General features: G+C 48.2%; 1 protein-coding gene across 7 annotated transcripts; it reads left to right on the forward strand.

Moving 5' to 3' along the window:
• Positions 1-5,916: 5,916 nt before the first annotated feature.
• AKAP1 (A-kinase anchoring protein 1) lies at positions 5,917-42,860 on the forward strand. Of its 7 annotated transcripts, none has more exons than XM_033183602.1 (13): positions 6,029-6,218; positions 7,180-7,266; positions 7,302-7,344; positions 26,932-28,684; positions 31,532-31,665; positions 33,298-33,424; positions 34,000-34,127; positions 35,973-36,150; positions 37,621-37,771; positions 38,369-38,436; positions 39,891-39,964; positions 40,492-40,554; positions 41,750-42,860. In XM_033183602.1, the coding sequence occupies exons 4-13, from the start codon at positions 26,956-26,958 to the stop codon at positions 41,822-41,824; spliced, it is 2,727 nt and encodes a 908-aa protein (XP_033039493.1). In that variant the 5' UTR covers positions 6,029-6,218; positions 7,180-7,266; positions 7,302-7,344; positions 26,932-26,955; the 3' UTR covers positions 41,825-42,860. The 7 variants fall into 7 exon arrangements, 6 of the variants coding, with proteins under 6 accessions (XP_033039495.1, XP_033039490.1, XP_033039493.1 ...); XM_033183601.1 differs by lacking the exon at positions 6,029-6,218 and adding an exon at positions 6,543-6,882; XM_033183603.1 differs by lacking the exon at positions 6,029-6,218 and adding an exon at positions 6,540-6,687 and having other exon boundaries at positions 7,180-7,344.
• Positions 42,861-70,426: the final 27,566 nt, after the last annotated feature.

Consider the following 70,426-nt stretch of genomic DNA (forward strand, 5'->3'; position numbering starts at 1 on the left):
AAGCCACCGTGCCAGACCAAAACATCATTCGCCTAGGCTGGAGTGTGATGGCACCATCACAGCTCACTGCAGCCTCAACCTTTCAGGCTCAAGTGATCCTCCCACCTCAGCCTCCCAATAGTTAGGATCACAGGCACACGCCACCATGCTGCGCTAATTTTTTGTATTTTTAGTACAGACAGAGTTTCACTGTGTTAGCCAGGATGGTCTCGATCTCCTGACCCTGTGATCCACCCACCTTGGCCTACCAAAGTGCTGGGATTACATGCATGAGCCACCGCGCCCAGCCTGGTTATCTTCTTATAAAGATGCCAGTCACATTGGAGTAGGGGTCTAACCTATCCCAGGATGACTTCAGCTTAATTAACGACATTTGCAACAGCCCTGTTCCCACATAAGGTCACATTCGGAGGTACTGGGGGTTAGGGTTTCAACATTCTTTTTGAAGGGACATAATTCCACCCATAACAGACCTGTTTCTGTATAAACTGCTCCCTTGGTCTCTTGATTTGCCTCCAGTGGCAGTATAGTGAGTTGGTTAATCCATGGGTTCCAAGTCAGATTGCTTGGGTGAAAATCTTGCCATTGCTGTCGTGTGACTAAGGTCTGTGAAACAGAAATACAGTGATACAGATTGCTGTGATACAGAAATAAATACAGATAACAAGAGTATCTAGTATTTGAGGTTGATGGAGTATTAGGATAAAGGACTCTGCATGGTGCTGGGCATTAAGTGCTCATTAAGCCTTAGTTACTTAAGTGCCATTAGTATTGTTATTCCCCAGCTCTTTCCATTGACTTTTCTAGGAGTGGGTTATTTATTCTTCCCTGCAGACACACATGGTCCTGGGGCATAACCAAATGCGTCTCCATTTGAAGAGAACTGGGAGTGGGGTGGAGTGTGGGAGGGCTCCTTCAGTGTATACATATAGAGGCAGTTCATCTTTATTAGCACTAAAAAAGTTCTTTATGTAGATGCTTTCAATAGAAAAGTAGGGCATTTCTCAAACATGTGCCCCTGAAATTGGAGGGACTGCCAAGAGAAGAAAACCAACGGACTAATTTTTTCTTTTTTTTCCAGACAGATCTTGATATGTTGCCCAGGCTGGAGTGCAGTGGTGTGATTGTAGCTCACTGCAACCTTGAACTCCTGGGCTCAAGCCATCCCTCCCCCTCAGTCTCTGGAGTAGTTAGGACTACAGGAATGCACCACCACATCCAGCTAGTTTTTTTTTTTTTTTTTGAGACAGGGTCTCACTCTGTTGCCCAGGCTGCTATGCAGTGGCACAATCACTGTTCACTGCAGCCTCAACCTCCTGGAGTCAAGCAGATCCTCCTGCCTCAGCCTCCTGAGTAGCTGGGACTACAGGCGAGTGCCACTATGCCCAGTTAATGTTTTTTATTTTTTGTAGAGACAGGGTCTTATTATGTTGCCTAAGCTGGTATTGAACTCCTAGGCTCAAGCACTCCTCCTGCCTCAGCCTCCCAAAGTGTTGGGATTATAGGTGTGAACCACTGCACCTGGCCATATATTGAGCTAATTTCTAAAATTTTCTCGTAGAGATACGGTCTTGCTACGTTGCCCATGCTGCTCTTGAACTCCTAGCCTCAAGCGATCTTCCTGCCTTGCCTCTCAAAGCTCTGGGATTATAGGTGTGAGCCACTGTGCCCAGCTCAAAACTAGCTAACTGTTTCTTGTTTTTGTTTTTTCTTTTTTTGAGACAGAGTCTCACTTTGTTGCCTGGGCTATAGCGCAGTGGTGTGATGATAGCTCATTACAGCCTCAACCTCCTGGACTCAAGCAATCCTCCCGCCTCAGCTCTGCAAGTAGCGAGGACTAAAGGCAATTACCAGCCTTTTTAGCTAAATTTTAAAATGTTTGTAGAGATGGGGTTTTGCCATTTTGTCCAGGCTGGTCTTGAACTCCTGGGCTCAAGTGATCCTTCTGCCATGGCCTCTCAAAGTGCTGGGATTACATGCATGAGAATTAGCTACCTTTTTAAAAGAGACTCACTCACAAGGTGACATTTACCTTGATGGATTTTCCCATGGTCCTGTGTTAAGCTTTAAAACAGGTTCAGAAACTTCACCATGTTCAAGTCCCAGAACTGAAAGCTGACTCATACTAAAAATATTCACATGATGTACAAGATACGAAAAATGAGACAGGGTAGGTTATATAATTTATAACGATAAAAATGTATTGGTGGACCAGTGCCTTTCATCGGTCTGATCACGGCTTCTCTCCTTAGTGAGAATGACCAGAAGGCTGCTGGGTGGGTACAGAGTCAGAGTGAGAGGATTGGGTCATGTAATTTAAATGAATAATAGCACTGGGTTCAGATCTGACCAGTTTGACTTCTCAGAGAGCCCAGCTTCTTGATTAATGAGACTGGATACCTTCTTCCTTTCACAGACACTTACTACTTCTTCTATTTTTATTTTTTGGTCTCCTTTGAATCCTTCTATTTTTTACCTTTTTATTCTGGCTGACTTATTCCTTTTTGGATGAAATGTTTTGCTCTATTCACCAGATTCTTATTTTTTGTTGTTGTTGTTAAGGTCAGGATTAGAGTCTGACAGAAATGATTCATAACTAATCTGAACAGAAAAAGGCCATATTTATAAGACCATGCAAATTATTTCAGGGTGTTGTGGACATCCTTGATGTCCCAGGTTAAATTCCTATGCATCCTAGGTTAAAATTCCTGCCTTAAGCAGACCTTGCCCATTTTTGAGCTGACAGGGCTGAAGCCTAACAATGTTATCTTATTTTCCTCATGGCCAAGTTCTTAGGATCACCTTCCATCCTCACCTCTCTTCTCATTCCTCTACCTACAAATCTTCTATTAGGCCCACCTCAGTGACCTTGGAACTGCTCAGACCTTGTGGATACTTTCTCAACCACATGTACTGGGTTGAGGTCTAATGGTGATTGTAGTCAATCCTATTTTCTCATCTTTCCCCCTTTGACTTGTACCTTGCACTTTCTCTAGTATTCCAGTTAACACGCTCATTCCTTCCCTCATTCCTTTTTTCTGGTAGGCTGTGCCCATGTCCCCTCGCATTGGGTACGACTGACATATTTCTCTCATTCATCCCGGTCTTTGTCCTTCCTTCTCATAACCATATTCATAGCCCCATCTCCCTCTTTTACTCCTTCCATCTCCCTGTTTTGCTTTCCTACAAATGCTTCCAGGGCTTACATCCCTGGACATAATTTTCTCAGTTTCTTTCTGTTCCTACCTGCACTACTGCTAAGCATTTTCTTTTCTTTTTTCCCCCCAAGATGGAATCTTGCTCTGTCGCCCAGGCTGGAGTGCAGTGGTGCAATCTCAGCTCACTGCAACCTCTGATCCCAGGGTTCAAGTGATTCTCCTGCCTCAGCCACCCGAGTAGCTGGGATTACAGGTGTGCACCACGCCCGGCTAATTTTTGTATTTTTAGTAGAGACTGGGTTTCAACATGTTGCCCAAGCTAGTCTTGAACTCCTGACCTCGTGATCCATCGGCCTCAGGCTCCCAAAGTGCTGGGATTACAGGTGTGAGCCACCGTGCCCGGCCTAACATTGTCTTTGTTTAAAATATCTTTTTAACCGTGATTTTCAAACCATATTTGTATTTCCCATTCAGACCACTCCTCTGAGCTCCAGACTTGCATATCCAACCTAATTACCACTTGCACCTCAATGTCACAAAAACAATGGGTCAAAAATGAAACCAACGCTTCTCTGCCCCCAGTTTTCTCCTTCTCAGGAAATTGTACCCCAGTTCACATTGTAACTCAAGCCAGAAGAATCATCATTTGTTGTTCCTTTTTCTTTACCACCAACAACATGAGTAAGTCTGCGGCTCTTTCAAAATATATCTTAAGTCCAAAGCAGTGTCTTCATCCCCAGAGCACAATCCTTAGCTCAAACTAGCATCATTTCTTACCTGAACCACGTCCAGCATCCTCTTTAACTACTCTCCCTGATTCGACACTGGTCTCCCTCTAATCTGTTCTTCCCACAGCAGCTACAGCTTGCTTTTAAAAACAGAAATTATATTATGTCACTCTCTACTTAACAGCTTCCTATTCATTCACGAAACACATTTTTACTGAACATCCTCTATTTACCAGGCCCTCAAAAATTTCTGCCCTCATGAAATAGTGAAGTCTAGACAGGGGTAAGGGTTATGAAGGAAATAAGGGGTGAGGGATGGGAAATTTATGTGTGTTTGCATGTGTGTGTGTGTGTGTGTGTGTGTGTGTGTGTGTGGTTACAATTTAAAATAGAGAGTCCAGGCCGGGCGCGGTGGCTCAAGTCTGTAATCCCAGCATTTTGGGAGGTCAAGGCGGACGGATCACCTAAGGTTAGGAGTATGAGACCAGCCTGACAAGCATGGTGAAACTCTGTCTCTATTAAAAATACAAAAAAATTTAGCTGAGCATGGTGGCATATGCCTGTAGTGGGACTACTCTGGCGGCTGAGGGAGGAGAATCGCTTGAACCCGGGAGGTGGAGGTTGCGGTAAGCTGAGATGGTGCCACTGCACTCCAGCCTGGGTGACAGAGACTCCTTCTCAAAAAATAAAAAATAAAATAAAATAAAACAGAGAGTCCAGGGGAGACTTCACTGAGTCTGAGTAGCTTACCTTTGAGCAAAGGACTTGAAAGAGGTGAGAGAGTGAGCTTTGCAGAATATTCCATGTGGAGCGAGGCCCTGAGGTAGAGTCATGCCTGGCTTTGGGACTGAGCAGAGTAGAATAAAATCCAAGCTTCACTATTTAGTGTGGCAAATACTAAGTATTTACTGAGGCAGCCCAGGCCCCTATTCCCCCAAAAAACAAAGACAAGAAACGATCCTCTTTATCTCCTTTCCTCACACTCCCTCCCTCAATACATACCATCCACACTGGTCTTCCAGTTTACCAGAAGTTGCTTCCTACTTTTCCTGTGTTGTGCATCTGCTAGGAATACTCCTCCAACCCTTATGCCCCTATACAATTTGCAAGGCTGGTTCCTTCTCATCCAATAGGTCTCAGTTTAAATTTCACTTTAGGCCTTTTCTGACCACAGGACCTAAAACAGGGCTCTTTTACTTTCTTTCCTGTGTCAGTTTCCTATTTGTTTCTTTCCTGACATCTACCACACCATGCAATTGGGATTCATATATATATGAATTTGACTTAAATCTCATTATAGTAAATGGCATCCGTCATTTAAATTTGCATTTGATCACTAGTGAAGATTAAGCATTTTCCCAAGTAATTGTTAGTTCTTAGCATTATCTATTTTCCTATATTTTGGCCAAAGAAATGCTCAGTTAAAGTCACTTTGTTTTAAGGATGAGAGCAGGACTGACCAGTCAAAACCCTACCCTCTCCATTTATTTTGGGGAATTTATTTTCCCAAGTTCCTGGCAGAGATAGCGACTCACTGTGACTATCTCTGCAAGAATCATTCCACAACCCAAACCAAATCAGAGAAAAGTGTTTCATTTCGATGACATCAAGTTGTGAAAACGGGCAAGAAAGTTGCATTTGAGGGGTACCAGGTTTCACCATTACGCAGTTAATTGAGCAATTATTAATGGCCAACCCAATTATACGCTACAAGGAAATGACGGTCACAGGGAAGCTCAAAGCCCTGAAGGGAGTGAAGCCCTGCTCCTCACCCGCCCCTCTGCCTTTTCCAGGGCGCTCTCCGTCCCGAGGCAGCAGATGGCCTGGTTGACCCTTCGAGCCAAGGCGGGAGAACCGGTGCTGGGCTGGTGGGGTAGGGCATCAAGGGTCCTCCGAGTTCTGTACCGTCCCGCCCGGCCCCTCCGCCGGGCACCGACGAGATGACGGCTCCTCTCGCGAGAGCTCGAGCAAGACCCGGCTCGGGGCGGCGGCTGGATGTTAGCCCAGCGCTTTAGACCGCGCCCCCTCTGGCACAGCTGGCAGAGGCGCGGCGGAGGCACTGCCGCGAGCTGCCGGTGGCGCGCACGCGCAGGTGAGCGGGGCGGGCTCGGGAGCGCGGGGGCACGAGGGCGAGGGGCGGGACCTGCGTCGCGCTGCGGGCACGTCGCCGCGAGTCTTCAGTATTTAATGTCTCTGTGTTCCACCGGCCTGGGCAAGCACGTGGGGGAGCTGCGGAAGAGCGGCGTTGCGGGCCGGGCCGCGGGGCACAGCCGGGGGCCGGCGGCGGCGTGCGGACTCCGCACCCCGCACCCCGACGGTCGCCGAGGAGCTGGTAGGTCGGGGGCCGCTGCGCCGGGGACCCCCTTGCCGGAGCCCCGAAGGCGTCGGGGTCAGGGCAATGGGGAGCCTGAGGTGCAGGTGCAGGATGCGACGCGCGCTCCAGGTACCCCGGGGGCGGGACGCTCCGGACGCAGAGGTGTCCTGGGGGCTCTTGGCCGCCGCGCGCTGTCAGACAGGCCCATCTTTCCCTCCCTCGCCTGCGCTCCTTCTCCTCCTCCCCCGCCGGTTGTCTGCCGGCGGGCTCCTGACAGATCGCGTGTGCGCGGCTCTGGGCGGCGCTCTGCGGCCGCGCCGTCCTCCCCACGCGCGTCACTGTCCTCGGGGGCGGGGGGCGAGGGCGCGGCGCCTGGGTCGCCTCTCTGCGCCTCAACTTTACCGGAGCGCGCACACCCGCCTGCCAGGCTGACCCGAGCGGGTCCCACCCAAGGTCGCCCAGCCCCGCGGGCGTTTACTTTTCAAAGGTCGTGTGTACACAGTCTGAGCCGGAGCTACCCCTTCACTTATGGAGCCTCACCCAACTTCTCACCCTCGGCTCGCCCCTGAGAGTTCCGTGCGGCGAGCCAGGGGAACCGGGAAGATGGGCCGGGACATCCGCCGGTTGTGATCCAACCGTGTTTCGGGCTGAGAGACTGTTCGAACCGAGTTGGGGTCTGGAGGTCGGAGGCTCAGGGGCGTCCCGGGGGGATTTGCATTCGTAGCCCCCGCAGGCGTGTCCGGAGGGACGGAGGCCGTCCAGCCTGGGGTGTCTGCCGACCTTACGCCCGGGGACGCCGAGGGTCACGTGTCCGGAGCCGCCTGCGGCCCAGCGCCCCGGGTCCGCGATCAGGAGGGACCGTGCCGGTTTCGGGGTTACGATGTGCTAGGAGAGGCAGTGGCTGGAAGCCTCGAACGCGGGCTTTCTGGCGTTCAACTCTTTTGTGCCCTAGCTGAAGGTCTTCCTGTTTCCCTTCCAGGGAGGGATAGGAGAAAAAAGGTGCTGATCGTGGTGGGCCGTGCTGTGGCGACTCGGAACGGCATGGGAGCCCTGGGCGTTTCGGGATCTTCCTCTCCTGGGGGATGTCCTGGGTGACGGCGCCTTCCTGCCGCGGTTAACACAAACCCGGTGGACTTCGCTCCAGGTGCTTGTCGAGGCCTCTCAAGCTGGCTAGGGTGTATGCGCAGGGCAATTAGTGAGGTTAACCTGGGTATCTTTCCCGTACTGTAGTGCGTGTTACTTAGTGTTTAAATTTGTCTCCAGTGAAATCTAGGCTGCTGGACCTGGTGCAACAGTATCTGTTAGTTACTGATGAAGGAACACCGTTCACAAAAAGCTATTAATTCTGGCAACTAGTAACCTTACATGCTCATGTAACTGCTAAGTCCTTCCCAAATTAGTACCTTTTTTTTTTTTTTTAACCTCTTTATTTAGAAAGCAAAGCTTGGACTCTTAGCACCACCCATCCACTTTGCTCTTAAAGGTACAGAACATCTTTGAAATGAAGAGGGCTGCCTGACTTGATCATTTATATGATTCCTCTGTTCTTGGCATTCAAGTGGTTCACCTGCTGATTATTTAAGACCTTGAGCACTGGAAGCAAGTGAAGTTTTGTTTTGGGAGCCTTTTGACTTGTGTTGAACCTTTCTTCTTTAACCTCTAACTAGTTTTGTAGGTTCTGCATAATCATTCCTGGGTGTATTCTCTTTGAAATATGGCCTTAGGTTAGAGGAGGTCCTCTGGATCCTACAGGTATGCAACTCACTAAAGCTCGAGTCTATTACTGAATTAAATAGGCTCTGTCTTCATGCATGTTGTTAGATGATGCCTCAGAACTTGCAGGTAACAGATCATAGCCAGTGAGTGAGACAGGTCTAATGGATTTGCGTCTAGGTGGGGTTCCTTGTAGGAATATCTCCCATCTCCCAGCTGTTTCTAGGAAATGCATTCTCACTTGGCCACTGCAGGGTGACAGTGGAGGTGTCTGTTGTAAGTGGCCTGCTCAGGTGCTGAAGTCGATATGTCTCCAGTGTAAGGTTGCTGAACATCAATATTTAAAAGCAATTTATCTTGCTACCTGGTAACCCAAATTATTCTTGAGTTTTGGACATAGGCTGGGTTGCAGCCATATTTTAGGGGAAGGCTGGTGTTAGCCTCTACAGTATTCCCTTTTCCTGTCCTAAAGACAAATGGAGATCATATTTGTGATACTGGGGACTGCGATAGGTGCTTAAGCGTTGCTCTTCCCCTCTCCTCCCTAAACAAGCCCTGAGACTGACTTTGTTTCTCTTGAATTACTTGAGTGACTTGAATTCTATTAAAAGCACCCCTGTCCTTAGCCTCTGACCCAGAAGCTTGTTTGGGAGGAAAAACAAATTGGTTTCCCTAAGCTTTGCTGGCTAGCCTCCTGGTCCCAGCCTGCAACATGACTTGATTGTGTGTGCATTTCAGGGCTTTGAAGATCAGGCAGCTTGTAGCCAATGTACCCAGAGAACTGACCGTAGAGTTCCCCTAGGTCACCCTTTCCTAAATCTTACCTGTGAGTCTAGAATGATTGGGCCTCTCTGTAGCTTGGTCTGTTTTCCTGTTGTGGGGAAATCAGTTGTTTCAGGTATGAGTTGCTTGTCATTCTCAGGCATTTTCTTCCACTCTGGGGAGGTAGTGGATCCTGTGGGCATCTTGTCCCATTGAAATCATCTCATACTATTTGAGAGTTGCTCATCTTTATGGTGGGGGGTGTATTTTAGTCCTAAGTCTTGCTTCTTAGGGCAAGTTCTGTTTCTTCCATGTTCATTCCTGGTGTAACACCTCAGGCAGTTTTCACTTTTATGATCATTTAACATTAAGTTCCCATCATATGTGGCATCCCACTGAAGGAACCTGCTGACCTGGGTACCTAATTTTAAACTTGGGCTGTGGAAATCATCATCAGTGAGCGTGTTTGGAGTAGGACAGAGTCTGGCTGGAGAAACAGGTAGTGGGGGACCTGGGAACTAAATTTGAGAGGATGTCTCTTTCTTGATAGTTACTGTGCTGGGTGAGTTACAAGCAAATGGCTCCCTAATCCTTTAATCCTCACACCTGATACAGTGAGGGTGAAGCTGGAGGTCATTCTGGATTGTTTCAGTGGCTGTCACACAAATTCAAATTGAGGGGTAGAGGAACTAGGAAGTAGGGGTGTGGACTTAAAACTAGGTCCTCTGGATGGCTTTTGTGAGAAGAACCAAGGAATATTCTTAAATCCCTGGGCTTTTCTCCTAGTCTTTCTGCTGCTTTCTAAGTAGATTGTTAACATTGTGTGTGTTATCATTCAGCGTTCTGAGAACTCGCTTTCCAGCAATAAATAGATTTCAAGGTGTCCTTTGCCTTAACGTTTTCATTTTACTAAATGGTGCAGCCTTGTCCACATTCTGTCGGGGTCTTCGCCATCTGGTTGTTTTTCTTTTTTTCGGCTTGGTTTGATAGTTTGCAGCAGTCAGTGGTAAACATTCTGTTCCCTATTCTGTAATGGTGGCTGGCTGCATTCACTGAGCCATGTGTTACTAAGACCCAGTTGCACTTGGGAGCAAAGAAGGGCCCTGAGGTGAGTCCTGGAAGTAAAAGTATGTATAACTGAGGGCTGATGAGGCTTGTTTCACTGCTGAGCTTAGCTGACAAGAACCTGGGACTTGGTACACCTCTCAGAGCTGAAACCTGGCTGTGATTCTAGGCAGGCTGGTTGGCCTTCCAGGTCTTGGTTTATTCAGTGGCTAAAAGAGGGTTGGTCAGAATTATCAGTATTCGGATTATGGTCCTGGGAGCCTTGGAGTTAGACCAAACGTGCCCAGGGGCGACTGGAGAGATGCGTTTGGGCTGGGAAGCACAGCTCAATGGGTAGTACATGTCAAAGACTTAAGGGGGAAAAAAACACAACTCACTGTTCATCTCAAGTTCTTAGCTCTAAGGTGTACTACTGTTCTAAATATTTTTTATTTTTAAAGATAGCTCTATTTGCCTAAATATGTTCTGGTTGAGGGGAGTTTAGAGCTACCTTGTCTATAGGGTAGCTACTAGCTGTGTGACTAATTACATTTTCAAGTATTAAAAAAAAAAAGTTTCTCAGTGACATTGGCCACATTTCAGGTTCTCAGTGGCCTCATGTAGCTCGTGACTGCCGTCCTGGTCAGTACAGGTCAAGAACATTTTCCATAATTTGAAGAAAGTTTTGTTGGACAGTGCTGGCCAAGAAAGTTTTTTTTTCTCCAACTTTAAGAGCTTAATTGTCTCAACTTGTAAATCTCTAAAGCATAACATGTTTGAGCTTAGTCTTCCAGAGTCCATAAACCCAACAGCTTTGGTGACAGATTATCTACTGGTTGTCTTCATGGCATACTGTAGGTGAGTTCTAGTCCGCCAGTTGGGAGTGGACAATCAGTTATGAAACAGGTGGAGTGAGGTCCTTCAGAAAGGACCTGGGGATAGGAGCCTGAAGCAAAGGGTCAGACTGTATGCCCTTAGAAAGCCCTTTTGGTTTGAGAGCCAGTTTATTATCATAAAGATCCTTGCTGGTTTGTCCTTGGTCTCCAAATGTCAGATGTCAACATATTGTTACTTGGTCCTTCGGCCACCTGATGACTTCCTGCAGATCTCAGTGTTGCCCTTAAACCAGGTTGTGTTTTCATTCTGCTCTTTCCAGTCCACCTAAATGTTAGGGGCCATTCTTCACACAAGGCACTGGCGGAGAGTGGGGCCACAGTGCGGATCTTAACGTGTTCTGTTGTGGCAGGGGTGGGGGGTTCTTTGTTTCTAGATGCCCCCTCTTCTAGTCCTGGGTGTGCTTTGTTTGAACCCTGCTAGATTGACCTTTGGTATATATAATGTGAGATCTCTTTTCTTGGAGCCAGGCAGCATAAAAGACAAGTATTGACGAGCGCCTACTGGCATATTAGTGGCTTTTTTCTAACTATGTCATTTTTATTCTCTCTTAGCCCTATGAGGTTAGTACAGTGATCTAGCTTGTGGGTGAAGAAACAGGATCCAGTAGGGTAAGCTGGTCCCAGGACACGGCGAGGGCTGGACTGGCCTTGGGCCTGGGTTGGGATGTGCTCCCCACCTCCTCCTCTGCCCCCCTGCCCCCCATGCTCATAGGCTGTTGCTTATTTACTGCCCCTTTATCACCACATCCTCATTCAGGAAACTAAACTGGGTTTTAAAAAGATTAAAATCATTTATCCCACATATGGAGTCTGACTATTAAGTGTTTCAGCCTCGTTACAACTCTGTGAGGGAGATATTCTTACTCCATATTACAGGACATCTTTACTTTATGGGAAACTGAAGTACAGGATCCTACTCTTAACTCTCTTGTCTTTCCAAAGCCATATTTTATCATCAGAATTAAGCAACCATCAGGTGCTTTTGAAATGCACAAGTAATGACTATGAATAAAAAAAGCTGTGCCTGAGGGCTCAGAGAAACTGCTCTGAAGACTGAGCTGGTTGTAAAAGACAATCCTGAAGTCACTAATTTCCCAGACACCTGTCAGACCTCACTTGGAGGTCACGAGACCATCCCCTGGCCCTCCAAAAAGCTGTCACCTGACAGTAGCTGGCCTCCTGATTAGAGGAGACAGTAAGATCTGTTCAAGCACAGCCCCAGCCCCCAGCCCTTCTCTGGCCTGGGCCTGGGTGTGTATTTGTGAGGCTGGGTGGACAACAGATCTGAAGGACAGTTCAGTCTTCTGTATACTCCTTCTTGCCCCTCCTTTCTGCCCCTCCCAAGAAAAAGGAGCAGGAGTGAGTCTCACTTTCCTGAACTGCCTTGGAGGGAGACCCACACTCAGCTTTGCCTTTAGCTGTCTCTGGGAGAAAAGGCCATGCTGCAAATAACCTCCCTGCTTTGTCCTTTGGCTTTGGTGTGGCTCACCTGGCCAAGCATGTGCTGGTGCTATTTTTAGCAGGTGGCATCTTTTAGGAGGGCCAAGTGCATGTGGCTGCAGTGTATGGGACAGATCCTGGTGCCAAAGCTGCTGCTGTCTCTGCTGCCACCGCCTCGTCAGGAGAGAGAGGAGAATAAAGCCACCCTAGAAGCTGCCAAGGGGTGTGTGGAGGGGGTGGCTGCTTAAGAGGTCTCCAGGGCTGCCTTTTCTATTCTGGATCTGTGGCAGGGACCCAGCCTGCCTCCTGGTGCAGGCAGGCATGTGACTGAGGCAGCCTGGGGAGCTGGGGAGCTAGGTGTCAGGACTGCTGCCTGGGGAGTGAGGACCCCTTGTTGCCCCAGCAGCGAATTTCTCAGGAAACCACATAACCCCATTACAAACTTTTATTTATGTATGTATTTATTTATTTAGAGATGAGGTCTTGCTTTGTCACCCAGGCTAGAGTACCGTGGCACGATCATAGCTCACTGCTACCTTGAATTCCTGGGTTCAAGGGATCCTCCTGCCTCAGCCTCCCAAGTAGCTGGGACTATAGGTGCACGTCATGATGCCTGGCTGATTAAAATTTTTTTTTTTTTTTTTTTGTAGAGATGGGGTCTCACCACCTTGCCCAGACCGATCTGAAGACTCCTGGGCTCAAGTGATCATTCCATGTTGGTCTCCCAAAGTACTGAGATTACAGGTGTGAGCCACTGTGCCTGGCCCCATAACTTCATTTTTGTGTGAAGTTGCCCAACCTAAGGGCCGGCCACTAAATGGACACTAAAAAGTCTCTAATAGTTTGGATTGGTGGACAGTCTGGTTCCTTGTGTCCTCTGGCTTAAACCAAAATGCAAACATGAAAGGAGGCACAGCCATAGACCCCCAGTGAGAATTCTTTACTGGGATGCCACAGAAGCTGAAGAGGGGTGAACAAGCAGTTTGACCAGCAAGCTTACTGGTTCCCCAGGCCACCCTGCCTTCTCTCCTTTTCAGTTCCTCCTTCCCTCTAACTTGGAGCTGCTAACTCCAGCCCATCTATCTGTTTCTGATTAAGAAAGCTTCAAGCCATATAAGGCCCTCTGTTGCCTATGGTTTATGTTGGCTGGAGAGCAAGGTTGTTTTTTGCAAAGTCCGATTCAAAGAAGTGGCAAGGGCTTGCGTAGGCTGTGTGTGTCCGCCTAGTGGGGCTGGACTGCCTTATTGGAACAGGTTCCTTTGAGGGAGCCTGAGAGTAAGGGGGGCTTACTACTCCTTGCTCTTAGTGGTGGCTCTCTAAGGCTAATATATGGTATGGCCACAGGGCTTCCTGGCAAGTGTATTTGCTGACAACATGAAGGTAAAAGCAAGCCCTTGTTTACTTACACAGTGTACCTGTCACGCTACCCCCCACAGAGGCATCCTGTTTCAGAAAACAAGGCTGGAAGCAGCTTCTGCTTATTTAATTAAGAACTAAAGTCCCTTGGCTCTTCAGGCACATCATTTTCCCCCCTGGAGAAAGTTTGATGGACCATATCCCTTGGGGTTCTTGCGAGTCCGACTGGCCTTCCGCTCAGTAATGTTGGAGAGCCCTTTCTCTGAGAGCCATGCTCTGACCTCATCTTCACCTCCCCTCTTGCTACCTCTTGAGTCAGCCAAGCCTGTTCCTGCCTTAGGACTTGGGCACATGTTCTTCCTGCCTGGAACTTTCTCCCCCCTACTCCTCCTGCCTCCCCGCAGATCTTGGCACATCTCTCAAGTGTTCCAGTTCTGATGCCACCTCTTCCAAGAGGCATTCCTGCCTCATTCTGTCTGCAGCTTCCCCTTCCAAGCGCTCCATCCAGCCTTTCTCGTTTCAACCACAGCACACAGAAAAGGACTGGGTGACCATTCCTCAACTCTCCCAGCTGGTGCCCTGCTACACGCACAGGGATATAGGTAATTCATCACATGCAAGGGCAGCCTTAGGGCTCAGTTCTCTCCATCTGTTGAGAGAGGCTGCAGGTCTTTATATTTAAGTCGCTGAATCTTTGCAGTGTCTTACCTATAATTTGACTCTCTACCCTTCCTTCTGCCTTTGCTTCCTGAGGGCTCTCTTTCCCTTGTGTGCCCAGTGAACTTGGCTCACAGTACGTGTTAAACTCTTTGTTAAATGACTAGCCCAGAGAGGTCCAGCCATCTGATGCTGACTAGCCTTCAGTGCCTTGCTTCCAGAAGGGTCTAACTATCAATAAGCATGCTCTCTTTTTGATATTACTGTTATGTCAGCTGGGCAGTTGGGGGTCTCTGAAGCACAATTGGCATCAATTATTATAATAGGAAAGTAAGGCATTACAAGTTTGTGCATAGATGAGTTGACATTAATGCAAATTTAGGATGGTTAATAAGAAACATAAAGCTGCGTGGTAATACAGCATGCATTGCTACTTGTATGTAGCTTAATAATGTGTTTTCTATCAAAACATTACTTGTAGAAAGATTTGGCTTTTGACTGTGTACAAGGCTTGAAAGGACAGTCCTTTGCCCACCGCCCCCCACCCCCATTGCTTTCAATTCTTCCAGCTGTCCCCACCTTTGTCAGTAGTATTCTTTTCTTTCTTTTTAAGGATTATTATCTGATTTGTTTTTCTGCTGTGGGAGATAGGACCTAGCTTGTTCCTATGCTTTTTTCTTCCCTCATCATCCCAGTGTAGAGATAGCCCAAGTTTTGGTCAAGTTGCTATTCAGAATATACATTATTATAATATGAACCTTGTTTATGGCTGCAAGGTTTTTAGTTTCCCATATTTCTTCTTTTCTTGCACTTCTCCTCTCCTAGTTAATTTCCTTAGTTTCTTTTGCTTAATTTTCTGTCTCTCACCAGTTCCCTAACCCCCCAACCCCCCGCCCCACCAGCCTCCACCGTTGCTGTGGAACTCCTCTCATTGGCGGGAAGTGGCTCTCACTGTGGCTCCACATACCAGGTGCTTGCAACAGTTCCACATTGCTCCTGGGTGCATCCCTTTTCCCTGGCTCTACTTCCCCTTCACCCTTGGAATTCCCTTTCCCCTTCTCTTGTCTCATTTGTGGATCCAGTGCCCCTCCTTTGTTGGTTGATTTCCTTGTCTTGGGGGAGCCCATCGTTCAGTAGCTTGCTGAGAAGGTGTGCATGGTTTGTGGCCCACAAGAAGCCAGCCCATCCATGCAGGGACAGGCACGTTTGAAGGCATGGATTGGGCCTTCAGTTGTGTGGCTGAAATCAGCAGACAACTAGGCCAGGCCCATGGAGCCCTTCCGCCAGGCCAGGCCAGCAGAAGGTCTGGCTTTACTTTTTTAGAGAAGTTGTAAATGTGGGGATCTGGATTTGGGTACCAGGTAGTGGTGAAATGGGTCCCTTTTTTTTTTTTTTTTTTTTGACAGGTCTCATTCTGTCCCCCAGGCTGGTGTGCAGTGATGCCATCGTAGCTCACTGTAGCCTTGATTTCCTGGGCTCAAGTGATCCTCCCACCTCAGCCTACTGAGTAGCTGGGACAAGAGGCGTGTACTACTATGCCCGACTAATTCTTCTAATTTTTTTTTTTTTTTTTTTTTTTGTAGAGATGAGGTCTCACCCTGATGTTGCCCAGGCTAGTCTTGAACTCCTGGGCTCAAGTAATCTTCCCACTTCCCAAAGCATTGTGATTACAGGTGTGAGCCTTCGTGCCTGGCTGAAGATGGGTCTTGAATGAAAGTCTGTATATTGAACGGGGCATCCCAACTCTCCTTGGCTCCCATAATGCTGGCGTTCAGGCTTATATCCTCTCATTCCTACCCCAAGATACTAGAACATTCTAATCTGAGGACACTGGCACTCCGTTTTCTGTTTCTCCTTCACCCCTAACAGGACACTTCCCCGTCCCATGGATAAAACTTGCAGTTGGTCAGTAGCAGAGAGTGGCAGTAACAAGCCCACCGGAGAAAAGGTCATTGCTTGTTTTTTAGACAAGATCTCACTCTGTCACCCAGGCTGGAGTGCAGTGGTGCGATCTCGGCTCACTGCAACCTCTGCCTCCCGGGTTCAAGCGATTCTCCCACGTCAGCCTCTCGAGTAGTTGGGACTACAGGTGTGCGCCACTATGCCTGGGTAATTAAAAAAAATTTTTTTTTTGTAGAGACGAGGTCTCACTATATTGCCCAGGCTGGTCTTGAGCTCCTGGCCTCAAGCAAGCCTCCTAAAGTTTTGGGGATTACAGGCATGAGCTACCATGGTGGCCTGTTTGGGCTTTTTTTTTTTTTCCCTTCCGTCCTCATCTCCACTACTCCCCACCTAGACTGAAAGTGCCTCGAGGGCAGTGCCTTGCCTGATTAATTTGTGTTCCACCGGCTGGGCGCGGTGGCTCAAGCCTGTAATCCCAGCACTTTGGGAGGCCGAGATGGGCGGATCACGAGGTCAGGAGATCGAGACCATCCTGGCTAACATGTTGAAAACCCGTCTCTACTAAAAAAAATACAAAAAACTAGCCGGGCGAGGTGGTGGGCGCCTGTAGTCCCAGCTACTCAGGAGGCTGAGGCAGGAGAATGGCGTAAACCCGGGAGGCGGAGCTTGCAGTGAGCTGAGATCCGGCCACTGCACTCCAACCTGGGCGACAGAGCCAGACTCTGTCTCAAAAAAAAAAAAAAAAAAAAAAAAATTTGTGTCCCACCATACTTTTCCCTGTGAGTGCCAGTAATTATTTGTTGAATAGAAATTACCTTCTATGCTTTTATGTGATTTCTGGGGCAGTCGTAGTTCACAGTCTGCCATTAGGAAGATAGGGTCTTACCTCTGGTTTTTTTGCTGCACACCAACATCTTTTCTGATGTCTTTACTGGCTTTTAAGTAAGGTTGTTGTCAGATTGCCATTTCATACCTTTTGAGCAGTCCTGTGTAACGTCTTCTGTGGTCGTGGGGGGGAACTCCATGTACCCAGGAAGGCATTCCTGGCACCTGCGTTGTGACCATCTTTAGAATCCTGTCGGAATTCGCTTGTAAAGCAAGATGGTTGTCAAGGCCAGAGGTGAGGGGCCAGGTGAGTGTGACGTAGTCTTTAAAGTTTTAAAATCCACACCCCTACCCCCCAGATGAAGTGATTGGGAAGATCTTTGTAGGAGGTGCTGATGATTTTTCCTTCACGAAAAGAGGCACGTGACTTGGACCTGCCATGGATTTGGCCAGCAGAGCAGGAAGGAGGCTGGGCAGTTCACCCTTGTGTACTGAGTTTTCCAGAGCAGGAGTTAGTTTAACTTTTAGTTGGACTGGAGGAGCTCTTAATGTGAGGCCATGTCCAGAGATGGTATTTCTGACTTTTGGCTTGTCTTACCTAGAACTCCTGGTAGTGGATTCAGGGTTTCCATTTTGGCCGTAGAAGGCTTTGCCAAGCAGGTACTCAGACACTACTGGGTTAAGCCTCTGGCCTTCTGGCCTTCCTTCTGTGAATTGGACTGGGAAAGTGTCCTGAGTTCCTAACAGCTGCTCTACATGGAAGGGCAGAAGCACCCCCAAAGTGTGCTGGTCTGGCTGTGCTGGCTCCCCCGGTTGCTCTGTGGGCCGTCACAATGGAGGGTGGGGGACAGTCCTGGACAGAACCTCACAGCCCCACTGTGAGCTCTTTTGGGATCTCTAGGGTACCCATGTGAAGTCATAGCTTACTGTGACTTACACAGGCCCCTGAGGATGAAGGTAACAGTCCTGTGAGCACTGAGGCTGGGCCGGGACCAACACCTGAGCCATGGCTCCAGCACTCTGATTCCTGGCCCAGCCATGCTGCTGAGGGTGCACAGCCCAGGCCTACCATCGCCCCCACCCTTGGTGGCAGAACCGAGCACTACCCAGCAAGGTAGGTGTTGGCCGCTGCAGCGTTTATGCAGCCCTCCTGTTGGTTGGGGTCTTCCGGGAACACGCTCTAGAGCTGCGTTGTCCAGTAGGTAGGGTCAGCTGCAGGTGGAGAGTTCAAGTTAAATTAACCTGAAGTAGAATTCAGTGCCCTAGTCACACTGGTCACATTTCAAGTGCTCAGTAACCTCCCATGACTAAGTGACTGCCAGTATTGGATAGCAGTCACTCTTGAGGGTCACCCAGACCTTTACCTCTTGTGACCTACTCTACTTTACCACATTGCAACTGCCGCAACTATGGCTCCTGTGGCAAACATCAAACTCTTTTTGTCTCGTCCGACCAGCACTTCAGCTCCTAGGATTTGTTCCTGTTTTACTCTGGGACTTGCTCCGTCCCATGCCCAAAGATATTAGAACCTCAATTTGTGTTCTTTCCCCCTCCCCACCCACCCATTGCAGCCTAAGGAAATCCTGGCCGTCTTTGAGAAAGCCTTCCTGGGCTCCCTTTGCCCACTTCTCAGCGCAGCTGCTTATGGCACAGGGGTGTGTGAGTGAGTGAGATTGATTCTTCCATCAGAATCGTGCGCTTCTGGTGATCAGAGTCTGCTGCTTGTAGCAACTTAAACATACTTGAATGTATGAGCGAGGTGAATGACTGTGACCTGACGAGGAAATGGGTAAATGCATCTGATACAAGCCAAGAGGCCCTCTTGGAATCTTGCAGAGAACTCTGAGTTTGTGATTTTCCTCCACCAAACTCCCATGGAAGGGAGTATCCCTCTGCCTGGCCACAGCCTGCTGTCATTCTCTGAATGCAGTGGCTGAAGTGCTGGGCTTTAGGTTCTGATTCTGTGCCCTTGGAAGACACCCTTCAAGGGGAAGAGTCCCTCATCAGGAACTTAATGAGCTGGGCATGCTGGAGGTGGAGTGTCTTGGGCAGGCTCCTTCCTATTGGTAGAACACGTGGGGACGGACAGCCTTTGTCAGTGTGAACACTGGAATAATGAAAGAAATGTTCAAATTCCAGTGTAAATGCTCATTCAGAACGCAAAGTGGATGTGGCTTCACTGACCAGGCCCAAGCCCAAATTGGGCTTGTTGGGCCCTTAGCTCCTAAGCTGTTGTTTTTATGGTGGACTTTCCCATCAGTTACATGTGGCTCTTTTTGCAGTAACTGCAGCCAAATTGGCTTAGTCACTGGGACCAACACTCTGTGTACCATTGCCAGGGATTTGTTTTCTTGTTTAGCAGAAGGCTCTAGCCTGCAGTTACCAGGTTTGTCAGCTGAGTTGAGAGTGAGGCCATTACTTCTCTGAGGGCTGTTCTGAGAAGCTGCAGGTGCCTCCCTGGAGAAAGAAGAGCTCCTTTGGAACCTGGAGGGAGCAGATGAATGCTAAGGCCTCTGGCTGTAGCACGTGCCTGACTTCAGCTCTGTGTGACCACTTGGCAACTAGCCAGCGTGCGTCCATTTCCAGGCAAATGGACCTGCTAAAAATAAGCAGGCAGCTATTTAATTCCAACAGATTCAAAATGACAGAGTGTCCTCCCCACCAACCCTAGGGCAGGGCTCTGCAGCATCCTTCTGGGAGGCTTTTCTCTGACTGCACACAGGTCTGCCCTTAGTCCTGGGTCTTGGGGAGGAGCCAGCCTTTGATTAGCTTGTGAGTATGAAGGCTTTGGGGACTAAGTGATACCACTTAAACGTTGAGAAGTTCAGGTTTACAAAAACACACCTCAGGGCAAAGAGAGCAACTCTGAAGAGTCTGGCCCAGTGCAGGAAGGAAGATGTCAGAAGAGCCTTGTAAGGCTGAAGGGGGATGTGTATGTATGAGAAGGTGGCACTACCTGGACATTCAGGAAAGGCTGATGCATTTTATACCACCTCTTGTAGGCCTGTCTGACCAGGTAAATGGCAAAATGGTATCTTACCAATTCCCAAGAAGTCTGTTTGACTGCGGTGATAATTGCCTCAGGGATGAGGGAGTGAGGGGCCAGCTGATATATATATACTTTTTTTTTTTTTTTTTTTTTTGAGACGGAGTCTCAGTCTGTCACCCAGGCTGGAGTGCAGTGGCGCAATCTTGGCTCACTGCAAGCTCCGTCTCCCGGGTTCACACCATTCTCCTGCCTCAGCTTCCCAAGTAGGTGGGACTACAGGTGCCCGCCACCACGCCCGGCTAATTTTTTTTATATTTTTAGTAAAGACGGGGTTTCACCGTATTACCCAGGATGGTCTCGATCTCCTGATCTCATGATCTGCCCGCCTCGGCATCCCAAAGTGCCAGAATTACAGGTGTGAGCCTCTGCGCCTGGCCTAGCTGATTTCTTGACTAGTGGGAAGTGGGGGCTGATGGAGGGGCATCTGTGAGGTGTCTCCTGGCAATGGGTGCCCTTAGTGAGACCCTGCCAAAGCCTGCTGATCCCAGGGGCTCTTGGCTCTGTTCTTGTTGGAGGAGGGTTCATATCTCTAAGCACAATTCACTGGTAGCAAGGAAAAAAAACACATCTTCCATTCTGCTCTTTGGGGATCTTGTAATCTCTGTTCTCAAGTGCTGGTGGAATGCTTCAAGCCAGGCAGTTCCTGTTCCTGGAAGCAATGGTGTAGATAAGGGCTTTATCTTGAGCCACTCACTGCATAGAAGCAGTGACACCTGGTTCCTGATTGCTCAGCCTTGGGTCTCTGGCTTTAGTCCAGAGTGGGGGGTGAAGGCTGAGGAGCAATGGGCACTGGGAATTTAAGTGGGACATGCTGGATTCTGTGGGTTGGGTGACATGGCTTCAGGGTAGCAGTATTCAGCACCTTCTAGGAGGCCTTCCCTGGCTTGGAAATGTAGAAACCATGTTTCCTGGTCAGTAATTCTTCAGTAGCTCCAGTGACTGTAGGGGTGACTCTAGAGGTGGTGGTCTGAGGGTTTAGAGCCTTAGTCTCTGGGGAACAAGCTGGGCTGGGAGGGCTAGGGGTGGTGTCTCGGTAAGCTACAGAGCAGCAGGCAGGGATGGGCGTTGTGGCCCACAGTGGTGATTCTGTGCATTCTGTCTGAGGACCGAGAACAGCGCAGGTGAAGTGCAGGGAGCCTAGTGACAGAAAGCACTGGGGACTGGGTGTGGGTGGCCCAGGGTACAGGACCAAAGCCAGGGCGGGGGTGCGTGCTTTGAGTCTTGGGTCTCTACCTCACTGTAGTATAGTCCCCTTATGGGATCTTGGGAGGCTGGTTGTGGTGGTGTGGTGTGGGAGCAGCAACTAACTGCTGGACAGGCAGGACCCCTTGGGATCAACTTTTAGTTCTAAAGGGGTGGGGCTTCTCCCAGCCATCTTGAGAGGTGGTTAGTGTTTTGAGCAGACAGCCAATTAGAGTCTGTGGCCTTGGGCCCTTGATATGTAAAATAAGGAAAACTGTCCCCCGGTGGGGTAGTTGTTAGGATTGTTTTTCTTCCTCTCTACCCCATCCCATTTAATCTTCTTCCTAAGATCAGATAATTGCTATGGGAGTCACAGCTATAAATCTGGGTGAAATGGATTGCCTCGTTAATAAGGAATCACAATCTAAATTTACTGACCTGGCCAGGTGCGGTGGCTCATTCCTATAGTCCCAACAGTTTTTGAGGCCGAGGTGGGTAGATCGCTTGAGGTCAGGAGTTCGAGACCAGCCTGGCCAACATGGTGTGAAACTCCATCTCTGCTAAAAAAAACAAACAAACAAAAAACAAACATTAGCCAGGCATGGTGGTGTGTGCCTGTAATCCCAGCTACTTGGGAGGCTGAGGTGGGAGAATCGCTTGAACCCAGAAGGCAGAGGTTGCTGTAAACCAAGATTGTGCCCACTGCACTCCAGCTTGGGCGACAGAGTGAGACTCTGTCTTAAATAAATAAGTAAGTAAACAAACAAACTGACTGGGTGAAAACCTGGATTTAGACTCAATTCCTCTTCCTCCTGGCATGTGTGCTGTGGGGTAGTATTTGATCTCCTGACAGCAGGCCATGGGCACACTCCCCTATAGCCACTTTCCCCATAGCCACTTTCCTGTCTCAAACTGTCCTTACTCTTTTTTTTTTTTTTTTTAATTATTTTTTCCAGCCAGGCCAACATGGAGAAACCCTGTCTCTACTAAAAATACAAAATTAGCTGGGCGTGGTGGCGCATGCCTGTAATCTCAGAAGGCTGAGGCAGGAGAATCGCTTGAACCCGGGAGGCGGAGGTTGCGGTGAGCCGAGATCACGCCATTGCACTCCAGCCTGGGCAACGAGAGCAGAACCTGTCTCAAAAAATAAAATAAAATAAAATTATTTTTACTGGGCAACCCCCAAACCAGAATAGGTTTAGGGGGAATTCCCTGTCTTTACTCTTTTATTTGAAAGACAATTGAACACAAAGCAAATACAAGGCAAATCTCCCATCATTACCACTTTTTTGGGTGTGTGCAGGTTGTTAGAGAATAGTGATTCTCTTTTTTTTCCCCCAGGATAGGGTCTCACTCTGTTGCAAGTGCAGTGGCACGTTCTCAGCTCACTGCAACCTCTGCCTCCTGGGCTCAAGTAATCCTCCTGCCTCTGGAGCAGCTGGAACTATACCACCTGGCTAATTCTTTTTTTTTTTTTTTTTAGACACAGGGTTTCACATGTTGTCCAGGCTGGTCTCAAACTCCTGGCCTCAAGCAATTTGCCGCCCGCTCCATCACCCCCGACCCCAGCCTTCCAAAGTGCTGGGATTATGGGTGTGAGCCACCACACCTGGCCTCAGAACAGTGCTTCTCAAACTTGACTGCACGTTGTAATCACCTTGGTTTAAAAAAAAAAAAAAAAACGGCCGGGCGCGGTGGCTCAAGCCTGTAATCCCAGCACTTTGGGAGGCCGAGACGGGCGGATCACGAGGTCAGGAGATCGAGACCATCCTGGCTAACTCGGTGAAACCCCGTCTCTACTAAAAAATACAAAAAACTAGCCGGGCGAGGTAGCGGGCGCCTGTAGTCCCAGCTACTTGGGAGGCTGAGGCAGGAGAATGGCGTAAACTCGGGAGGCGGAGCTTGCAGTGAGCTGAGGTCCGGCCACTGCACTCCAGCCTGGGCGACAGAGCGAGACTCCGTCTCAAAAAAAAAAAAAAAAAAAAAAAAAACCCTGCTGCTGGGGTCTCACTCTAAGATTCTGATTTAATAGGGCTAGTGCTGCCTTGGCCTTGGGCTTTTAAAAGCTTACCAGGTGATGCTAATGTGAAGCCAAGTTGGAGAACCATCATGAAAGAAATTAAAAATCTCTCCTCCCAAAAGGAGGAAGTAAGACTATCTTTATCTGTGTGTAAGAAATCCCAAGGAAATCTACTAAATGGTTAGAATTAGTGAGTTCAGCAAGTTTGCAGGATACAAGATCAGTGTACAGAAACTTTCCCTCTCCTACAACTGAATGACTTGTTGTGTGTCCTTCCCAGTTTTTCCATGGGATTATGTGAATATAGACATTCCATACACATGGTGGTCTGTACGTTTTTGTTTTATGTATCCAGGTGATTTTTTCCATGTTGGCACATGAGATCAGCTTCTTTCTGTAACATTGGTATGTCCATGGATTCCATAATCTACCTAGCAGTGATTCCCCTGAAATGTTAATCTCAATTTTGTTTCAAATGATGCCTCAGCAGGCATTCTTGTATAGACCTCTGCCTATGCAGAGGCATGTGGGTTAAAAACATTTTGAAAAAAAAAATTTTTTTTAAGGGACTAGTCTTACTATGTTGCCCAGGCTGGTCTCGAACTCTTGGACTTTTGCAATCCTCCTGTCTCTGCCTCTCAAGTAGCTGGGATCACAGGCACTTGGCTTTGTGGATTTTTCTTTGTTGTGGTTTTGTTTTTGTTTTTTTAATTTAAAGATGCCAAGTGTGGGATTTCTGAGTTGTAGGGTGTGGTTATGAGCTTTTAAGAGCTATTATAAGGCTCTCCAGAAAGGTAGTACAGACCTCCCCTTTTCTTGGCTCATATAATGCCTCTTCCCCCCTGTTCTAGAATAATGGGTTCCATATTTAATGTGGAAGAGAATTTAGGTACCCATCCCTTGGCTGTATGCCTTGAGCTATTTTTTTTTTTTTTTTTTTTTTTTTTGAGACGGAGTCTCGCTCTGTCGCCCAGACTGGAGTGCAGTGGCACAATCTCAGCTCACTGCAACCTACGCCTCCCGGATTCAAGCGATTCTCCTGCCTCAGCCTCCTGAGTAGCTGGGATTACAGGCACCCACCACAATGCCTGGCTCATTTTTTATTTTATTTTTATTTTTAGTGAAACACGGTTACAACATGTGAGCCAGGATGGTCTCGATCTCCTGACCTCGTGATCCACCCACCTCAGCTTCCAAAAATGCTAGAAGGCGTGAGCCACTGCACCCAGCCTCCTTGAGCTATTTTAACCTTTAAGATAGTAATACATTTGGCTGGACGCCGTGGCCTGTCATCCCAGCACTTTGGGAGGCCAGCTGGCGGATCACCTGAGGTCTGGAGTTCCAGCCTAGCCAACATGGTGAAACCCCGTCTCTACCAAAAATGCAAAAATTAGCCAGGCGTGATGGTGGGTGCCTGTAGACTGAGCTACTCTGGAGGCTGAGGCAGGAGAATTGCTTGAACCCAGAGGCTGAGGTTGTAATGAGCCGAGATCACACCACTGCACTCCAGCCTGGACGACAGTGAGATAAAAGGAAAACAATCTAGCAAGGTTCTGTGTTTGAACGTGAAGTAAAATGGTAGCACTAAGTTTTCTCTCTGAGGAATTGATGTAAAGTCTTAGCCCTGGCCACTGCCTAACCCTGCATTGTGCTTCAAATGCTATCATTGCTGCTGCTTCAAGTATCAGCAAGAAAGTTTACCTTTACAGATATGGGGACTTTCAAATGGAGGTGACCTTCTCACTACCACTGCTACTTCATCACTGTAGGGGCAGAACACACCTCTTAGCATTCCTTCACAAACTGTAAGGTCCTTCGGAATCCCCTAGGGGTCTTGTTAACATGCAGGTCTGAGGTGAGACTGAGGTACTGCATTTCTAGCAAGGCCCCAGGCGATATTCAGGAATTCCGGTACATGGATCGCACTTTCAGAGGCGGAGTCCTAGAGTAGTGGTTCCCAGCCTTGGCTGGAAATTAGAATCTCTCAGGGAACTTTTAAAAGTACTGATGTTCTGGTTCTGCCAGAAAGCATTAATATAAGTCAATTAAACCAGTATGAGTTGTTAAAACATGTACATTTGTTATGTCTAAAAACAAACCCAAATAAGGTGTAATTCAGCTGGTCAGTTCAAAGATTTTTGGTTTTAAAAAGACATTACTTTGGCAGAGAGATTTAAAGTTCGCTGGCACAGGAAGCATTGAATATAAGTGTTCTAGAATAAGCCCATCATATACCTTTAATGAGTGTTAACCCTGCTTTGCAAAGAACTTTCTATATCTCAGCTAATCCTTATACCAACCATCCATTAAGAGATGTGTCCCCAATTTACAGATGAGGAAAAATTGAGTTTTCTATCCCCTTTCCATGTCTGCTGTTGCCTTCTAGGCCCTTGCGGTTTCTCCTTGCTTAGACCTAACTGACTTAGGTTTCTAGGTTCTTTCTGCTCCATCTCTTCACTTTTCTTTTTTGAGATGGAGTCTTGGTCTCGGCTCACTGCAACCTCTGCCCCCGGGTTCAAGTGATTCTTCTGCCTCAGCCTCCTGAGTAGCTGGGATTACAGGTGCCTGCCACCACGCCCAGCTAATTTTTGTATTTTTAGTAGAGACAGGGTTTCACCGTTTTGCCCAGGCTAGTCTCGAAGTCCTGACCTCAGATGATCTGCCCAGCTCTGCCTCCCAAAGTGCTGGGATTACAGGCATGAGCCACCACGCCCAGCCTCGATGCACTTTTCATCTTGTTCCCAGAATTGCCTTCTAGAAACAATTTGGTGTGTGTGCCTTACAGAGCTATGCTGGTTCTCTGTTGTCTACAGGATAAAGTCCAGACTACACAGTGGGGTGCTAGGACACCCTCACTGACCCCACGAGGGTACAGATGCTCCTCAACTTACAATGGAGTTACATCCTGGTAGACCCATTATAAGCTGAAAATAGCATAAATCAAAAATAAACACATCTAATGCACCTAACCTACTGAACACCATAGTTTAGCCTAGCCTACTTTACACGACCTGAGAACACTCACAGTAGTCTACAGTTGGGCAAAATCACCTAGCAGCATGGTCCACTCTGGATGCCCGATGTTCACCCTTGTGATAGAGTGGATGACTGGGAGCTAGCATCGCCAGAGAGCAGCGCATGACATATCGCTAGTCCAGGAAAAGATCAGAATCCAAAATTGGAAGTATAGTTTCCACTGAATGGGTATTGCTTTCACACCATTGTAAAGTTGAAACTTTCTAAGTTGAGCCTTGGAAGATCAGGGACCGCCTGTACTTGAGTCCTCCAAGTCTGACCTGGACCTTCATGCTGCAGTTTGCTGTGTTGGTCCCTTACCCTGGAGCATCTCCTTAGCCATTTGAAATTTTATTTCTCCTTCGTTCTCAGCATCTCTAATTGCTGAGTAATGAAGTGCCATTTCATTGACTCATTTTGTGGGTAGATGTGAGGAACCCATGTACATGTGGATTCCATGGGGGTTTGAAATGCTCCGATGCCACTTGATAGATAAAAATGTTCTGTGAGTTTAGAGAACTGAGCCACACTGAGTAGAGCCAGCCCCTTTGGGGAACATAGGGAGACTCTGGCATCATGAAGTGATGAAGGGAGGAATTTGGGTTAAAGAATAGAGTGCTCGGTTTGTTTCAAGAGGGTGTGTGAGTTGGGGAGCATGGAGGGAAGATGCCTCTTCCTGGCCTCTGACCCCCAGCGGATCACACCGAGGGTGGACTGGTACAAGCTGAGAGTGTGCTCCTCTTGGAGGGCAGGGAAGGTGGGGGAGATGGCTCCGGCCCTACCCTGTTGACTGTCTTGCATGTGCAGTTGCCAGTATCCTCCTACCTGGCTCTGGAACATTCCTCCTCCCCACTCTCCTGCTCTCCCCAGGTGTAATTACTTCAAGCCTGCAGGATGGCAATCGAGCTCCGTTCACTCTTCCCCTTGGCATTGCCTGGGATGCTGGCACTTCTCGGCTGGTGGTGGTTTTTCTCTCGTAAAAAAGGCCATGTCAGCAGCCATGATGAGCAGGTGGAGGCTGGTGCTGTGCAGCTGAGGGCTGACTCTGCCATCAAAGAACCTCTTCCCATGGAAGACGTCTGTGCCGAAGTAGTGTCCACGCCCCTCAGTGTCACAGAGCCACCAGAAAAGGAACTGTCCACCGTGAGCAAGCTGCCTGCAGAGCCACCGGCATTGCTCCGGGCACACCCACCTCACCGAAGATCAGAGTCCTCGGGCAGTCTTCCTAACACCATAGATGTGAGATTGCGACCAGGAACGCACAGAGACAACAGTGCAAAGCTGGAGCTAGCCCTGACAGGTGGTGAAACCAAATCGATTCCTCTAGAGTGCCCCCTTTCATCTCCAAAGGGTGTACTATTCCCCCACAAATCAGCTGAGGTGTGTAAGCAAGAGTCCCCGTTCAGCAGGGTACCAGGGAGGGGCCAGCCAGGCTACCCTGCAGCCCCGCCGGAGAAGCATGGCTCTGGGGAGAGAGCAAGAGAGACAGGTGGGGCCGAAGGGACCGGCGATGCTGCATTGGGGGAAAAGATGCTTGAAGAAGGTCTATTGTCTCAGGAGCATGTCTTGGAATTGGAGAACAGCAAGGCCCCCAACCTAGCCTCTTTAGAAGGGGAAGAAGAGAAGGGGAAGAGCAGCTCATCCCAGGTGGGGCCGGTACAGGAGGAAGAGTATGTAGCAGAGAAGTTGCCAAGTAGGTTCACTGAGTCGGCTCACACAGAGCTGCCAAAGGACGATGCGGCACCAGCACCCCCAATCATAGATGCCAAAGCCCAGGACAGAGATGTTGAGGGAGAACTGGGCAATGAGGAGAGCTTGGATAGAAATGAGGAGGGCTTGGATAGAAATGAGGAGGGCTTGGATACAAATGGGGAGGGCTTGGATAGAAATGAGGAGGGCTTGGATAGAAATGGGGAGGGCTTGGATAGAAATGAGGAGATTGAGCAGGCTGCCTTCCAGATAATCTCCCAAGTGATCTCGGAAGCAAGCGAACAGGTGCTGGCCACTGCGGTGGGCAAGGTTGCAGGTTGCGTGTATCAGGCCAGTCAGCTCCAAGGGCAGGAGGAAGAGAGCTGTGTCCCAGTTCACCAGCAAACTGTCTTGGGCTCCGACACTGGGGAACCTGCCATAGCAGAGGCAGGTGCTGCCCCGTTGGATGCTGCCCTCCCCTCGCCAGGCCTACCAGCAGAGGGCTCAGCACCACCAAAGACCTACGTGAGCTGCCTGAACAGCCCTCTGTCCAGCCCCATCAAGGACAGTAAACCAAAGATCTCTGCACACCACATCTCCCTGGCCCCCTGCCTGCCACCGACCACCCCTGGTGAAGAGTCACCAGACCGGGCGGGCATCCTGGTGGAAGATGCCACATGTGTCACCTGCATGTCAGACAGCAGCCAAAGTGTCCCTTTCGTGGCTTCCCCAGGACACTGCTCAGATTCTCTCAGCACTTCAGGGCTTGAAGACTCTTGCACAGAGACCAGTTCAAGCCCCAGGGACAAGGCCATCACCCCGCCACTGCCAGAAAGTACTGTGCCCTTCAGCAATGGGGTGCTGAAGGGGGAGTTGTCAGACTTGGGGGCTGAGGATGGATGGACCATGGATGTGGAAGCAGATCATTCAGGAGGTAGGAGGGTCTTGGGTTCATTTAGAGGATGGGGCGCTCCCAGTATTTCTTGGAGAAAGGCCGCCAGTCTGCCTCTCCCTTCTGCTACTTGTGCAGCAGAGTCATGGTGCTCTTCAGCTTTTTGCCCCCACCTGCAGAGAGCTGGACACAGCATAAAGCTGGTGGGTAACTGAGGAGTTAGATTGCCCTGAAACCCCAAGTCTTGGGAGCTGTCACTTGGTTCCTCAACCGGTGACCTTCCCCAATGAGCCCTTCCCAAGGAACCAGCTCCAAGTTGGGCTCACTGATTAACATTAGTGTGCCTTTTTTTCTTTTTTTTAAAAAACTATTATTTTGGTGCAGATGGAGTCTCCCTGTGTTGCCCAGGCTGGTCTCGCACTCCTGGGCTCAAGTGATCCTTCCGCCCTCGGCCTCCCAGAGAGCTGGGATTATAGGTGTGAGCCACCATGCCCAGCCCATTTTTTTTCTCTTTTAAACACTAACCTCTGTGTGTGTGTGTGTGTGTGTGTGTGTGTGTGTGTGTGTTTTAATGGAGAGGCCTCCTTAGCTTTACTTCCCTTGAGTGCCAAGTATGGGTGTGAGTGTTTTGAATGGTTTATTTCCTTTTAATCATGTGCTTGTTCCCATGTCTTCACCTGCTTTCCTTCTCCAGAAGCTCTTACAGGGTAAGTGCCCAAAGAATGGCCACAGCTTTAAATACCTGTGGGAGGCTCGAGCTTCCTGAGTTGTCGCTGTCACCTTTGCAGAGAGCCTCAGCCATTTTCTTTCTGTGCAGTTGCAGCTCCACCCCGGGAAAGCGGGGCACTTTGATAACGAGGTGTCCTGGGTTTTTCGAGTGCTGACCCCAGCGTAGACAGTTCAGACCGCTAACTTACAGGTCAGCAGCTCCTGACCCTGCTTCTGCAGCCACCCTGGGGTGTTTTCATTTATCTCATGGAGAGAGGCCACGAATATCCCAGTGACTCTCTGACTTGTTTGTCTTGGAGCCATTCCCTCCCATTTCAGCCCCAGGAAGGTTGGGAATCTTTATCGGGAATTTTACCACTTTCGGCAGCATCTTGTTTGTACCACACGCTACATTTTGTCACCTCCAAGATGCTGTTGCGACACTACAGTTTTTATGTACCTTGGAAAGAAAAAAGTGCTACCAGTCATGATTATAGAAGGCCAGATACTATATGATGCATCCTAATCTCTGGATGTTTAAATGTTTCTTAAAATACTGCATCTTAAAATGGGTGGTTTTTATTTTATTTATTTTTTAAGAATAAAGGAGTTTCCCTTTGCTTACTGCCCCTCAGCTGAATTAACAAGCCCCGCTGCCTTGTCTGCCTACTCTAGATGGATAGTAGTAGCTGCTCAGACCTGTTGAGTTTAGACTCGAACCTAAGCCATGGTGATGGGCAGGGAGGTTTAGAGATAGCGGGTGGAAATGAGGTAATACTGTCCACGAGCATGCAGTGGGTGCCAAGAACCAGGTTAGTGCCTCGCATGCACCCTCATGTCAGCCCTGCTTTGTGTGTGAGAAAGTTGAAGCTGAGAGGGGTCCAGGGACCACCCCACTGAGGGAGCTGGAAGCTGGCCTTTGAGTGCAGCCTGCTAGAATCCTGGTATGGTTCTGAGCCACTGCTGGGCACCATCGGGATGGCAGATGTTAGCCAGTCCCATTCTGTGGGACAGAGGCTGGGAGCTGTGAGTGAGCAGAGCTCCCCGCCCCCTTCCCCAACCCCTGTCAGCCTGTTATGCTTCCAGCAGGCTAGCCAAGCAGTCTTCCCCCAGAAGGGGTACTTTTCCCTACATGAATCCTGTTCCAAGCACCTAGGTTAAGGGGGGAAGTCACTTTGAAGGTGATTCTTCCTTGGCTGGGAGCAGGATTTCTTGGGCCTTAGTTGTCTGCATCCAGTGTATGGGTTACTTGGCAAAGGATTATGCCCAGGGTTTGGAGAAACCATGTGGAAGGTAACCTAGTTGGTAGACTCTCAGGAGTGATCTATTTCTGGTGATGGAGTCATCCACATTTAAGCCAGGGCCACTTCTCTTGAGCTGATCTGGACCCTCTTTTTTTGTGACGGTCCCTTTGGCACACTCTTGAGCGAGAGTGAAACAGCCCTGGTCGGGAGCAGAGTCCTGTTCCCATTGGGTTTTCTTGGCCATGAGCTCTGGCTCCGTCTTTTGACCAAGGGAGTATTTGAGCCAGAAGAGTGTTCAGAGTTGCACGAATCCTGCAGGCCTAAGCAAAGGGAAAGGAGACTCTCCTTTTTTTGTCCACATATGGCAGAGGAACGAGCAGGTCCCCGCTAGGTATAAGAATGGGGCCCTCAGGCAGGCCAATGAGGACTTTGTCTAGCTCTGCTTGGCTGAAGGCCTGTACCTGTGACCCTGGGACTGGGCCCTGGGGACAGGAGACCGACCTTTGGACTGAGAGGGTAGGATAGTTGGAAGGGTGTCAAGGTGTTTGCAGTCCATCAGTCTGGCTCTCAGGACCATGTGGACCTCAAGCATGTCTCTTCCCCTGCCCTGTGGGCTCCCCTTCCCTGGGCGCAGTCTGTCCCTTCCCAGTTCACCACTTGTGTCTCTGCTCCAGCAGCTGTGGCTGGGTGCGGCTGCCAATTAAGCAAGTGGGACTGTAAGTGGCAGGCTAAAATTAGGTGTATCGACACCCCCAGTCCTCCTTTCATTGGGGTTGTTCTGAGCCTTCTAGACTGTAAGTTGACAGTCACCTGCCAAGCTTGAGGAGCGGGTGTGGGGCAGGGCCTCCCGGGAATGTGAGTTTGGGAAGTTCTGGGTTACTGGCTGCTCTGAGCTGGGGTCTGTGTGTGTGCGCGCCTGCTGCTTCCTCCCCTGCAGGTTCTGACAGGAACAGCATGGATTCCGTGGATAGCTGTTGCAGTCTCAAGAAGACTGAGAGCTTCCAAAATGCCCAGGCAGGCTCCAACCCTAAGAAGGTCGACCTCATCATCTGGGAGATCGAGGTGCCAAAGGTAGGGGTGGAGTCCCCCAGGCTGGTTCCATGGTAACCCGCAAAGCTCCCTGGGGCCAGGGCCATTAGACCTGGGGGAGGGAGCTGGGAGAGGGACAGTAAACCAGAAGGACCCCTGGGTCAGCCAAAGGCTGCGGGGAAAGGACACACTACACTTTGCCAAGGCTCAGAGAGCTTCCTGCAACATGGAATTCCTCCGGCTGCCTCCAGGAGCATCTTATTCTTGTACTTTTCAACTCGCAGGCCTGTGTGTCTCTCCCTTGGGGGTGGTTCTTGCATATTCTGGGGCTGAGATCTATTTGGAAAAAAACACTGAGGCCGTGGGGGCCAGCCAGAATCCCTTCACTGAGCTCTGCTTAAGTGCTCCAACGTAAAGTGTATTTTATAATTGAGCAAAGCATAAATCCATATTTTAGAGAACTTGAAAAGTATAGAAATATATGCAGAAAATAAAAATCAGCTCTAATCCTACCCTTGAGAGTGACTGTGAAAGACTTTTATTTCCTTCTCATCTGGCACCCTGTGGTTTTTAAACAAAACTGAGATTATGTCACTTTAATTAATACTTTAAATATTTAACAATTTAATTTTTGTGTATTATTCTTTGAAAATGTAATTGTAACTGCATTATTCATTGTGTGAATGTCAGTTTACTTCATCAGTCCCCCATTCCTGAGTGCTTAAGTGGTTTCGAGCTTCTTGCTGTTAGAACTTACAACATATTAGCTTGATCTTGATGTTTGTCTCTGGGGCTCGGAAATAATTTGGCAGACCACATTCTCCCAGGGCCCTGGGCTCTGTGCTGGGGTGGAGATTTGACTTGGTCTGAACTCTGGGTCAGAGTGGCTGTTTTGACCCTGGGTCGCCAGCTCTCTTGGTGGTTTCCTCCCTGGAGGGTCCTTACCCATCCTGCCTGCTTTTCCTTCAGTGGTTACGAAGGGCTTGACGAGAAAGGCTGTGCCTGAGGAGGGACCACGTCCCCAGTAGCTCCTCTGGGAGGGGGTCGTTGGGGGTTGTGTGGGAGCCCGTCTTATGTAAGGGTTAAGTTTGGCTCCTTCTGTCCGCCTTGAACTCTGGCGCACTGGGCACTTCTGCGTGCCTCCTGCTCTGCAGGCTCCAACCTGCTGTCACTTGGCAGTGGGAGCCCAGGGTTCTTAGACCTTCATTTTCAAATCGAGCCCCTTTATCTTTGGATCTGAGTAGACCTGAGGGAGAGGGGCACGAGAAATCGTGTGCTGGCAAAACTTCTCAGCATGGGTTTTAGAGGGGAAGATGCTGCTCCCTTTGCGGCTTTCTGGGTCTGGGCCACATTTTTGGGATGAAATGGGAACTGCTTGGTCCTGGAGCCAGACTGCCTGGTTCAACTTCCTGGTTAGCAGCTGTGTGACCTTAAGGTAGTTCCTTAGCCTCTCTGGGCTTGTATCCCCGTCTACAGAATGGTGATAAAGTTATCTGTGTTTCATAGGTACTATGAGTAAGTGTAAGTGCTTAGAATAGTCCTGGAAAATAAATGCTGACATGGTAACAGCTAATATGTTTGAGCGTGATCTTGTGTAAAACAGAAGTAGGTCTTTGGGTGTCCAGGGAATTGGTTTCCGGTTAATCCTCTCAACTCTTTTTCTCTTTCTGGAAGCACTTAGTCGGTCGGCTAATTGGCAAGCAGGGGCGGTATGTGAGTTTTCTGAAGCAAACATCTGGTGCCAAGATCTACATTTCAACCCTGCCTTACACCCAGAGCGTCCAGATCTGCCACATAGAAGGTCAGTAGCATCTGCTGCTTGTGTTGCCTCTTACCTGAAATATTAAATAGAAGTGACTAGCATCTGAGTTTCAATTGCTATCTTTTTGGAATAGGAAACCCTACTTCTCATCCCAGGGAAGGGAGCCTTGGGTGTCTTCCCTCCAGCCTTTCCCCCATTTCAGGTGCCTGCGGGAGACTTAGGTCCCTCCCTACTCTGATCTTTGGCCAGGAGAAGTGTGGGTGCTTGGTTGGGCGGGACCTGGGTCCTGGGTTCACAGTGCCCACCACCCCATAAAGCCTCCTCTCAAAGCAGAAGTGCGCTGTGTACAATTCCCCTTTGGTGTTTTCCCAGCTGCCTCCCTCTTCCTGTTGCATGGAAAGCATGGATCATAATGACAGAGGTATCATTTGAAAGGCTTTGATGCCTTTCTTCCTAAAGCAGAGCTTAAGTGTTTTGGTACTTCAGAGATGCACTTTGGAACTCTTCAGAGATGCAAAGTCCAGTGGAGTAGGGTATGTGGCTGTGTTTTTGTGAGTGTGTGTGTGACTTTCCTCTTATAGTGATTGTGTGTCCTGCCCCCATCCTCTATTTAGGCTCTCAGCATCATGTAGACAAAGCGCTGAATTTGATTGGGAAGAAGTTCAAGGAGCTGAACCTCACCAATATCTACGCTCCCCCATTGCCTTCACTGGCGCTGCCTTCTCTGCCAATGACATCCTGGGTGAGCATGCTACTGGGTGATCCGGACTTCTTGCCTCTTTCCCCGAAACCTGCCCCAAACAAGAAACTCCCCAGACCTCAGGCTAAGAAGGCCAAGTGCACATGAGTGCCTGTGCCCTCTCCCCTCTGGCCTCCACTGTCGGTTCTGCTATGGGATTGTGTTCTGGGGACAGGGGTTAGGTGGTGATAGTCCTGGCAGGAAACCAGAGGCCTCTTGGTCCCCATGTGGGAGGACCACTTTCTTTGGCTCTGCTGCCTGGGCACCTTTTAAGGTTTCTAGGCGTTTGCTTAGAAAGGATGGTGTAGTTCAGCCAGGAGATTGGGTGTGTCCAGGGTCGCCATTCAACACCTGAGACCTGAGTGGGACTAGTATCATGGGTTTGGATGGTGCTTGTTCTTTCTTCTGGTTGAGTCAGGCCTTAGCATTGGCCCTGGTGAAGGATCTCCTTCCCCTTCCCCCTCCCCAGGAGGTGCCTAAATTGCAAAGAAGAATGAATACTTCCCACCAGGCCTGGAAGCCCAGTGACTCTTTGGAGGTTGCCCCAGGAGTTTGGCAGAGGGAAGAGCTGCATCTCCGGGGCTCCTGTGTGCGGCTGACTGCAGGGTCTCTCAGGGCCGTCGCCCATATCCTGCAGTATACCTCTGACCCTAGTAGGGCCTCATCTCACCGGGAGTAGAATTGCAGAGTTCTGTGGACCAAAGACTACATTTTACACAGATGGGCTTGACTGTGCTGCTCCAAGGAAATTGCCCTCCTGGGTGTTTTTTGTTTTTTTTTTCCTGTTTGTTTGTTTGTTTTTTTAAAGGATGATAGGCATTTCAATTTTGTGTCTTCCCCTTTGCAAAGGCCCTTGGACTGGAGAGAAAGGATCGGGATGTCTTTTTCCTGTGGATATTTGAGAGTGGGCTGAATACCACTTTATGCTTTACTCCTGAATCAAGAGTTTTTTTCCCAGGAGGCTCGGTCCTAGGCTCTCTTTTTTTCTTTTTTCTTTTTTTTTTGAGACAGAGTCTTACTGTGTTGCCCAGTCTGGAGTATAGTGGCATGATCTTGGCTCACTGCAACCTCTGCCCACCAGGTTCAACCGATTATCCTGCCCCAACCTCCTGAGTAGCTGGGATTATAGGTGTGCTCCTCCACCATGCCCGGCTAATTTTTGTATTTTTAGTAGAGATGGGATTTCACCACATTTGCCAGGCTGATCTTGAACTCCTGACCTCAGGAGGGTAAGCAGCAGGAGGGAGAGCAAATAGGAAGCAGACTCTGCTAGACCTTGACCACCAACCTGACCTGAGGCCACTGCTTGCTCTTGGGAAGGCAATGTGGATGCTGTCAGATCATAGGCTCCTGGGGTCAGCTGCCAGTCCACAGGAGTTGGCTAAAGGGCCTGAGGGCCTGCCTACTGCTTATTTTCAGGAGTCCTGTTCTCAGTGGCCACCTCATTCCTGTGTTTGCCCTCCCTGGGTCTTACAGATTCATCAATGGAAGTGGGAGGGAGGGCACCACTGGTAGGTGGACCCTGCCAGGCCTGTGTAAGGCCCAGCACTACCTCCGCAGTTGCTTCTTGGTTGCCCAGTATCTGTGGGACCCTCCCTGCCTGGCCCTGAGGTGAGACTGTCCCTAAGGGCTGCTCATAGTATTGCAGGACAACAGCCACAGGGGTGTTGCACATTTTCTATTGTTAAAGTAGTCCTTCAGCCTCTGCCTTCTGGGTGCCATGTTGTCTTGAGTTGCCCTTTTCAAAGATGTGCCAGCCCAGAGACTTGCCCTTGGGCCTCGGGACTTATTCAAAGATGAGATGAGAGGGATTGTTTCAGTGACCGCTGCCCCTTCCCCTCTATACAGCTCATGCTGCCTGATGGCATCACCGTGGAGGTCATTGTGGTCAACCAGGTCAACGCCGGGCACCTATTCGTGCAGCAGCACACACACCCTACCTTCCACGCGCTGCGCAGCCTCGACCAGCAGATGTACCTCTGCTACTCTCAGCCTGGAATCCCCACCTTGCCCACCCCGGTGGAAAGTAAGCAGCGCCCTGAGGGTTCGGGAAGGGGGACCCCTGGGGTGGCCTGTTCTGCCCTGGATCCTGATCAGGAGGAGGCTGTTCTGGGATCCTTCATGGAAGCAGCGTCCTTCAATTCTTGCCATTGTTATGGAGCTGGGGTGGGTTTCCTGGCGAGGCAGAGCTGGGGTTTCCACTGGCTGGCAGAGTGATGGGTGTTGGAGTAGAGTTTTGACACAGGGATTCAGATCCCAGCTCTGCCATGAATTGTTTTTTAATATTTTCTTTTTTTTCCCTCAAAGCCAGTGTCACAGTATCTGCCACCTATTTATTATCTGTTAAAGGGGGTGATACCCACTTGTTCCAGGAATTAGTGTTGAATACTGTATGTGTTACGTATAAAGCACTTGATGCATATACTGGTTACCATAAAAAAATCCCTAAGTCCAACAAGCCTGTGCAGTGTGTTGGGTCATCTGTGTTTAACAGATGAGAAAACTGAGCCTCAAGTGACTTGCCCAAGTGAGCAGGATCTGGGGTCTGAGCCCAGCCTTTGTCATTATTATCTTTGTTGTCCTTATCAGAGAGGATCAAATGTCAGAACATAACCCATTCCTCACCAGGGGCTGGCGGGGTCCCTCAGTGCAGTAGAAAACTTTTGAAGTGATCTGTAGCTTTTTGTGTGTTACTTTTTTCCTTTTGGAATGATAAGGATTTAGTTTTCATCAGCTTCTCTAAAGTTGCCTTAATCCAGCAGTAAAGACTGAACTGGTGTCCGAGGGGTAACTGCCAGGGGTTCTCTCTAAGGGTCAGGACCCAGCACAGTCAGCCTCATGTCACACGTCCTCATCCTGGCCAGCCTGGGGGAGCTGTTGGGGTGCTGCTGGGAACCTTTACCTCATGGTCTCATCTGCCTCTGACCTACAGTGGGTTAGTGACCCCTTGATCCTGGGCGACTGCCCAGGTGCTCTCAGCACCTTCCAGAGGCAAAGGTTAGAAGAAGGGGGTTTAGGCCCAGGAGGCCCCTTCTGGTCAAGCTCTCCGGCTGAGTTGTGGGCTGGAGCACACCCTAGGTACGAGGATGCCAAGATCCGCTGCACTTGATTTCTTCAGGGGCTTTCTCTTAAATATAAGGCTGGCCCTGGCCCCCATTCCCGAGTGCTATGTTTACTTGGTTTATTCCTATTCATTTGTGTCCCTCTTGGGTCCCAGTAAGTTTTGGAGTAACGGATCTAGACAGAATGCTTTTCAGTCTGGATGGCCTTGGGGGCAGCACACTTGCTAGGCTGAACTTCTCACATCCAGGTTCTTCCCTCAGCTGGTCTTGGGCTTAGGGGAAGCTTTGCTTGGGGCCGGTTGCTGTTCCTGCCCCCTGCACTGCGGAGGTGCAGGTCTCTGAGAAATAACGCAGGGAGGTGGGTAGTGGCCAGGTGGCCCTTGGTTCCCTGCCCTGGGCCAGGCATTCCACACACTCCGCTCCCTGCCCTGCAGTAACGGTCATCTGTGCCGCCCCTGGTGCGGATGGGGCGTGGTGGCGAGCCCAAGTGGTTGCCTCCTACGAGGAGACCAACGAAGTGGAGATTCGATACGTGGACTACGGCGGATATAAGAGGGTGAAAGTAGACGTGCTTCGGCAAATCAGGTGAGCGGAGATGCCTCAGACAGGCCTACGCCCTGCTTGTCTGGGATGTATGATCTCTGCATGGCTGGGTCAGTTGTGCAAGGGCTTGGGTGAGGGTTAATTCTTCTCTCCTGCTGCTTACTGTGTTTTAGCGGAGTCTGATAGAAACAAACTCCATTACTCGCTCAGCCAAACTGAGCTAGAAGGCCTGTCTTGTGGAAGAATCCTCAGCATCATCCTTCAAAAGGGAAGCTGGGCCAGGTGTGGTGGCCTGCTGCAAATCCCAGCGCTTTGAGAGGGTCACTTGAGCGCAGGAGTTCAGGACCAGCCTGGGCAGTATAGCAAGACCTCATCTCTACAACAACAACAAAAAAGGAAAAAAGTGAAGCGGGCTCCTTTTTAGGAATTTGCTGTAGGAAGTCCCTCTGAGGTCAGGCTTGCAGCAGGGCCGGCTCTCTGTGTTTGGGTGTGCCGTGAGCCGTGGCCTGCTGCAAAGTACGAACCCGCTGCTTTGCTGCATTCCAGGTTGTGGGCGTCACTGTACAAAGATGAATACTGGCTTGGAGTGGAGTCAGCCTTCATGTCCATGTTAAACTTGTTCCTTTCTTGCCTTCCCAGGTCTGACTTTGTCACCCTGCCATTTCAGGGAGCAGAAGTCCTTCTGGACAGCGTGATGCCCCTGTCAGGTAACAGCTGGGGTCTCTGGCTTGGGGGATTGTTGGGGACAGTTGTCGAGAGTAGGTCTTTCTCTCTCAGAGCCTCCGTTCTCACCGGGAGGACTTATGCTAACATAGGTTGCTGCCACTCAAGAGCTTCTGATTGAATAGATCTGGGCTTAGGCCCAGGAACTTACATTGCTATCAAGTTCCCAGGTGAGACCAGTGCTGCTGATCCTTTGAGATCCACTGCTCTAGACTGTACTCAGACCTCAGGCACTGAAGGGCTTCCAACAAAGGCACTTTCCAGATTATAGTCCAGACCCAAAGTCTTAGCCCTGGTGGTAGAGGGTGTGCTGTACTGCTCAGCCAGGCCATAGCTCCACAGGACACAGTGGGGACACCCTATCTGGTGTCTTAGACTGTGAAAGCATTGTCAGAGGGAAGAGGACTGGCAAAATCTTGGGCAAATTACTTAGCCTCAACTTTCACCCCAGAACATGAGAATGGTACCTGTCTTTGATGCTGGCTGTGAGAATTACATAAACCTAAGGTCTGGTGTGTAGAGGGTGATGAGATGGCAGCTGTTTATGGCTAGGAATTTTGCATTTGTAGGTGATAGTTCATCTCATCCCATTCCCTCCCCAGGTTTGCCCCTTCTGATCTTCTTCTTGCTTGTCTTAAGCAATTAAATGCGTTAGAAATACTACAGTCTAGCTGGAGTCGGCTCAGAGGGAGCACTAGGGCAAGATCTTTGTTTTGCTTCTTTTATTGCTGTTGCCCCTCCTTCCTCTCTGCTTCTGTCCTTCTAAGCGATCTGTCCAGACCCAGCTGAAACTCCTTCTCCTTAGTAAGATTTTCCCAGATCTTCCTTGGTAAACCCCTGTCTCTCCCATCCTTACCACTGCTTGCCTTGGGTGTATTGTTCTATGCTAACTCTTGTAACCCAGCAAAGCTGAATGCTGCTGCAGCACCTTGCCCCCCTGAGTGGCTGCCCTTATTGGGCTGTGTGGCCAACTGCCTGGGTTTGATTCCCACCTTCACCACTTGGGAACTGGTTGACCTTCAGGAATCCACCTTTGCCTCAGTGTTCTCTCCTGTAAAGTGGGGATAGCACTGCATGTTACTAATTTGGTGGAAGAACACATACTATATGCTCTGCATTGCCAGCGCCCGAGTTGGTGGTGGTGATGGTGCTGCTGCTGCTGCTGGTGGTATTGGTGGTGATGTTGGTGGTGAAGGCAAGAGTTTCTGTCCATCTGTTGTCTGTGCTCCAGTGGGCAACATGCTGCAGCGGCCCTGAGTTTATCCACTGGGAGTCGTATGGAGGCCTAGGCTCTCTCCCTGACCCGGGTGGATCTCCCCACTGCAGTCCCACAGCATCTGAAGCATTCTACTTGGAATGCACCTGAAACTTATGTATATGACAAGGCTGCTTTGCCTCAGTGACAGCCTCAATGCTGCTTTTCCTTTTCCTCCTGAAGACGATGACCAGTTTTCACCTGAAGCAGATGCCGCCATGAGCGAGATGACAGGGAATACAGCACTGCTTGCTCAGGTGTGTGGTTCGTGGGGGTAGGGGAGGCAGGCTGGCTGGGTTCTTGGCAACTGACCTTTCAATGCCTTCTTTCCCGTGGCTTGGTCCTAGATTGACCAGTAATATTTAAGGAAAGGTGCATGAAGTAGCTAATACTTGATATTAGTCTGTTCTCACATTGCATAAAGAAATACCCAGGGCTGAATAATCTATAAAGGAAAGAGGTTTAATTGACTCACAGTTCTGCAGGCCTGGGGAGACCTCAGGAAACTTACAATCATGACAGAAAGGGAAGAGGCACGTCTTACATGATGGGCAGGCAAGAGACAGTATGTGAAGGAGGAACTGTCAGATACTTATAAAACCATCTGATCTCGTGAGAACTCACTATCATGAGAACAGCATGGGCACACTGCCTCATGATCCAATCACCTCCCACCAGGTCTTTCCCTCGAAACATGGGGATTATGGAGATTACAATTCAAGATCATATTTGAGTGGGGACACAAAACCTAACCAGATCATACTCCCCCTCCCCACTTCTTCAGGTGACAAGTTACAGTCCAACTGGTCTTCCTCTGATTCAGCTGTGGAGTGTGGTTGGAGATGAAGTAAGTTCTGCCCTTCTTTTCTTTCTGTGTTGCTGACCCGAAGTAATGGATTGATTAAGAGCTGGTCCTGGGGTTTGTTTCCTCTTGAGTTAATCAGAGGATATAACTGTAGACAAGCACCTCCCAGGGGACACTTTGGATATCCTGATTGGGGGTGGTGGTGTCAGTGTCCTCTAGTGAGTAGAGGCCAGGGATGCCTCTAAACATCCCATAGTATTCAGGACAGCGCCCCACAGCAAAGAATTATCCAACCCCAAATGGCAATAGTGCCAAGGTGGAGAAACCCTGTGTGAGACCTTCTGGGACCTTCCGTAGGTTGGGTTTTTCTGTCTTCTATCTTATGGTATGAAAGCTTAGATTTCTTCAGCATATTAAAAAGCCTATCCTGGCCAGGTACAGTGGCTCACCCCTGTAATCCCAGCACTTTGGGAGGCCGAGACGGGCAGATCACTTGAGGTCAGGAGTTTGAGACCAGCCTGGCCAACATGGCAAGACCCCCATCTCTACTAAAAATACAAAAATCTGCTGGGTGTGGTGATGCACACCTGTGATCCCAGCTGCTTGGGAGGCTGAGGCAGGAGAATCATTTGAACCTGGGAGATAGAGGTTGCAATGAACCAAGATTGTGCCACTGCATTCCAGCCTGGGTGACAGCAAGACTCTGTCTCAGAAAACAAACAAACAAACACCTATCCTCATGCCACAGCAGCCAACAGAACACTTAAATAAATGTTCCTGTTGGCTAGAGCACAAGCCATGTCCCCCACCCTGTTACTCGTTTTTTTTTTGGAGACAGACTCTCGCTCTTGTTGTCCAGGCTGGAATGCAGTGGCGTGATCTTGGTTCATTGCAACCTCTGTCTCCTGGGTTCAAATGATTCTCCTGCCTCAGCCTCCCAAGCAGCTGGGATTACAGGCATGTGTCACCACGCCTGGCTAATTTTTGTATTTTTAGTAGAGGCGGGATTTCACCATGTTGGCCAGGCTGGTCTTGAACTCTTGACCTCAGGTGATCCACCTGCCTCAGCTTCCCAAAGTGCTGGGATTACAGGCATGAGCCATTGCGTCCAGGCTACACTGTTAGTCTTGTACATCTCTTGCCTTCAGTGGCAACTGGGGAGGGGAGAGCTCATGTTGGCTTGGGAGATGGCCCCAAGGTGTCATGGACAAAGCTTTAAGGGAACTTTCTTTTCTAGGTGGTGTTGATAAACCGGTCCCTGGTGGAGCGAGGCCTTGCCCAGTGGGTAGACAGCTACTACGCAAGCCTTTGACCCCGGTTCCCCATGCTGTTTCCTGAGAGTCTTTTTTTGCACTGTTGAAACTGGGCTTGGCACTCAAGTCAAAGATTAACATCAGAATAACAAACATTGCCCTCTCCAGAAAGTCCTTTCTTCCTCCATACTGTAGTCCTATTGAGAAGACGTTTCGTCTCTGAGAAAAAAGGATGAAACTATGGGTTGGTTCTCTTCTCAAAGCTAAAGGATAATGTTTAATAAGCCAGCTGGCTTATCCTGGTTCTCAGCTGTTTAAAAAAAAAAAGAAAAAAATAGAAACAGTCTCAACCAGATTGTCCTCTTCCCCTGTTCCATTCCCTTCTTCCTTCTATCTCCTTCCCCGGCAAAATCCAAACAAACTGGCAGACAGGCCAGGGATGTGTGTTGCTTGCTTGAGAGGGTTTCTTTTACTTCAAATCTTTCTTCAGGGAGCAAGACATGAACTGATTAATTGGTATCCACTACTTGTACAGCTTACATAAATGAATTGATGATATTTAACCAGTTTTTATAAACTTCATCTAGGTCTCTAAATACAGACTTTTTAAATTGCAACTGTAAATATGAAGTGGTCATCACTCCTGACCTTGGTCAGTGGGGAGGGGAACTGGTATCCTGCGAAGCCTGGTTGTAATTTGTACCCATTTTCTATTTGTGCAAACTCTGTAAATATGTGTTTAAACAAATGTAATATTTTGTACAAGATACACTGGAGAACAAAGGGAACTCAAGATTTTTCCAGCCACATATCACCTGTAAGTAGAAGTCAACTCTGCAGTGCAGCTGTCACCCTTGGCCCCTCTGGCCAGGGCCCCTGTGGCTTCCTGCGCACTGGACGGTTGACTGTATGGTAGAGACTGTGATCTGGGAACTTTTTGCTGTACAAATCTGTTAAAAAAAAAAAAAAAAGTAACTCATTGAATTAACTTGCAGTGGTGTGTTTGATTCTTTTTTAGACTGGCTTCAGCATTGTGCAGTTTAAAAATAAGTAACTTAAGTCACTTAAACTTACATAAATCTTCAATTGTATGAACTATAGCTTTGAGTCCATTTTTTTCCAGTGGTGAAGAACTGGGGAGGGGTGGAGAGTCAAGAGGGGGCGGTGAGTGTGGCGAGCTGGATCACAGGCCCCACACAACCACCTCTACAGGAGACCCGTGGTTTTTTGAAGACTGGCCAGAAATTTCTATCTGGCCTTTTCTTCTCTCTCCTTGTTCCACCAGGTGGCAGCCAAGTGTCCTCTGACTTTCTTCACTGCATATTAACGAGCCAGACTCAGTTTAAAGCACTGGCTTCTAAAACAGGTTGTGCCTTCTTTGGTTGTCATTCTTGATAGATTCATGAAGTTATTTAATCTACTATAGTGATGAGAATGATGTAAGAAATACATCATTATGTATGGGAAGAGATACTGCCTCAATTTAATAGCCCCTGCTCTTAAAGAAGGCCCTGGCCACTGCTGCCCAGGCCTACCCCAGTGCCCTGCCCCCGCCCCCTACGTTTGAGGCCTCTGGCTGCAGGGCTGTTGAGCTTGAGCTCTAGTCTTTAGAGAGCTAATGTAGCCTGAGGGTCATTCAGATTGGAGATATTCTCCCCACTGCACAACCACTCCTGGGAGTTCCTTCCAGTTCCAACCCAGCTGGCTTGTTCTCCTTCCCATCTCTCTGTCCTGGCGGAAGACTGCAGCCCCATGAGTCTGAGCTGTGACCATTGTCAGGTGCCCATCTTCCCCTCCATCCAGGTTCTCACCTGTGTGGTTAACAGCCTCCGTGTCCCTCATCTGTAAGATGAGATAACCTCATAAGGCAATTTAATCATGGAAATGCCCTCTGCTTCTACAGGGCTTGGTTTCAAGGGAGCTCGCCTGCAGTTCTTAGCCACTGTTGGCTTTAAGTCCTGGCAGGAATTGGGTGTGACTTTGGCCAAGTCACCATACACCCAGGTCTAAGCCTTTCCTCTATAATCCAGCATTGCTGGAGCATGAAAAGGTCTATGGAAGCCTTCCGGCGAACTTAGGAAATACGCACAGAGCCTGGTGTGCAGGTTGAGCTTTTATCTCCAGGGAACCATTGAGGGGTTTCAAACATTAAAACGTGATTCTGGTGCAGGGAAAAGGATGGGTGAGGTGGAAGTGTAGACACAAGAAAAGGATTCTTCTGGGATGGAGCCTGGGGCAGACGAGATGTGATGAAGTCAGGATCCTCAGATAAAGCCCCCTGTGCTTTCATGAGCGGGATGGGCTGCTACTCGGGACTCCCAGGCCTTAGAGTCCTACCCTGCAAGGGTGCCTCCATTAAACTCAGTTTGGAATGCCAGAGGAAGAGCAAGTTGGACGCTGGTGAAGGACTTGTACTCCTCGAATAAATGCTTCTCAGATTGTTATGGGTCTTTGATTAATTTCCAGAGTTCTGAAAACCTTGACTTTTAACCATTTTGCCAGATATCTCATTGTTCTCAAGGAGGAGCAGATTTATGGAGGTCCTCGCTCCATCCCTCCGCAAGTCAGCTGCCTGGGCAAGTGCATTTGACACACGCTCTTTTAATTACCTGTGGGGCATCCAGGGGGTGTCTTGGTGTGAATTGGAAACTCACAGGAGAAGCCAGTGCTGGTGAGAGATCTGGTAATCTCCCCACGGTGTAGGGGAGAGAGGTGGTTTGCTGGACGCAGGAGGCTAGAGCTTCCACCCTGTTCTCACTGCAGGTGTTGGTGTCAGTACCGCTCCTCTGGCCTCTGGGGCATCATCGTGGAGGATGGGTTCTAGGGTTACTGGTATACCTTGTACAACCTCAGGTAACCACTTGTAGACATCAACATCTGTCAGACGATAACTAATGTCAGTTGTAAGATAAAATGAGCGTTGTAGCTAGAGTTAGGGAGTGCTTACTGTATGGCAGGTGCTGTCTTTTACAGGTAACACTGAGCCCTTGACACCACCCAGGGAGGCAGGGACTCCGTAGATGAGCAGACCCAAGAGATAGAATATGGTGACTTTGGAAAGTGGTTTGTGGTTAGAGCAGAGCTGAAACTAAAAACCAGGCTGCTACCCCAGGCCAGGTGCTCTTCACCACCACTCCTAAAGCAGCATGGATTCATCTTGGCCCAGTCCACATCCCCACATAAATGCCACAGTGATTAAATGATCAGTCCATGGGAAAGCTTTGGAACTTAGAGTGGGAAAGATAACATGACAGGAGACCTCAATGATTTTGCTTTTATGGAAAATTTAAATCTAAGTAACATAAAGCCGAGAGACACTCACAGCAGCTAGGGCCAAAGAGTGGACATGTTGAAACTGTGGTAATGTAAAACAAGGAAAACTGGCCAGGTGCGGTGGAGCGCGCCTGTAATCCCAGCATTTTGGGAGGCTGAGGCGGGTGGATCACTTGAGGCCAGGAGTTCGAAACCAGCCAGGCCAACGTAGCAAAAACTCCATCTCTATTAAAAATAGGAGAAAAATTAGGCATGGTGGCATACACCTGTCATCCCAGCTGCTTGGGAAGCTGAGACAGGAGAATCGCTTGAACCTAGAAGGCGGAGGTTGCAGTGAGCTAAGATCATACCACTGGACTCTAGCCTGGGTGACAGAGCCAAACTGTCTCAAAAAACAAAAACAAAAACCCAAAAACAAACCTCTAAGTTTCCATTGGGAAATATTATAAAGGATATGGATGGAAAATCTGGGTCTGTTCCTAGACCAGCAGTGTCCAATAGAAATATATAGCCACATCTGTAATTTAAAACTTTCTAGGAGCCACAATTAAAAAGTGCAAAGAAACAGATGAAATTAATTTTCATAATATTTTAAGTCATATCATTTCAGCAGGTAATGGATATGAAACGTATTAATGAGTTGTTTTACAGTGTTTTCCCACTCAGTCCAGTGCGCATTTTATACTGCAGCATACCTCTGTTCAGGCTGGCCACATTTCAAGGGCTTGATAGCCACATGTGGCTTGTGGCTACCACGTTGGGACAGTGTAGGCCTAGACTATTGCATTGATCAGCATCACACTGATTCTGACAGCCTTGTTTATGTTCTTCCTTATTCAAAAAGTTGTATGTTCTTTTGCACATTTATTTTTCCAGATGAACTTTAGAATCATTTTGCAGGGAAGGGGACCATACTAAATATTCTGTTGGTATTTGAAAATAATGCACACTATTGAGTTGGTATAAAGTTTTAATAATCTATGAAGTTGGGTGTATAAAATATTTAAATTTATTGTTTTCCTTTCTTGCCCTCTCCTTCCCTGTGGCTTTTTTATTTTTATTTTTATTTTTTAAATACAGGGTCTCAACCTGCTGTCCGGACTGGAGTGCAATGGTGCGGTCAGCTTATTGCAGCCTCGAACTCCCTGGCTCAAGCAATCCTCCCCCCTCAGCCTCCTGAGTAGCTGGGAGCACAGGCGCATGCCACCACACCCAACTAATTTGTTTTTTCATTTTTTTTGTAGAGATGGGGTCTGCCATGTTGCCCAGGCTGGTCTTGATCTCCTGGCCCCAAGCGATCTCCGCTGCCTCAGCCCCGCAAAGTGCTGGGATTACAGACACAAGCCACTGCACCCAGCCCTGAAATTTTTGTTGTTATCAGAGCATATATGAGACCTTGTACATCAACACATTTATCTTTTTGTAGTTTAGCTGGGCATCTCTGGTAGACTGGATGTCTCCTTGCCAAAAATTCTGTCTTCCTCACGGTGGGAGTGTACATCCTAGTTTTGCTGGACTCAGGCACGGACTCATTCTGGTCAGTGGAAGAGGGGTAAAGGTGGCACAAGTCACCTAGGCAGATGCCTGGAGCCAGAATGTGGTTCACTTTTCTTCTCCCTCTGCACCAGCATCGGCCACATGCCAGGTAGACACCCATCCACCCGCCTGGGTCCCGGTTTGAAGATGACATGCAACAGGGCTGCAGCCAGCCCTCATGGCTGTGTGGTTTGTGAAACATCTCACATGAGCCTCCAAGGTTTGGGGCTTGTGTGTTCCCCATGGCCTGCCATTCTAGGGTCCCACAGCTTTCCTCCAAGGGCTCAGAGCTCTGGCCATAGAAGCTGCCAGGGTACCATGTTCTTATGCCTGACTGGGGACAAGCTCACAAGCTCCTCGCCCTCTCTTCTCATAACCCCATCTGTAAACAGTGGGGGTGAATTAGGTGAGTGCTGACATGCTTGCCAGGTTTGACTTTTGACTGATCTGTGAATAAGAGCCTTCCTGAAGATTCCTCTTAACGAGGCTGACTTGTATTTTTACAAAGCAAATCATGTAAGAGAGATCTTGGCTGTTTCTTGCTAGAAATAGGCCCAACTGACATCTGGTGGGGACAGACGGTATTTGAGAAGCCCTGATGCTCTGGGCAAGGAAGGCGGATACCTCCTACCTGGAGCTGGGATGGATTTCTTGTCTTTCCCCGGCCTCCCTGGCTTGGTGACAGGCAGGAGCCCTGACTGCTCCCACTGATTTCTTTCTCTCCATTGAGCGCCTGCATCCTGCTGGTGCTTCAAAGATTAAACTTGCATTGAGCCTTTAGGGAGTTTCTCTGTTTTGGGAGCAGAGTTTGATGATCTTGATGCAGATGGTGCTTCCTGAGTGGGTGCCTTCTCCCACTTTCTAATGGGATCCTGGCAATTGCTGATGAGGTCGGAAGGAAACTGAGGCTTCAAATCAGCAGAGCCAGACTTGAACCCGGGTCTTCAGCACTCCAGACTCTGTCTTTGCTTGCATGTGATGCCTCTGCTTCTCTTTATGATGGTGCGAGCACCAAATGGACGTGTTGACAAGAAGAATGAATGAGGTGACAGGTGGGAGGGCTCCTCTCCAGAGCTGGCCTCTTCCCGGCTTTGAAGGAAGAGGAGGCTGAACAGAGTGGCGTGGCAGGTGAGGGAGAAGCTGAACGGCCAGGGTCATTGCCGTGATGGGAGGTACTTCCTGCTGACATTGGGGCTGGTCCTGTAGGTCTGGCTCATGGACACTTGGAAAAGGAGATGGTAAAAGAGCAGGGGCTGGGTGTGATGGCTCACACCTATAATCCCAGCACTTTGGGAGGCCGGGTGGAAGGATCACTTGAGCCCAGGAGAGCCTGGGCAACAGTGAAACCCCATCTCTATTAAAAATAGAAAAATTAGCCAGGTGTGGTGGTGCATGCCTGTAGTCCCAGCTACTCGGGAGGCTGAGGCAAGAGGTGGAGGCTGTAGAGGTGGAGCCATGATCACACCACCGCACTCCAGCCTGGACAATAAAGTGAGACCCTGTCTCTAAACAATAAAAAATAAAGTGAGAGCATGACATCATAGGAAGCTGTCTGTGAAAACATCACTTATAGAAGTCCTGTCTTTTTCATCTTTTAATAGGTAACAAACACGTAATACATGATTCCAAAGATACTTAAGGATAACCAGAAAAAAGGAAATCTTCCTGTTTCCCCCAGACACCTGCATTTTCTCTCTGGAGGACACTATATCTAGTGTCTTGTGTTTCCTACCAGAGGTTCAATCCTTACACACCAAGCACACACAGATGATAGCATAACATAGACAGAGTCACGCACTAGGCCTGGGTTTGTCAATGAAATTTTATTGGAACAGGCATGACCATTTGTTTACATATTGCCTGTGGCTGTGTTTGTGCTACAACCAAAGAGGTGAGTACCTACAATAGACTGGATGCCCTGCAAAGCCAAAAATATCTAGTCTTTCACAGAAAGTTTGCTGGCCCCTGCTGGAAACACTCATGTGCAATTCCTACCCCCACCCTCCATTTAATCAAACTTAAATGCAGCTTTGATATTTATTTGCCTCTTTTCCAACCATGAGTTTTTTTTGTTCTGTTTTTCTGTGAGACAGAGCCTCGCTCTGTCGCCCAGGCTGGAGTGCAGTGGCACCATCCCGGCTCACTGCAATCTCCACCTCCCGGGTTCAAGCGATTCTCCTGCCTCAGCCTTGTGAGTAGCTGGGATTACAAGCGTGCACCACCACACCCAGCTAATTCTTATATTTTTAGTAGAGACAGGGGGGGTCTCACTATGTTACCCAGGCTGGTCTCAAACTCCTGAGCTAAAGCAATCCGCCACCTCTGCCTCCCAAAGTGCTGGGATTATAGGCGTGAGCCACAGCGCCAGGCCAACCGTGAGTTCTTTAGATTTTGAAAATTGCAGAATCTCAGGTTCCTTATGATGATAGTGGGCAGCTCTGTGCCTTTTAGACTTCCTTCATGGTACCTGCCTTGTTCCTGGTAGAGTGATCAGGCACAGGACCCTCCACACCCAGAGGGTGGGCAGTCTTCCCAGGATAGACTGGGAAGACCCTCTAGACAGCAAAGTATGGTCCACGAACCTGCAGCGCTGGCAGCTCCTGGGAGCAGAATCTCAGGCTCCCCCCTCCTGAATCCTCCTCATTTTTGTGACTCCCAGGCTATTCATACATTCATCAAAGTTTGAACACTTCACGAGCCCAGGGCATGGATGTTCAACCCTGGCTGCATATTGGAATTATTTTGAAAACTACTGATGCCTTTACAGGACATTCTTAAGTTACGGCTAAAAAGACAAACAAACAAACAAAAATCCTTTAAGTGACTTGATGTCAGAGACCCGTTTTCAGAGACATGGATTTAATTGGTGGGCACTGAGAGAGATATAGAAAAATTATTACCTTTGGAGTGTAACTTGTACACCAAAGCATACCAACTGCACACATCTTGAGTGTAGAACATGATGCATTTTCACATATGTGTGCCTCTGGGTAACCATCACCAGAGGTTAAAGGAACATTTCTAGGATCCCAGGAGTTGACCTCATGCCCTTGTTTAATCAATACCTTGTCCCTTAGGGAACTGTAATTTTATTGCCGTAAGATTAATTTTCCTACTCTGGAATTTTGTGTTAATGGGATGGTGCAGTCTGCACTCTTGCATCTTAGTGTTTGCTCTCACTGTTTTGCCTGAGATGGCACGTGCCTCAGCTCTCTTGTGTGCATTCCACTGTATGAATATACTACAATTTATTTACCCATTCTTTGATGTTCATTGAGCTTTCTGGTTTTAGGCTGTAATGCTTAAAGCTCCTATCCTTCATTCTTGTATTTTTAGTGGATGCATACATTCATTTCTCTTGGGCACATACATACCTGTAAGGGGTACACACCACAGAGCAGGAACATGTTTAGCTCCAGTAATTATTTGTGTTTGGGGATTTTTTGTTTTTTTTGGAGACAGGGTTTCTCTCTGCTGCCCAGGCTGGAGTGCAGTAGCCGTGTTATAAACATAAAATATACACTTTATAAGAAAAAGAATAATTACACATTGAAATATTATTTTGGACATAGTGGGTTAAATAAAACATGGTTACACTTGTGTTTTTGTTTTTCTGAGACAGAGTCTCGCTCTGTCGCCCCAGGCTGGAGTGCAGTGGCGCGATCTCGGCTCACTGCAAGCTCCGCCTCCCGGGTTCACGCCATTCTCCTGCCTCAGCCTCCCGAGTAGCTGGGACTACAGGTGCCCGCCACCTCGCCCGGCTAATTTTTTTTTTTTTGTATTTTTAGTAGAGACGGGGTTTCACCGCTTACACTTGCTTTTTTAAAGGGTGGCTAGTGGACATGCTAAGATCACATGTGTGCCTCTTAGTTCCTGTTGGACATCACAGGGTGGAGGAACATCCTGATAAGAGGCCACACCATTTCAGACAGTGTTTCTCAAATGAAGGCGCTCAGGCCATTAGCCTCAGTTTACCTGGAGTGCTTGTTAAAAATGCAAAGTGCTGGGACCTAGAATCTGCATTTTCAATAAGCCTCCCAGGCTGAACTCATGCCCACTGCTCCTATAACTTGGGACCATTTGATTTTACTCATAAACAGGCATGCTCCCTTGCTTTAGGTTGTGAGTAGATGGAATCCTTGGTTGACTTGGCTGCTAGGAAGTGTTCGGGACTAAGTTTTTGGTTAAGTTACGGTTTAATTATTGTGTAATCTGGGTGGCTGTGTCTCTGTCTTCCAATATCTTGCCTTAGGCTGGAAATATCGCGAGGACAAATACCAAAGTCTATTTGCACAGTTTAAAATTTCTAGCCTTAAAAGAGACATCTTCCAGTCTCAGTTCTGCCGCTGTGGGACTTTTGGTAGGACACAGTCTGTAACGATCCCATTCTCCAGTGGTTGTTCAGAGTATGAAAAGTGATCATTTAACTTCAATAAAACTTTAAAAAGTAGAGATGATAAAGGTGAAGGCGCTTGGAGAGGGCTAGTTTTCAAGGTTACTCAACGCACACAACACAGATTGCTGCCACTATGTCATAGACCACTAGATGGCGCCACAGCACAAGCTACTGGACGTGTCCTCCCCGCCTTCCACACACCGCCCCCCACCCCAGTAGTGAGAACAGCCGTTCTCCACGCGATCTTATTATTAGAACTTAATAGAAATGCACATTCTCGGGCCCTGCCCCAGACCTCCTGAATCCAAAGCTCTGTTTTAACACACTGTCCTGATGCACGCTTAAGTTTGAAAATCACGTTCCTAGAATCAACCTCTGGGTAACTTGGGACGAAGTGAGCAGGAAGCGGTGAAATAGAGGGTGGGCTGTCGGGGGTGAGGGTGGGCGTGCTGGAGGGGGTGAGGGTGGGCGTGCTGGGGGGTGAGGGTGGGGGGCTGGAGGGGGTGAGAGTAGGCGTGCTGGAGGGGGTGAGGGTGGGCGGGCTGGGGAAAGGCTGCTGAGTGAAGGTCACAGTGAAGGAACAATTCCACAGCGCTTGTCCCAATCAGGGAACCTTTAAAGAGCAAGATATCGGATGGCAATTTTGTATTTTCCTTTTTAGGTAAGACATATCCAATACTGTCAGCTGGATAGAGGGAAAAGGGGGGGCTACTAGGGGACCTGCAATTTAGGGGCAAGGTCTTGGACCAGAAGCAGAAACACGGGCTGGCTGAGTGCTGCAGGGAGCCCTCAGCCAACCTGTGTCTCCACTCTGGCTGCTTGTCTCTGCCTGTTGAGATTTCACCAAACTACCACTGTGTTAATGGACTAAAATCTTGCAACCCTCTCTAGATGACCCAGGAAAATGGATGCTCAGAAATCAAAAAGAAGCTTGAGACTGCGTGGAAAAATCACTAGTGAATTAAAACCTTATTTCTACTTTTTTCAATCCTGTCTGTATCCTAAGAAAATGCTGGTGCCGGAATGAATGCGTATCTTTTTGTTGTTGTTGTTTTGACACTGACAAAAATTTCTTTTGCAGATGGCTACTGAGGCTTCAAAGGGGCAATGTATCATGCAAATAATTTTTTTCAGCTATGACGTGTACAGTTCAGTTTGATTTATTTTTGATGTCAGAAACAAAATGGAAAGTTAGCGCTTTAAAAATGAGCGTGGCTGTCTGAATAAATAAATAATATGCTCTTGGCCAGAACCTGCCAGTGCCTCCTTGATTGTCCATTGATTCTTTAATTCTCTGCACTTTAACATCTACGGAAATTAAGAGGCCATAGAGCATGGAGATGTCTTTTGTTAAACAAATTAAGGAAACTGGGTTTTAGAAGGTTTAGTTCTTCCTCCGGCTTTGACCTAGCATTTAAAGGCGGGAAGCGAAGTTGCCCGATGAAAGCCAGTTGCCCTCCGTGGTTTCTTCTGGAGCACGACTGTACTCTCACCTTGTTTTTCCAGCCATGAATATTTATAGCATGTCCTCAGGCCACGAACATATAGAACATGGTATGACTCAGAGAGCAATGGAGACCCTGAGCGTCCCTCCTGTCAATTCCTGGGAGGTATGGAGATGGCCTGGCATGGCCTCCCTCCAGAAGATGCTGGTTCCCATGTTTACATCCTGGCAGACCAGCCCCAGGATACCCAGCAAGGGTCCTGGGGAGTCTCCTCCATTTCCTGCAGGGAGAGAAACACTCTGGAATCTTTGTTTCTTTTCTTTCTTTTTTCCTTTCCTTCCTTTCCTCCCTTCCCTTCCCTTCTCTTCCCTTCCCCTTCCTTTCCCCTTCCCTTCCCCTTCCCTTCCCTTTCCCTTCCCCTTCCCTTCCCCTTCCGTTCCTCCCTCTCTCCCTCCCTGCCTCCCTCCCTCCCTTTCTCTCTTTCTCTCTTTCTTCTTTCTTTCTTTTTTTTTTTTTTGATGGAGTCTCGCTCTATTGCCCAGTCTGGAGTGCAGTGGTGCAATCTTAGCTCACTGCAACCTCTGCCTCCCGGGTTCAAGCGATTCTCCTGCGACAGCCTCCCGAGTAGCTTGGATTACAGGTGTGTGCCACCATGCCCAGCTAATTTTTGTATTTTTAGTAGAGATGGGATTTCACCATGTTGGCCAGGGTGGTCTTAAACTACTAACCTCAAGTGATCCACCCATCTTGGCCTCCCAAAGTTCTGGGATTACAGGTGTAAGCCGCCGCGCCTGGCCTGGAATCTTTCTTTTATCCCCATTCCCAGCTGGATCCGAGGTACTAGCCATTCTTAGTGCCCCCAACAGAGGCTTCCAATACCATCCAGAAAGGCTCCCAGAACCCCAAGGCCACCAGAGCTTCCTGGCTCACCAACCCCCACCTCCAGTCTTCTAAACCGCAGAAAGTCTGTGTTCTCTTTCCACCTCTACCCCTTCCCCTAACACACTCTCTACTCTGAGGCTCCCTCCTCTAGGAAGTATTTCTGAACCCTCACCTGGGCCTCCCACCAGGTGTGGGATGGTGGCCCCTCGGCTCCCATGGCCTGCTGTGATTCAGCTGCTGGTACTGTGGGCCCCTCCAAAGCAGGGCCTACTCTTTTATTATGTAACCCCAGCATATAAAACAGGACCCAGAACATCATCCACTCTCAAAAATATTTTGTTGAATGAATAAACAATTGAGTCCATTTGCCACCAAGCATATACTACAGATAGAGGCGCATTTAACAGAGGATGAGATGCCCAAAGGGGATTCCATGACTGTGTCCTTGTCTTGTGCGTTCCAGCATCTCAGGCCTCTTTGGAAGGGCCTTCCTTATATTCCTTCTAAGCACCCCACTTTGGGGTCAGGTAAGACCTGATGAGGTTAGATGAGAACATGAGTGCAGAATACCCAGTGAGCAGCTCATGCCAGTGGCAGGGAGCCTCCTCTGCACCTCGTGACTGGTGGAAGGTTTTGGACAGGTGGTGCCATCTTAGCCTCTGGTGGGTGCAGACTAGGCCTGTCAGGATACTTGTGAGTGATATGAAGAAAAAGCCGGATCCTGCCAGGCTTTAGACCCTTGAACCTTAGATCTCTGACCACGTCGATGTGTCACTAAGGCTGAAACCTCCCAACCTGCAAAGGCAAATGTACCTGCCTGGACAGTTCTGGGTTGGCTATGCCAGTTAAGAGCTGTGTGATCTTGGGAGAGTTACTCCACTTCTCTGGACCTCAGTTTGCTCCTCTGTAAACTAGGGTCAATAATAGTGCCGCCTCAAACAGTGATTGTAGGACTTACACATGAAGCCCCTGGCATCCAGGTTGCACTCAATCTATATTTTATTATTTATGTCCCTTAGCTGCGGCCTGAAGACAACAAGATCTGCTGAATGCTTCTCTGTAGAAATCTCAAGCAGGCCAGCTTTGTCTGCTTCTATGGGTTCTTCCAGAGTCGGGGCTGCCCCATCTCTCTAGGTCCATAGGGATCCATCATTTCCCCCACGCTGGAGACCCAATTGCCAGTCCTCCCTCCACTTTTCCCTGGAACTGCCATGGGATGCTCCTTGGCTGTAATTATGGCCCCAGGGTACAACTGCCATCAGAACACCTGCTGCCCAGGCCCTGCTCTCAGGGTGTGAAGCTAGGATCCCCCGTTCAGGCACAGCCACCTCAGCTGGCTGCCTTAGGGACCCGTCACCTGCCTCTCCCCTCTGAGTCCTCGTTCCCCTCTCCATCAGCATCATTACATTACAATTCTCGCCCTTCCACTTATCAAATCAGCATCGCGCCTGTCTGTCTCCGCCACTGTCAACAATGCTGCTTCTTGTGTCTCTTGCAACCGGGGCGCCTGGGCCGCCCCTCTCTCTCTGGCAATTATGATTCCTTCCCCAGCTCACATCGAAAGTCTTTGTTCTTCTCCCTGAACGTTCAAGTTAATTTCCACTGACTGTTTATTCAGCCTTTGTACTGGCTGGCTTGCTACTCGCTCAGGAAAGGCAGCCCTTTGAGGCAGAGCGGGACGGCAGAGCAACAGTTTAGGACAGGAAGGAAAGACACTTCAGAGAGTGAGGGGGTGAGGGCAGGAGTCCTGAGGCCCTGGAACGTGGGTGTAGGGAGGGGAGGAGGGGACCCAAGACGGGTAGCCTGCCAATTCCCAGACTCTGCTTTTCGGGTTAGCATCTTGGGGTATTTCCTCCCAGTGTAAGCATGTGTGCAGATGCACGTGGCTATGAAGGCGCGTAGAGTCACAAACCTACAGATGCGGGAGGCAGAGAAAAATAGCTCTTGGCAGTCGCAGCTATCTCTCTGTGGGCCTTCTGTTCTGCCGAGTATCTGAGAGTTTGGGAGGAGGTTCTGGGCCAGCAGAATTGCCCTGCTCTGAAAAGGGAAGAATTTGGGACGGAGAAGAACGTGATCCCATGGGGAGGAACAAAGAGGAGAGAGGGGACTGGAAGGGGAGATGGGGAGGGAGAGAAGGCTGAGGAAGTCCCGGCCAGGAGGCCAGGGCAGCCTAAGGAGAACCGCAGCCCCTTTTAAGGTGTTTGCCCTGTGGTGCTGATTCGGTTTCAGGTAGCAGCGTTGTATTTGAGGTGCTTGGGAGGTGGGGCTGGGGGTGAGGTGGGGTTGGGCCAGGAAAGGAGGAGAGAAAGGAAGAGATGTCTCATTTATGAATGCTTAACCAGGGTGGAGATAAGGCCACAGCCAGGAGACCTAGGGCTGGGCAGGATTTGGGGGAGGTTGGAAGTCTAGAAACTCGGCTTTCTGGAATTTGGAGACATTTTGGAGATAGTTTTGTACTGTGGACATAGAAACGGGGGGTCAAATCAATGCTACCCACTTTATGGGGCCAGGAGACCCCAGCTGACATCTGGGATTCTCTATAAAATACCCCCCCACCAGTATTTTCATAATCTACAAATGCATACAAACAATTGTATGTGACATACAACATAAGACATTTATAAATCTATGAAATCATATGAAAGAGATGTAAATGAGAAAATCAAATATATTTAATATACACATATAAATATACATTTTAGTATGTAATCACATATATAATTACACATAAAATATAGAATACATAATCATATTTTTAATATATGTAATATAAATAATATCTTAGAACACAAAATAAAGTCACATCTTTTACCTTCCCCATTCTGACCACCTCTAACTTGTATTTGAAGTGTACAGGCCATTTACATTTTTAAACTATTGATGTATAATTAGAATAAAATAAGCTGTACATATTTAAAGTATGCAACTTTAAAAGTTGTTTTTTTTTTTTTTCCTGAGACAGGGTCTCACTGTGTCACCTAGGCTGGAGTGCAGTGGCGCAATCTCGGCTCACTATGACCTCTGCCTCCTGGGTTCAAGCAATTCTGCTGCCTCAGCCTCCCAAGTAGCTGGGATTATAGGCGCCCGCCACCACACCCGGCTAATTTTTTGTGTTTTTAGTAGAGATGGGGTTTCACCATGTTGTCTAGGCTGGTCTTGAACTCCTGACCTCAAGTTATCCACCTGCCTTGGCCTCCCGAAGTGCTGAAATTATAGGTGTGAGACACCGCACCTGGCCATACAACTTTATAAGTTTTGACCTACGTACATGTCCGTGAACTCATCACCACAATCAAGATAATGAACATATCCATCACCCCCCAAGTTTACTTTTCTCTAGGTAGTCCTTCCTGCCCCTCCCTCCCATCCCCAGACAAGCAATAATCTGCTTTACATCACTGGAGATTCCTTTGCATTTTCTGGAATTTTAAATAAATGGAATCAGGCAGTATGATTCTGCTTGCCTTCTTTCACCCGGCATCACTTTTTGAGACTTACTCATTTGCTTTGCGTATCAATAGTTCTTTCCTTTTTATTGCTGCGTTCCACTGAATGGTTGTACCACACTTTGTTAATCCAGCCACCTGCTGAAGGACATTTGGGTTTAATATTTAAATGAAAATGCCTCCCACATCCCATATCATGAATTGTAAGAAGTTCCTCTTTTTCCTGAGTTTCTCCTCATTTCTGGAGTGCCCCCAAGAGCTGCAGGGTTAATTTGTCCCTGGGCCAGTAAGTTCAGGACTTGCTGCCAGCATAGGCAAGCTGCTCAGACTCCTGCCCTGGGCTAGGCTCCTCACTGCTCCGCCCCATCGGCCCCTAGCAGGACAGCGTGGGCATAGGAGGCAGGCTCACGCCGTGCCTCAGGGAGCTGGTCAGGAGCCCAGGCAAGCCCTGCTCTCCCAGCTTGCTCCAAGCAGACACAGCCGTGCCTCTCCACTCGGTCAGGGCACATTCTGGGCCTCCCCGGGGGTGCACACATGCACACATGGCCACACTCCCGTGGAAGCGAGCACTGCCGAGGCTCAGCCTCTGCTGCTGCTGCACAAGCCTCCCAGCTGTTTCAAGGAGGCATTTTCATTTAAATATTCTCACTGCAGTCTCCCATGTGTCCATCCCCACCTCCTGACTAGTCTCTCCCTATCCTTCAATCCTCTTCATCCACACTGGCCCTCAAGCTCATAGGTGTACTCCTGCCCCAGCACCTTTGCATGTGTCCTTCCCTCTGCCCAGAGTGCTTTTCCCTCAGGTGAGTGCTCCTTTACTTCCTTCAGGCCTTTACTCAAAAGTCACCTTCTCAAGGAAGCCTGCTGTGGCCACCTTATACCTAAAATTTCATCCAGGTGTAGTGGGTGGTGCTTATAATCCCAGTGCTTTGGGAGGCTGAGGTGAGTGGATCACTTGAGCCCTGCCCAGGACTTCAAGACCAGCCTGGACAACATGGCAAGACCCCTGTCTCTCCAAAAAAAAAAAAATTAGCTGGGCATGGTGGGAGGATCACTTGAGTCCTGGAGATCGAGGCTGCAGTGAGCTATGATCATACTACGGCACTCCAGCCTGGGTGATGGAGTGAAACCCTAACTCTAAAATTAAAATACATGAAGTAAAATTTCACCTCACCCCCCTTTAATTTTCCCTTTCCCCGGTTGACTTTTCTCTTTGGCAGGAGTCACCACTGCGCGGCACAGTTTACTTCTCTCTTGTTTATCGTTGTCTCTGCCATTGGACTGTAAGCTCTCTGAGGGCAGCAAGTAGTCTGCTTTCTTCATTACAATTCCCAACCCCTAGAGGGCCTGGCACATAGTAGGTGCTTCAATACTTGTAAAAAGAATAAGTGGGTAAATGGACATTTGTTTCACGTTCATCCTATCGGAAAAGAGCGTCACCATCCCTCCAGGATGAATAGCCAAGGGCAATTTCAATCTGAACAGGATGTGTAATTTCCATACTGAGAGCTGAGCACATTTAGCTCGCTTAGTAAGTCCTGATGGAACCTGACTCTGTGCTGACACTGAATCACGCAGCTGTCAGTCTTCCCAGGCCTTAAGGAACAGTGCCTCTAGTTGCTTGCAAACTTAAAAAAAAAATACAGTGGATCCCCTCTTTTTTTCCTCAAAGAAATCTTCCTGGAATTTCATTGTACAAAACATATAAAATTGATGTTTTGTTAGTATCAAACTACATGCACACATTTATAGTATTACTTATTAAATAAGGACATCGAGATTGATGAAGTACAAAGTTGACTACATGCAATGTGATATATTGGATTGGATCCTGGAACAGAAAAAGGACATCAATGGAAAAACAAGTGAAATCTGAAAAAAATCTAGAGTTCACTTAAAAGTGACATATCCCTGTTGGTTTCTTAGTTTTGATAAATGGTAATGGACATTGGTAATATTAGGAAAAAGTGAAAATGGGGGGGGGTATTTAGGAACTGTTGGTGCTATCTTTACAAGTTTTCTGTGTATATAAAATTATTCCCAAAAAGGAAGTTTATTTTTAATTTTATTTATTTATTTATTTATTTAGAGACAGAGTCCCACTCTGTCACCCAGGCTGGAGTGCAGTGGTATAATCTTGGCTCACTGCAACCTCCGCCTCCCGGATTCAAGCGATTCTCTTGCCCCAGCCTCCTGAGTAGCTGGGATTACAGATGTGTGTCACCACGCCTGGCTAATTTTTTTGTATTTTCAGTAGAGATGGTGTTTCACCATGTTGGCCAGGCTGGTCTTAAACTCCTGACCTCAGGTGATCCACTCACTTCAGCCTCCCAAAAGTGCTAGGATTACAGGCATGCACCACCTTGCCCGGCCTAAAGAGAAAGCGTGTTTAAAAAATGTGTATTGCGGCCGGGCGCGGTGGCTCAAGCCTGTAATCCCAGCACTTTGGGAGGCCGAGACGGGCGGATCACGAGGTCAGGAGATCAAGACCATCCTGGCTAACACAGTGAAACCCCGTCTCTACTAAAAATACAAAAACTAGCCGGGCGAGGTGGCGGGCGCCTGTAGTCCCAGCTACTCGGGAGGCTGAGGCAGGAGAATGGCGTAAACCCGGGAGGCAGAGCTTGCAGTGAGCTGAGATCCGGCCACTGCACTCCAGTCTGGGCGACAGAGTGAGACTCCGCCTCAAAAAAAAAAATGTGTATTGCATCCCTGGAGGTTTAGTGGTTAGGATGTGGTGCGTCTCTCACTGGTGCAGCCGGTGAGATATATACATATTTCTTACTGCATTAGTAAATACATTTAACAAACAAAAAATACAAATTTGAAATTATGGTTATGGATGACAATTAGCATCTTCCACAACATGTAAATTATTGTGACGTTTTGCTTTGGTGATACAATATTGAAAAAATCTTGACTCTTTCAGCTAAGCAGTCAAAAATGGCAACAGATTTTGACAGTTGCTCGCCTTGTGGTCGTAGGATGTGCTCCAATTAAACCAAGAAGGCGAGAGAGGCTCATTTTGGGTTCTCTAGGAGAATGGGGGAAGCAGATAGTCCACATGAGTGCAGCGCTGGTCTGCAAGGGGTTTTCATTTTGAACAAAGCACACTGGAATATGCACATTGTTGCCTCTAGTTTTAAAATAGTTTTAATATTTTTGAAAGATGATGTTTAGATTAAACGTTTGCATTCCCTGTGAAGCATTGCTAGGACTTGGCAAACACAGTCTGAAAACCACTGGTCTCATCCTCAGTTCCCATTTTACAGATAAGAAAACTGGGGCCTGGAGGCCAGGTGCGGTGGCTCACGTCTGTAATCCCAGCACTTTGGGAGGCCGAGGTGGGTGGATTGCTTGAGGTCAGGAATTAGAGACCAGCCTGACCAACATGGTAAAACCCCATTTCTACTAAAAATACAAAAATTAACCAGGCATGGTGGCGCATGCCTGTGACCCCAACTACTTGGGAGGCTGAGGCAAGAGAATTGCTTGAACCTGGGAGGCAGAGGTTGCAGTGAGCCGAGATCATGCCACTGCACTCCAGCCTGGGTAACAGAGCAAGACTGTCTCAAAGAAAGAAAAGAAAGAAAGAAAGAAAGAAAGAAAGAAGGAAGGAAGGAAGGAAGGAAGGAAGGAAGGAAGGAAGGAAGGAAGGAAGGATTGTTATATTTCCACCATGAGATTCATTCCTATGGGTGGATATAACTGGTTATTTTTCCTAAATGCTTGGATAGAAAGCCATTGCAGGCTTCATTCTATCTGTTCTCTTGAGGGTCATTTAGTTAGCACCATTTTTTTTTCTTTCCATAAGCTAATGCTTTTTTTTTTTTTAAATTATATTTTAAGTTCTAGGGCACATGTGCACAACATGCAGGTTTGGTACATAGATATACATGTGCCACGTTGGTTTGCTGCACCCATCAACTCATCATTTACATTAGGTATTTCTCCTAACGCTATCCCTCCCCCAGCCCCCACCCGCCAACAGGCCCCAGTGTGTGAAGTTCCCCACCCTGTGTCCAGGTGATCTCATTGTTCAATTCCCACCTATGAGTGAGAACATGTGGTGTTTGGTTTGGTTTTCTGTCCTTGTGATAGTTTGCTGAGAATGATGGTTTCCAGCTTCATTCATGTCCCTGCAAAGGATATGTACTTATCCTTTTTTATGGCTGCATAGTATTCCATGGTGTATATAACTTAGAACCATTTTTTAAAGCTCCAGTGAACAATCTTTTTTTTTTTTTTTTTTTTGAGATGGAGTTTTGCTCTTGTTGCCCAGGCTGGAGTGCAATGGCACGATCTTGGCTCACCGCAACCTCTGCCTCACCTGTCTCCCGTGTTCAAGCCATTCTCCTGCCTCAGCCTCCCGAGTAGATGAGATTACAGGCATGTGCCACTACACCTGGCTAATTTTGTATTTTTAATAGAGACAGGGTTTCTCCATGTTGGTCAGGCTGGTCTCGAACTCCTGACCTCGGGTCATCTGCCCACCTCGGCCTCCCAAAGTGCTGGATTCCTGGCGTGAGCAACCGTGCCCGGTCTTTTTTTTTTTTTTTTTCTTTAAAAGGCAGCTCCAACAGAACAGTGAACAATCTTGAACAGGTCTCCTTGTTTACATGTCTAGGGTATAATTTAAAAAGTGCCGTTGCTGGGTCTTCGGATGGACATACCCTCAACTTCACTATAAAATGCCAAATTGTTGTCCAAGAGCTGGTGAGAATTCCATCCCCACTCCAAAGCAGAGCGTGGCTCCCTGTGGCTCCACATCCTCACTGCTGGTTGGCACTGTCAGAATAGAAGGAGGAACTTTCCCCTTCTACTCCAGAAACCTTGATGGTCGCAGGACCTGGGTTCTCACCCTGAGTCTGCTCTTGCTCACTTCATGACCTTGAGGGACTTTGACTGTCCTTATCTGTGACATGAGAAGGTAGGCGTAGCTCAGAGGTTCATAATTTGAGTGTTTTTGTTTGTTTGTTTGTTTTTGTTTTGAGATGGAGCTTTGCTCTTGTTGTCCCAGCTGCAGTGCAGTGGTGCAATCTTGGCTCACTGCAACCTCTGCCTCCTGGGTTCAAGTGATTCTCCTGCTTCAGCCTCCCGAGTAGCTGGGATTACAGGCGTGTGCCACCACATCCAGCTAATTTTTGTATTTTTCAATAAAGACTGGGTTTCACCATGTTGGTCAGGCTGGTCTTGTACTCCTGACCTCAGGTAATCCACTTGCCTCAGCCTCCCAAAGCGCTGGGATAACAGGTGTGAGCCACTGCACCCTGCCCTTTGAGTGTTTTTTATTTTTTCAAAATTACAATTTCATAAATCTCCTCCATAATAGCAGATGTACTTGTAGTATTTGCTGATTGAGAAAATACATGATCCTAGGTGACTTGAATTCAGTAATAATTTACATTATTAATTTGTACTTCATTAAACACTATAACATGTAAGACATTTTGAAATGGCTGTGCATGTATCTCTGATCAGTATAATTATTCAGTTTATCCACAATGCTTTTTATACATATGGATGCATACTCCATACCCCATGTTTATTCACACACCCCCCCCCCACATCTCCCCACCCCACAGTCACAACCCAGGGTTGGAAAATATTGGACTAGAGAATGTCAGTGAAGGAGGAAGGGAGCATAGTGGTTTCAGAAAGCCTTGGATTTGAATCCTGCTTCTGCCACTTGCTAGCTAATGACCTCGGCCTAGTTGCTTGCTTCCTGAACCCTAGTTTTCTCTTACCTGGGCACGCATGCACAAGGCACTGTTAGAAGCATCTTCTATATATTAATGTTGTATGCTTAGAACAGCTCCTGGCACCTAAGTGTTCTTTAACTGTTAGCTCTTTTTATTATTTCAGTTAATCCTCCCAACAATCTTATAAAAGAGTTATCATTCATTTATGTATTTTATTTATTTATTGAGACAGGGTCTGTCTCTGTCACCCAGGCTGCAGTTCGGTGGCACAAACATGGCTCACCACAACTGCAACCTCCAGGTTCAAGCAGTCCTCCCACTTTAGCTTTTGGAGTAGCTGGGACTACAGGCATGCGCCATGACACCTGGCTAATTTTTAAATTTTTTGTAGAGATAGAGTCTTGCTATGTTGCCCAGGCTGGTCTTGAACGTCTGGCCTCAAGAGATCCTCCTGTTTCGGCTTCCCAACAAGCAGATACTGGGATTATACGCATGAGCCACTGTGCCCAGATCATTCATTTATTTATTCAATAGATATTTATTGAACATAAACATGTTCCAGGCATTGATTAGGCACTGGGGATATATCAGTGAACAAAACAATAAAAACTACTGCCTCTACGGAGCACACCATTATCCCAATTTTACACTGAAGGAGGCTGAAGCCCAGAGAGGCTAAGTGCCTTTTCCAAGTCCACACAGTGAGTATAGAGAAAAAGCATTCGGGTTGCTTTGTCTGGTGACGCACAAAATTCTCCCACATCGTCTGGGAACTGCTCCTTTCCACATCCAGTTCATTGAATGCTTCCTGCAGCAGCTGCTCTGGGTTCGTGACCCTGCTCCTGACCCTTGAGCCACACGGGGAACTGGGGTTCCATTCCATGTACTTGGGACCAGAGAAAGTACAAAGTGAGTTCGTGGAAACTGTAAGTGGCAAAACTTGGGAGCTGGTGGCTGCCATGTTTTCTTCCATATGGAGAATGTTAATCTGGAGTGAGAGAGAAGAATGGAGCCAAGCCCAGAAAAAGGCAGAGACGCATAGGAGAGAGGGAGTTGCAGCCATTTTGAGACCCAGCCCCCTGCCTCTCCTTGAGTTCCTGGAGACACCCAATATCCTTATAACAAGCTTCCATTTTTTGCTTCAACTTGCAACCAAAGGAATCCTAGATAATACCTTGGGACATGGCAAGTACCTAGCGAGTGGCTGCTGTAAGATTCTTTGAGCTCTTGCCACACCCTAGACTTGCTGTTTTGGTGTCTGGAACTGAGTGTCCTGCTCTTAGATAACTGCAGTAGATTCACTACTTCAGAGCATGTGGCTGCAACCTAACTCTTAATAAATCAGACAGGAGCTTTCTGCATGGAAAAGAGCTGCTGTCATACATCATTTTTGTTTTCCTCTTGGGGAGAACAGCTATGTTAGAGCAATAACCTGCCACGTATACATCTCAAAGCCCTATTTATATAGCCATATGGATAAATATATATAAATAGGACTCGGGAATAATAGATTAAAGGATCTGCTCATCCATAGAAGACTTATGGGGCTTTCAGGACCTAATGGTGGCCTGATTCAGTAAGAAAAATGGGTCTCTAGTAGGATGTGGCCAAGAATTCGATGAGTCCATAACCTGACAGATGCTCACCCGGGAGACAGAGAGGTCAGGGGACCTTGTGAGGGGCCAGGGACTCCGACAGAATGAGCGGTAGGTGGGAACAGGAAGGGAATGGATGTGCAAAGCCATGAACTCTGAGCTGTCTTCCTAGCTCAGCTCCTGTTCTGTGTGACCTTGAGCAGATCACTTGCCTTCTCTGAGCCTTAGTTCCTCACTCATCTATAAATGAGGAATGTGGACTTGCTGACCTACAAGGTTCTTTTTTTTTGTTGTTTTTTGGAGATTGGGTCACACTCTGTCTCCCAGGTTGCAGTGCAGTGGCTCACTGCAGCCTCGACCTCCTGGCCTCAGGTGATCCTCCCACCTAAGCCTCCTGAGTAACTAGGACTACAGGCATGTGCCGCCATGCCTGTCTAATTTTTGCATTTTTTTTTTTTTCAGTAGAGACAGGGCTTTGCCATATTACCCAGGCTAGTCTTGAACTCCTGGGCTCAAGCGATCTGCCTGCCTCGTCCTCCCGAAGTGTTGGGATTATAGCCGAGTCACTGCGCCCGGCTAGTTCTTTCCTGCTCTGACATTAAAATGACTCTGAGGCCTATGGTCATGATCCTCAGGTTGGGGAAGGTAGGGAAGATCTCATTTGAGTTTAGCTTATCCCTAGGCCTTGATCAATTACCAGTCTCCTTAAGGGTCTCCTACATTTTGGAGGCATATGCAGAAGGAATCTGAAGTCACAAGATCACAGGTCCTGGGGCAGTTTAAATAACAATAATAACAACTGCTACAACTACTTCTCCCAATATTCGGCACAACTGCAGCTGGGTGATTTAGGTTCATGATCTGCAGCTGACATTTATTGAGGACTTACTCTGGGCCGGGCACCATTCCTTACACTTTATGTATATTATCCTGCTTCACCCTCCCAACAACCCCAGGACGTAGGTACTGTAGCTTCTACAGGAGGTAGAAGCAGAAGCACAGAAGTCTAGTGCGTGTCCCAGGCCAGAGAACTGGTAAGTGGGATTGTTAAGACGCCCCCGGTAGTCTGTCTCCAGATCTGTGTTCCTCACCACTCCTGCGTACTCCCCCTTTACAAGGGCAGAAACTGAGGCTGCAGGAGGTTAATTAATCTGTGAACAGCCAGGATCCCGGGAGTTCTCAGACCTGTCCGTTTTGTGGGAAGGGAAAAAGTCTCGCTGCTCCTTGTGTTTCTTTCTGTTTTTCCAAGTCAGTCCATTTTTTTTTTTCTTGTAACAAAAGTCTATTTACAGAAGAGACATATAGGACCCAAGGTAGCCATGCATCAGCCATGCTTCAGTGAACTCCCAAATCAAAGATGGGTTGGATAACGTGTACCCGATGCTCTTGGCTTTTTCAGCATTGCAGACGTTTTTGTTGTTGTTGTTCCTTCTGTGGGTTGAAACCAGGCTTTTGTGACTTGATGAGGACACATTTTTCCTGGGGTGTAATAATGCCACTGGTGTTAGCCCTCATGCTGAAAAGAGAACATTTGCTATTTTGGAAGAGTTAATCCCAAGCTTCTTTCTTTTGCTCCTGCATTTAGAAAAGGCATTTCTGAGGCAGGTCCAGGCAAGAGTGCTGCCTCTATAATCCGCCCTCAATCATCTTAGTGCTAATCACCGAGCTTCACTGAGTACTTTGTAATGTGCCAGGCTGGGAGCTGAAGGGTGATTTGATTCTCTTAACATCTTCTGAACGGGTATAGCTGTTACCTCCATATTACAGACAGGGCACTGAGGCATGGAGCTTAAATGGCTTGACCAAGATGCCCCGGCAGCTTGGGAATAGAACCCCGACTCCAGACATAGATTATTATCTATGTTCGTAACAAGAGCGAAACTCCGTCTCAAAAAAAAAAAAAAAAAAAAAGCGCGTTAAGACTGTGATGGCAGAGTATTAACCAACTGTGGGGCCCTTCTCAGTATGAGGCCCTGTGTGACTGCACAGGACAGATGCCCAGGAAGCTGGCTCTGACTACCCCTTTGGGCAGTCCCTGGCTGTCTTCCAGCTTCCAGGCCTCTTTTCCAGGGGGAGAAAAGCACCTTGGCCCAGGCAATGCGCTTTATACCACCCTGACAGCAGACTATTATTGCCACAGTCTGCTACTCCAGGAATGACCATTATGTTTGTGGGGAGCAGGAGGGGAATGAAACTGCAGGGCCTCTTGTTCAGCAAAGATTAAGATTTTAAGACTGCTGGGTGCAGTGCCTTAAGCCTGTAATCTCAGCACTTTGGGATGCTGAGGTGGGAGGATCACTTGAGCCCAGGAGTTCAAGACCAGCCTGGGTAACATAATGAGACCTCCATCTCTATCTTTTAAATATAAAGAACTAAAAAATTAAAAATAAAAATAATGTAGGCCGGGCATGGTGGCTTATGCCTGTAATCCTAGCACTTTGAGAGGTCAAGGCAGGTGGATCACCTGAGGTCAAGAGTTCAAGACCAGCCTAACCAACATGGCAAAACCCCATCTCTACTAAAAATACAAAACTTAGCCAGGCGTGGTGGCACGTGCCTGTAATCCCAGCTATTCAGGAGGCTGAGGCAGAAGAATCGCTTGACCCGGGAGGTGGAGGCTGCAGTGAGCTGAGATCGTGCCGTTGCATTCCAGCCTGGGTAACAAGAGGCGAAAAGTCCGTCTCAAACAAAAAAAGAAAAGAAAAGAAAAGAAAAAAGCGTGTTAAGACTGTGACGGCAGAGTATTAACCAACTGTGGGGCCCTTCTCAGTATGAGGCCCTGTGTGACTGCACAGGACAGATGCCCAGGAAGCTGGCCCTGAGTACCCCTTTGGGCAGTTCCCTGGCTGTCTTCCAGCTTCCAGGCCTCTTTTCCAGGGGCATAAAAGCACCTTGGCCCAGGCAATGTGCTTTATACCACCCTGACAGCTATGAAAAAGACTGGCATAGACTGGGCTTTAGAAAGTTGGGTTGCTGCAGGGTCCTTCTGAGCAGCAGGCAGAGAGGGCTCAAGCCGGACTGGGTGCCCCAGCCCACCTTCTGCCTCATTAGTGCCCCCAAGGGCTGACACTTGGCCAAGCACCACCCCACCTCCAGGCTGTGTCTTGGGAGTGGGGAGAACATAGCCCCTCTGGACTCCTCCCTGTCTCTGCCCATCCTGTGGCTATGTTCATGATGGGGCCTCCTGGAGGTTCAGAGAGGACCAGAACATTGTCCTTTCTCTAAGCTTTGGTTTATTAAGCAATGGAGAAATGTCAAAATGGATTGCAAAAATTGTGGTGTGCTTCAAATGTGTGCATGTTTAAAATTAAGGCCATTATTATAAAAACAAATAAAACGCAATATAAATGTGCTTTTCCCAAGACAGTTACTGTATTTATTCATTCCCAGTTCACATACACAGTAGAACCCGGTAATGGAATACATGGTGTTATGATATAGATGGGCTGTTGTCCACGGCTTCTGCTTCATATCTCCCATAGCCCCTGTTACAACCTTTGGTTATAATGTTGGGTGTATTAGGCCTCAGGGGCAGGCTTCAGGAAACAGAATCTCTCTCCTGCCCTCCATTCACCTGTCTCAAGATAGGACTCTCATTTTCTTTTTTTATTGAGATGGAGTCTTGCTTTGTCGCCCAGGCTGGAGTGTAGTGGTGCAATCTCAGCTCACTCCAACCTCCGCCTCCGGAGTTCAAGTGATTCTCCTGCCTCAGCCTCCTGAGTAGCTGGAATTACAGGTGCCCACCACCATGCCCAGCTAATTTTTGTATTTTTAATAGAGACAGAGTTTCACCATGTTGGCCAGGCTAGTCTTGAATTCTTGACCTCAGGTGATCCACCCGCCTCAGCCTCCCAAAGTGTTCGGATCACTGGCGTGAACCACCGCACCTGGCCTCAACTTCCCCTACCTTTCTGATTGTGGGTCTTAAGGTTGTCTTCAGAGAGGGTCCCACCCTATACCCTGTGGGGGAAGTGCTTTGAAACTTCCATAAATACCCAAGAGGACTGGATTGGGGGAGCTCCCGGGTAGCTGAACATGTGAAGCACGGTACCCCGGGGAGGGGATGGAAGCTCCACGCCCTTTCTCCTATACCCTATGCATCTCCTCATCTGTATCCTTTGCAATAGTCTATTTTTTTTTTTCCTTTGGAGATAAAATCTTGCTCTGTGCCCAGGCTGGAGTTCAGTCGTGCAATCTTGGCTCACTGCAACCTCCACCTCCTGGGCTCAAGCCATCCTCCCACCTCAGCCTCTTGAGTAGCTGGGATTATAGGCATGCGCCATCACGCCTAGCTAATTTTTGTATTTTTTGTAGAGACAAGGTTTCACCGTGTTGGCCAGGCTAGTCTTGAACTCCTGGCCTCAAGCGATCTGCCCACCTTCACCTCCCAAAGTGCTGGGATTACAAGCATGAGCCACTGTGTCCGGCTGCAATATCTCTCATAATAAACTGGTAAATGTGAGTGTTTTCCTGAGTTCTGTGAGCTCCTCCAGCAAATTAATTGACCCAAAAAGGGTTGTGGGAGCAATCGTGAAGTCAACCAGTCAGAGGTTTCAGAGGCCTGGACTTGCACTGGTGTGTGCTGGGGGGCAGTCCTAGGGACTAAACCCTCAGCCTATAGGAGCTGACACTATCGTAGTGTCTAAACTGAATTGGAGGACACCCCCCTGGTGTCCGCTGCTTGGTGTGTGGGGGAAGAAACACACACACCTTTGGTCACAAAAATTCTGTGTTGATTGCTGTGGTGTGAGAGCCGAGGAAAAATGTGGCTGGAGAGAGTTTTTCCCTACAGAAGATAATTATTTTTTTAGTTTTCATTGAGGTATAATGCACAAAGTATGGGGAAAGCGCACTGATCTTAGATGTTCCACTTGCTTTTTATATATGTATGTACCCCTATAACCACTACCCACATCAGGATGTTTACAGCACCTAAAAGGTTCTCTCACTCCCCTTCAAAGTCAGTATCCCGAAGAGGTCAGTGCCATTATGGGTTCTATCACCCATTAGTTGGTTTTACTTGTTCTTAGATTTTCTATACATGGAATAATACAGTATATATTCTTTTGTGCTTGGTGTCTTTCTCTGAACATAATGTCTGTGAAATCCCTTATGTTTTTGCATGTGGCAGTGGTTTATTCATTTGTTGAGTAGAATTCCATTATGTGAATATGCTGCAATATATTCCCCATTCTCTTGCTGAAACGGGCATTTGGGTTGCATCCAGTTTGGGGCTATTAGGAGGAAAATGCTGTCAACGTTCTTGGATGCTCTTTTTTTGGTGGATATATGCACTCATTTCTCGTGGCTAGGGTATGCATATGTTCAGTTTTCTGAAGTGGTTGTACCAGTTCCCACTCACATAGCAATGCATGAGAGAGAATATACATTTAAAACGGTAGGATGAATGTCCTCTTCTTTTGATCTGTTTGGTGTTCCTCTGTGAATACAGCATTTTGCAGAGATGTCCAAGTTTGAATAGGATTCTGGGCAGCCCCCTGGTATCTCACTGGGACCACATATGATAGGAAAATTTCACAGAGGTGCTGCTTTCTCTCAGGAGCCTCTGTACCCCATCTCCTCCACATTACTCTCCAGCCACCGGGGCAGGGGTTTTGGGGCTATGATGCCTCCAATCTGACTAACTCTGTCAATAAGGTCATGGAAGGGAAAACTAAACCAAGAAAGAAAGGGCCAGAGGGGAAAAACGAAGGGGAAGGAAGTGGTCCCATGTGACAGATAGTCCCATGGGATCTTGGGAAAGCTGTGTGGATATCTAACCCAGGATCCTCAACTGCCTTCACTTTTTGGGCCAGGCATATTCGCTGCTTTGTGCAACCATTCCAACAACCTTGTAAATTCGCTATTATTAGACCTTCCCGTGTGTCAGGCACCTCACTAATATTCATTATCTCTAATCTTCATGACTCCTCCGTGGACAAAAGAGAAAAAGGCAGAGCAGAAAGGTAAGTCGCTCGCACAGGACCACATAGCCAGGAAGTGCCATCCTAGGACTCGAACCAGACCCTGCCTGGCACAGGGAGGAAGCCTTGTGGTACCCGACAAGTGGAGCCTCTGTCATCAGAAGTGATTCACTCTCATGATGTGTGACCTGTGTACATGTATCACAGGGTATGAGAATGAACACAACTTCCGGCATAGGTGTTGCCCATCTGAAAGGCTAAGCACAAATGGATGTTTTACACGTTGAATTACATTACTTACCAGGGGAGCTGACTTTTTAAAAAAAGATCTAAAAGGAGACATAGAGAGAGGTTGTTGGGAAATGTGACCATATCTTCTGTGTGGATTTTATAGTTGGGACTTGCATGGAGCCACTCCCCGCTGCCTCCCTCCCACTGTGGTGCTAGCATGTGTACATTGCA

The sequence above is a fragment of the Trachypithecus francoisi genome, unplaced genomic scaffold (assembly GCF_009764315.1).
Source record: "Trachypithecus francoisi isolate TF-2019V2 unplaced genomic scaffold, Tfra_2.0 Lachesis_group20, whole genome shotgun sequence".
Taxonomy (NCBI): domain Eukaryota; kingdom Metazoa; phylum Chordata; class Mammalia; order Primates; family Cercopithecidae; genus Trachypithecus; species Trachypithecus francoisi.

What these genes read in the sequence shown, in the direction of transcription:
- AKAP1 (XM_033183604.1), top strand. Translation starts at nt 26,956, where the DNA reads ATGGCAATCGAGCTCCGTTCACTCTTCCCCTTGGCATTGCCTGGGATG. An exon ending in GGGAGATCGAGGTGCCAAAG is followed by an intron (nt 31,666 to 33,297) that starts GTAGGGGTGGAG and finishes TCTTTCTGGAAG; the next exon opens with CACTTAGTCGGTCGGCTAAT. An exon ending in GGAGTGTGGTTGGAGATGAA is followed by an intron (nt 40,555 to 41,749) that starts GTAAGTTCTGCC and finishes TTTCTTTTCTAG; the next exon opens with GTGGTGTTGATAAACCGGTC.